General features: G+C 43.2%; 2 protein-coding genes across 2 annotated transcripts; both read left to right on the top strand.

Annotated features, from left to right (window-relative positions):
• Positions 1–1,763: 1,763 nt before the first annotated feature.
• On the top strand, positions 1,764–10,294 carry F2R (coagulation factor II thrombin receptor). Its single transcript, XM_054186698.1, has 2 exons — positions 1,764–2,068; positions 8,841–10,294. The coding sequence occupies exons 1-2, from the start codon at positions 1,981–1,983 to the stop codon at positions 10,031–10,033; spliced, it is 1,281 nt and encodes a 426-aa protein (XP_054042673.1). The 5' UTR covers positions 1,764–1,980; the 3' UTR covers positions 10,034–10,294.
• Positions 10,295–41,569: 31,275 nt separating this feature from the next.
• On the top strand, positions 41,570–49,724 carry F2RL1 (F2R like trypsin receptor 1). Its single transcript, XM_054187014.1, has 2 exons — positions 41,570–41,675; positions 45,777–49,724. The coding sequence occupies exons 1-2, from the start codon at positions 41,603–41,605 to the stop codon at positions 46,880–46,882; spliced, it is 1,179 nt and encodes a 392-aa protein (XP_054042989.1). The 5' UTR covers positions 41,570–41,602; the 3' UTR covers positions 46,883–49,724.
• The last annotated feature ends 18,553 nt before the right edge of the window (positions 49,725–68,277 follow it).

Raw genomic sequence — 68,277 nt, forward strand, 5'->3', positions numbered from 1 at the left:
AGGTGTTCCAGTCCCCTAATCATCTTGGTAGCCCTTTGCTGCACCCTTCCCAGCAGTTCCCTGCCCTTCTTGAACTGGGGAGCCCAGAACTGGACACAGTACTCCAGGTGTGGCCTCACCAAGGCAGAGTAGAGGGGGAGGATGACCTCCCTCCACCTGCTGGCCACACTCTTCTTGATGCTATTGGCCTTCTTGGCCACAAGGGCACATTGCTGGCTCATGGTCATCCTGTTGTCCACCAGGACTCCCAGGTCTCTTTCCACAGAGCCGCTCTCCAGCAGGTCAGTCCCCAACCTGTACTGGTGCATGGGGTTACTCCTCCCCAGGTGCAGCACCCTACACTTGCCCTTGTTGAATTTCATAAGGTTCCTCTCTGCCCAAATATCCAACCTGTCCAGGTCTCTCTCTGTATGGCAGCACAGCCTTCTGCTGTGTCAGCCACCCCTCCCAGCTTTGTGTCACCAGCAAACTTGCTGAGGGTGCACTCTATCCCTTCATCGAGGTAATTGATGGATATATTGAAGAGGACTGGACCCAGTACTGACGCCTGGGGAACAGTACTTGTCACTGACCTCCAACTAGACTCTGTGCCCCTAATCACGACCCTCTGAGCTCTGTCTTTCAACCAGTTTTCTGTCCACCCCACTGTCCATTCATCTAACCCACACTTCATAAGCTTCCCTATGAGGATGCTGTGGGAGACCGTGTTGAATGCCTTGCTGAAGTCAAGGTAGACATCCACCGCCCTCCCCTCATCTATCCATCCAGTCATGCCATCGTAGAAGGCTATCAGATTAGTCAGACATGATTTCCCCTTGGTGCTTCTGCAATAATAAAGGCACTTCATACATACGAAAAAATTCTAAATGGAGCTTACACACAGACACTTTTTTTGTCTGTATTACTGTAAACAGAAGGATATACAGTTGAGAATGGAACAGCATACCCTAGCAAACCAGAGTGCCTACTTGTAAAGCTTTTGACTGTGTTATAGGCCTAAGAAATACAGACCACTCAAACCACCAGTGGAGTAAGTATTTTCAAAAAAAGGAGCCTAAATAATAGCTCTGAATTTAGCAAAATATCCTCCTCTACAGATTTCACGTAGGTTTCAGTTCAACCAGGTCTTGATTCACGAGCAGCTCTGAAGCACGGAACGAGCTTTGCTCCCAGCCAAGGCACGTGCCACTGGAGCTCAGGAGTGGCACCAGTTCCTCTGGGGTCTTGCAACAACAGACACGAGGATGGCAAAGGTGGGTAATGAATCGCTTTTGGGTTGTCCTGTATTTGTAAAGCAGTCAGCCTACTGAACCCATGCAATACAAGCTTGATGCTGTCTACTTTATACAAAGGAAATCTATGAATTAAGGAGCTTTTCTGAAGGAGTGTGATCTTTCATTTATGAGTAACACAACGATTTCTACTGGCCGTGTAACTGTGCTCCCGTGGGGCACTACCAATTTGGACTGCACAAAGACAATTCGGCAAACTCCGCTCGGACTGATTCCTTGAGAAAGGCCCTTTCTTCCGCACCTCCTGCCTTCTCGCCCTGCCCGAGCCCACGACCCCATCCCCATTTCCCAGCTGGGCGCCGCCGCTTTCCGCTGCCGTTTTCGGCGGGGCGGGGGGCGCCTGCTGGCCGGGCTGCTGTGCTGCGGGGGCGGGACGCTCTGCCCTGCCCTCCGAGGCCCGGCTGTCCTCCCCGCCCCCGCGGCGGGGCAGCTCGGAGCCCCCCCTCTCCGCCGGGGCGGCGCGGCAGGAAGGCGGTCGCCCCCCCCCGTTCTCTCCCCCGCCGCCGGAGGAAGCCTCGGCGGCCCTGGAGCGGCCCTTCCTCATCCTCCCGGCGGTGGCCAGCCGCCGCGCCTCGGCTGCGCTCGCGTCCCCCTGCGCCGGACGGACGGACGGACGGACGGACGGACGGAGTAGCGGAGGGAGCTCTCCGCGCCCCCCCACCCCCTTCCCCGCCCCGGCTCGGCGGCCATGGGGCCGGGGGCGCTGGCCGCGCTGCTCTGCGCCCTGACGCTGCTGGGCTGCCCGCCGCCCGCCGCCGCCGCCACCGCCCGCCCCGGTGAGTCGCCGCCGACGGGGAGGCTGACGGGGGTCGGGAGGGGAGGGGAGGAGAGGGCGGGCTGAGCGCTCCCGTCGCGGGTGGGGTCCCCCGGGAAGCGGTGTCCGGGCGGCCCGGGGTGCGCCGAGCGAGGAGCCCGGACCCCCGGCGAGCTGCGGCACCGCCGTGCGCCTTGGCAGAGGGGAATAAATGAAGAAAACACGCGTTAGCCCACAGCGCCGTGGGGCTGCACGTAGCCAGGTCAAGAGGCTCCTGCTTTGAAGTTTTAACTGGCGCTTAGGATGGAGTTTCCGTTGGCGCTCTGTGAAACGCTGCTCCAGGCTTGTTCTCATAGCAGCGGCAAGAGAACAGGCCACAACATAAAGGTAGCCTGGGCAAGGCAAAGTCTGACAGATACTTTTTGAGAACTATTTTTTTTTTTTGATAAAGGAAATGACATAGATCTGAGAAAGACGCAATGCCACGGGTATGGTTATTGATGGTGAAGAAAGGTTTACAGTTATCCCATCTCTAAGGAGACAGCCAGGCAATCGCAAGTTACGATGGAAAGAAGTGACCAGGCTGGCGAGACATGCTGGTGGACTTCCTTAAAAAACTAGCATTGACTTTCGTTAACAACTTCAGAAGATAGAGTGCCAGCTGAATTTGTAGGTCGTGCAAAGTTTGGAAGACCTACCAACACAGAATAGTTTAGAATAGCCACCCCATGTAGATGATCTTCATGGTTATTCAATTAGAAATAGTACTAATAGCAGTGCTATAACTGGTGAGACCATGGATCCGTCTAGCTCAGAGCTTGTCAGACAATGCAGATGCTGAGAGAAGGGAGGTAAGAGAAGACATGCATGCATGTAACCTTCCAGTTTCTGGTAGGGGTACAACAGTACAAAGGGCAAGATTATGCATTTAGAGATTACAATGTTTTTTTCTGTAAAATTCAGTTTAACATTTTTTTGAATCACATAGTGATCACAGTGCTGGGGTTCAAATAACTCATCCCCATGAGATGCCTGCTGGAAAGACTCAGTTCAAGCTCTATGTACAGAAAAGGGCTGATTTGAGGAACAATTTCAGAGCATGGCATTATTTGATGGCTAAAATGAAGGCTGAAAGGGGACAGAGCTATTGTTTGTAATGATGCTGGGAGGAGACGTATCAGAAGGGGCAAATAATTTTGGCTGAACAACTTTTTGGCGCAAAGATAAGTGTCCTTGAAGAGATCACAGTCATGTCCGTATTGGAAGTCTAAGGAAAATGTCCTTATTTAAAAAAAAGCATGGGAAGTGGTGGCGGTGTAAAAGACAAACTATACAAGTTAATTCTAGAAAAAAGATTGTACTGTTGGGTGCTATTCTTCCAGTTTATGGAAACATTCAAACTTGTTTTCCTGCCTTTTGCAATTATAGTCTTCATTAAAAAGCACCCTGAATTACACTATTTATTTGCTGCTTCCTTAGGAAATAATGATTGAAATAGTTACTGTATTACATCATTGAACAAAAAATTCAAAGCAAGTTACTTCATGCGCAGTAGAACTAATAAAGCCTGGCTGTCTGAACACGTCTTCTGCTCTCCTTGTGCTGGCTCCCACTGTAATAATATAATTTCCCCCCTGTCCCAGAGTACCTTCCCTGTTTCCACCACAATTCCCATCACCCATGCACTGCTGTATCCCCAGCTCTGCTCCGCCCTTGCACCTGCGGCTTCTCCCCTGCTTTTCACTTGGTCCTTCAGCATCCGCAGTTACCATGTTACTGGCCTGTGCTGCTCCTGCGGGCAGGTGAAAAAGCAAGAGCTTGGCAGTGGGTTGTCGCTAGGTGCTGCCGAGGTGGCTGGCTGAGGTCTCAACCTGCCTGGACTTCCCTGCGTTGGGACACTGATAGCCAGATAGAGAGATGTTATCATTGCTTGAAGGCAGCACATGTGGTGAAGGAGACTGAGAAAGGCAAGCAAAAAGGAGCAGACATCTGGTTGCAAGAAAACAACACTTCAGGAAAATGCATTCAAATCACTACTACATTGCTTGTGTAATAAAATAATGAATTCTGTATAAACAGAGATGTGGGCTAAAGAAGATGTTTTAAAGACAATACGGTGTTTATTTTTACAAATGCAAATAATTGTTATCTGTCATAGAAGATTGTGTCTTACCTTGTCTGTCATGCATCTCACATTCTGCTTGTGAGTACCTTGGCCACTGTACTTATGGGCCACTGAGTAATTTAGATTCTAGATGCTTATCACTGAGGATTATACAATGAGGAGATAAGAGAAACCGACTTTTTGTTATAAGCCAGCGGTACGGGTTCAGCTATCATCAGTAATGCCCAGAAATTGGTATTGATTGTTGTCTAGCAGTAAATTGGGAACATATTTAATTGGCTTGTGTAGGAGCCTATTCTTTAGTTTTCCACCTCACAAAGATATCCCTTGGGACATGGGCATTGCCAGCTTGTAACATGCTGTCCAGATTTATGGGTCCACACAAATAGTTTGAAATTTTCTTGTGGAGCACAAGAGTGCTTTTTAAGATTGGTTGAAGCTGTTGTATTTTTTGGTCTCTACTTCTCCTTTCACAGAACAGTATGCATAGTAGCCCTTTGCATATGAAAAGAGATGTAAAAGAAAATTATAACATAGCTCTGTGTTAAAAAAAAAAAAAACACAAAAAACAAAAACCAAAACCACTGGCTTTCAGGGTAAGAAGAAAATACATATGGTGATCATGAGACCAACAATATGTAGTACTTGATGGAAAACAGCACAGTATGAATAGTTAAACATCCCAAACTTACTGAGCTTTCAACATCATTTCTCTATGTCCTTGTTGGAGAATCAGCACAAAGACCACAGGCAGTAAAAGAAAACTTCAGGCAATTTGAGTATTGCACTGATTCTACCTAATTTTTGCCTTTCGAATTCCTTATTGGAAGCAATGAAGAGACTATATGTATATTGTTCAGTGTCCTGACTGCACACCACAAGGATAAAACCTCAATGCTTTATCCTGCTCTTTCTTTGTTCTTAGTTTCTTAGTCCTGTTCTTTCATAGCTATTTAAATTTTACAAGTACTTTGATACAGCTGCTAACTCTCTTGTATCAGCAATGAGAATACTGTTAGTCATAAAAATAGCAATCCACCAGGTTTGACCTCTTCCAAAAGGATGGATGACAACCTAGCTAAAATAGGATAATAGGATGACTGAACATTTATGATCATTATACAAGCTTTACCTCTCTTTTCCTAACAGATTATTTGCATTATTAAAAATCACTTAAGCTGTAGTGAAACGTTTTAGACAAGTGATGTCTACAGCTTTAAAACAGCTGGAAAGGAACATCTGACAGATTCTGGTATAGCTGTAGCTATGTAAGAGTAGTTTTAAAATCTTTTCTGTAGAACTACTGTATTGGATGTCTTGTACTATCCCAGCTTGTAGGTAATGCCTGTTTCCCATTACCGACCCCTGTGTTTATTGTCAAGGTTCATTAAGATCTTTTCAATTAATATGACATCATTTCATCCTCTTCTGTGTATAAATCTCCTATCACTGGCATTTTCAAATAAACACTGACACAAAAGGAATCCAGAACCTCAGGGCAGTAACTATCTTCCTTTCTGTTTCAGAAAGCATGAAGTGCGCTATTGTTTGTTCTAGTAATACACAGACACTGTGTCATACAAACATACAAGCAGCTTTGCAAAGGAAATAAACTGATATGTGGCTATCAATCTTTTAAATTAAAATAAAACTGAATTTCATCCAGATAGTTTAAATACCCACTCTCTATATTATCAAGTGCAAAGAAATAGCAAGTTTGAGGTCTCATTGCATTTTTCCATAGATCTGGCTTTCAAGTAGTACCTCATGTCATCCGAGTTCAAGGTGGGGACATGGACGGAGCACAGGACACAGCATGGAGGTGTTGCTAACAGCATCAAGCTTATACAAAGAACACATAGTTTTCACTAAGTTAAAGTATTATCCCAGAGAATTTTAACTAAGCTAAAATTATTTATGGAATGTTTTTGTTATGAATTATTGTAATAGGATTCTACTTTTAGAAAAGTTTGATAATGGACTAATGCAGACTCTAATAAATCCTTTAATCTAAGCAAGCTGTAAATAAGTTAGCTCCAAGAATTCAGATATAATTAAAATTATTAGTAATGTTCAAGTAACTATAAGTAATAGCTACGACAAAGGTCGGTAGTTGATAAAAGGTAACTGTCCCAATCATCATTTTTTTCCTTTAGCATATTTTCATATCGTTGTAAGTTAGGAATCACTGACAAGAAATGGGTCAGGTTACCACCAAGGGCTTCCACATTAAGTGACTTAACCGCAATCATTAAGGGTCAGTGGGTCTGACTGGTTTGCTCGCTAGTCTGCAGAAAGTGAGGGACTGCAGCAGTGGTAGCTCAGGTGAGGCAGCGCAGGCAAAGCCCTTCAAAGTTCAGAGATACTGGGATGAGAGAGGTATTTGCTGGAAGCACCTCAGTTACCACATCGTGCAGAGGTCATCTTGGTAGTTCAGTTCCTGACTTCAGACACAGGTTTACACTCCCTCTCATCAAGTTCATTTATACCTTTGTTCCCCAAAACCAAGAAAAAATGTCGTCTCTTAATTTGGTTCTCCACACTGTTCTTCAGTGTTGGAGAAATCAAGAAGGACATGTAGACCTTCAGGGACTAGGATCATCATTGTCTTCTGTTTCAGAAATTTAATATTTTAGAAATGACAGTGGAAAAAACATATTCACTGCATTCAAAGTCTTGAAGTCATAAAACTTTTATGTATGGGAGATACCAGAGGTACTGTTCAAGATTTTTCATCACTCTTACTGATGTCAACCATGGAGACAGGCCTCTGGGCATGAGAAATTAGGGTTTTTTCATTCGAGTGAAATTGCAGTCATCCCAAAAGGAATGAATACCGATGGTGTCAGTTGTGACAGATTTCCATTGCAATGATTGTTAAGTACTGGAAATCACCTATTTGATGTCAGCCGCAGGCTGAAAAATTTAACTTGTGCTGCACCTGAACTGCTGAACTAGGGGCTGACTCCTTGAGTCATCCAACTGCTTGGACTAAACTTTTAAAGTAGGGTTAAAGATTAAGGATCTATAGTTTTGCCTTTTGTTAGTGTTTTGTTTTAGACAGCAGAATAGACCCTCATATAAATTGTTTTCATTCCCTTCTGTGCAAACACTGAATCTCACATACTTGTGTAAATTTGTGTTTCAGTAAAAGTACTAAATTGTTCTACTGCAGTCTATGCAACAAGCTCCCAGGTTGAAATTCTCATCCAGCATCGTTTTTTCTGGCCTGCAGAGGTTGCAATCTAGTCACTTTGCATACGAAAACACTTCCCCTCTTTTGTCCGCTCTGCCCCCAGAATGTTGCTGTGACACAGCATGATACATACAACGCAGCAGCTTTAAAAAAATTCCCGAAATTCCCTACCATACCATCCTCTGATCTCCCCACACATTCAAGTCTGAATTTCACCAAAATTAAAGCCAGGTGCAGTGCCCTTCTCGCACAGCCTGCGCACAAAGGGAGGTAACTGCCTGATTAAAGCTGTAGCCACTCCTCTCTGCCATCTGCCTCCTTCAGATGCTTTTGTTCTTATCTGCATAAAAAAAAATGCTTTGAATTACTGTAGAACAAATAATTGCTTCTAACGAGTAGCATCTTAGATCAGTGAATCATGCCTGTGTACTTTCAGCTCACTGATTTAAGCTAACACACCTTCAGTTTTTATTTTAGTTGTCTAGGATTCAAGCATGATTACTTAAGGAGTAGTAACTCTCTCACTTCCGCCTGCCCATAATACGTTCGAATTACCCTACACTTAAGTAGATTAAGCCGAAGCTGAAAAAGACAGTCTTCCGAAATAAGTCCCCATACAAACAACTTTTCTGAAATAATGTCTAAAATATCTTGCTACATTCAGAAAGCAGAGATACCCTGTCCTGACGCTTTTCTTCTCAGTCACAGCCACTGAAACCCACTGTAGAAGACACAGCTGCAGAGGGAACGCTAGTGGCAGGTTTCAGCAGTGCCCCAAGGGCACACTGGACACATGGTGTCCTCCATGATACGTGCTGTGGGGTAGGAGAAGTAGAACTGGGGAAGTGTTTCAGTGCAAGCTGTGGCTACCAGTCTGATACAAGCAAAAGGTTGATCCGCATCTGCCTTGAAGACCGCATGCACACTTCTGCCATCTGTCTTGACGGGGGCCATTAGGTTGACTAAGATATCTCCAACGCACACAGAAATACTCCAATAACTTGATGTTTTAATTGCACCTTCACTTTCTGGTATTTTGGTGACAAGTACTTCTAATGGGAATTTTGTGTATGAATACTAGTATTTATCCCAGCACCTCATTTCTTACAAACTCTATGAAGAGTCTGTCAAAGACAGTTCAAGAGTGGCAATTTATGGTTGTATTTGTGTTGAAGTAGCCCAGAGACCATAGATGAGATTAGGTCCTTAAGCACAAATAGACTCCCTACCATAAAAAGCTTCCATGCTAAGACATGGGAGATCAAGGAGGACATTTTACCCAAACTTGTAAAATGAACTAAAATAAAAAGGGCTGGACTAACATCCGTGGACAGTCTGCGCTTTGAATCAGGAATTAACCTTATTATTTTGTGTTGCTGATACGATCTTAGCTTTCCTTTTTGACAGATGTTTTCTCTTCCCCATAGCATGTAAATATTTGCTTATTAATCTCAATACTTTCTTATTTTTCAGCCTCCCCATATAACAGCAGCTGGCCACGCATCAGAAGTTTTGTGATGTCTTTTGTACACGAGGATGACCGTATACCTACTGAAGGTGATATTGAAGGTGACTTGGAAGTTGGATCAGGAGCCACCAATCAGACTGGATCGTTCCTACGTGAACAACGAACGGTGTCAGTGCAAACAGCAAGATACCTCACCAGTCCGTGGCTGACGCGTTTTGTTCCTTCAGTTTACACCTTAGTGCTTGTGCTGAGTCTCCCTCTGAACATTACAGCGATACTCGTGTTCCTGAAAAAAATGAAAATTGAAAAGCCAGCTGTAGTATACATGCTGAATTTGGCCCTTGCAGATGTCCTGTTTGTAAGCGTGCTTCCCTTTAAGATTGCTTATCACTTTTCTGGAAATGACTGGGTTTTTGGACCTCAAATGTGCCGTTTCGTCACTGCTGCCTTCTACTGTAACATGTACTGTTCAATAATGCTTATGACGAGCATAAGCTTCGATCGCTTCTTAGCAGTGGTGTATCCCATGCAGTCTCTTGGGTGGCGTACGTTAACGCGTGCCTCGCTGACTTGTTTCATCATATGGCTTGTAGCAGTAACTGGGGTTATACCTTTTCTCATCAGAGAGCAAACGATGGAAATACCCAAGTTAAATATAACTACTTGCCACGATGTGCTAAGAGAATCTGAACTTCACGGCTATTACCTCCACTTCTTCTCCATCTTCTCTTCTGTGTTTTTTGTAGTGCCGTTTATAATTTCTACTGTCTGTTACGTGTGTATCATTCGATGTCTTAGTTCTTCTACCCTTGTTGCAAAACAAAATAAGAAGACCCGCGCCTTGCTCTTGTGTGTGGCTGTTTTTTCTGTTTTTGTTATTTGTTTTGGACCAACAAATGTCCTTCTATTAATTCATTATATCCATTTTTCTTATGACAACAGCTTAGAGTATCTCTACTTTGCCTATCTACTCTGTGTTTGTATCAGCAGTGTGAGCTGTTGCATTGACCCCTTTATTTACTACTATGCTTCTTCTCAGTATCAGAGACAACTTTTCAGTCTCTTCAACTGTAAAAAGACTTTCGATCCTAACAGTAGTAACAGCAGTGGCCAGTCAGTGTCTACCACTAGTAGAAGGGCTACATGCTCTACTAATGTGAATAACAGTGTCTACAGGAAATTACTAGCAATGCATTGAGATAGCGTGTCTTACGTGTGCTTAATTTTTAGACAATTTCAGACAAAAAAAAGACTGTATTATATCCAAGAAATGCAAAACCTTAAGCCAAGTTGTTGTACAGTACATAGTTTTATGGATTCATTATAGTAATGCACAATTCAAATTATAACTCTGTATATGTATAAATATATATATATAGTATATGTAAATAAATTAATGTAGAGGGGAAAAGTAATTTCTCAATAATAGTTGTTGTGTGTTTTTCAAATAAACTCCTTTTTTTCAGACAAATCCTTTGCATTGTTAGTTCAGTTTATTGCAGGAGTTTTATGAAATTCCATTTTAGGATTTTGAGCTGTATCAGGTTGATTAAATTCTTACTTATGGAACCACTCCATCTATCCAGCACTTCCTGAAGAAAATGAAAATATCTTTCTAGGTGTTTTTGGTTTTTTTTCCCATTTGTCATTATTTCTGGAATTATCTGTAAACTTTGTTTTCTTAGCATTATTTTGCATCTTGGACACTACAATGGTTTATTTTACATTTTTATATATTCTACTTCAAAACAGTCTGTATGGTTTTAGGAATGTGAGCAACTGAAAATCAGGTGCTGATCAGTGGAATGTGTCAGGGGATATAATTCTCGGCAGCTAGAATTGCCTTTTATTGTTCATACTATTAGTGTATGCTAAGCATCTTGCTTAGGAATGTGGTATTTTTGACAATTTCACAAAGAAATTGTGAAATTTTATTTCATAATTAATCAATGTTGAATGGCTCTCCAGAAACTATACTGAAAAAGAAAAAATGTTCATCATCTTGCTATGTAGTTTGCAAACGTGTGCCTTTCTGCATATGATTAATCATCATGCACATGTTTAGGACTTGAAAATATTCTTTATCCCTGACAAGTCTGGATGTTTCTTATATTTTACATTGTGTCCACATCTACTAAAATTGCTGTGGTGTAGAGCCCGATAGCTGACTTCATTCTGTATAGCATTCTTTTACAAGGGATGCTAAAGCCAAATAACAGGAATTCGGTTTTAGAAACTAGCATGTAGGTAATAGAACTGTACGAAAATGGAAATCAAATTAAGTAGGAATTTGGTTAATGTAGGATTTGCCATAGGAATCTGCCAAGACGTACAGCAACTGATAAAAGCTGTCTTCAGTCCAGCAGTAGTGATAAGAAACCTAATCTTTCCACATACAGTGTGACAGTGAAAAACTTCTTTCTAACCATGATCTCTTGTTGGTTTTTTTCTGTTCCTTAGTGGACTTAAGGACAATTAAGTATTGTATTACCAGGGTCTCTCTAGATTTTTGTTCTCAAGTATTTGCCACTTTCTAAGTACACAAGCACTAAAAATATATGTATATGTAGTTTGCAAGGCTAAAACCCCACCAATGTTAATAAGACATATTGTTACATTCTCATTTTGTCTAGTACCATATTAGGGGTGCTTTTGGTTTTCAACAAAATCCAAATGCATCTTAAAATTATGATTACCTGCTTCTTGCTGGCAGAAAAAATTACCTCTGTGCTTCCTGTAGTTACAGGCTGGGAGACTGTTTTTAGATCTATTACATAGTTGAGATGTGTTTCAATGTCGTGATATTTTGTTTCCGTGATAGTGGTTTATTTTTAGGTAGCCAAAAGAGACCACTAGTCTGCTTTGCAAGGGGCAGTATTACCTGCTAGGAGGGAAGAAAATGTACGTGAGAAACAGCTTGGCAATCACAGCGATTATTTACTTCTTTTTTCTCTGTGGTTGGGTTGTTTCCCTTGTAACCTCTGTGTGCTCAAGAACATTTGCAAATGAGCAACTTCTTCCTACCTTGTAGGGTGAAAAAATGAGCGGGCTGAACACAGCTGTTTATCCTTGTGGCTAAGAACATCAACAAAGATCCTGAATAAGAATGCCTAAAAAAGACTTTATGCACGTTTGTAAACCAGTGTCACAGCTCTGCCACGCACACTGCTGAAGTTGTTTGCTGATGGTTCTGACCTGCATGCAAATGAAAAAAAAAAAAAGAAAACACAAAAAAGAAAAAAAGGAAAGTCAGTTACAACAGAACTCAAATAAAAAGGACTCACAAAGCTAATCAGACTTCTTGGTAACTAGCTGAAGTGCTGAAGCTGCATTTGGAAAGTATGTTGCCTAAGTATGTTTGAAAATGCAACGCTTGACAGGCTTGAGAAGTGGCCCTGTGTAAACCTCATGAGATTCACCAAGGCCAAGTGCAGGGTCCTGCACCTGGGTCAGGGCAACCCCCAGTATCAATACAGGCTGGGGGATGAAGGGATTGAGAGCAGCCCTGAACAGAAGGACTTAGGGGCACTGGTGGATGAAAAGCTGGATATGAGCTGACAACATGCATTCACAGCCCAGAAAGCCAACCGTATCCTGGGCTGCATCAGGAGAAGTGTTGCCAGCAGGTTGAGGGAGGTGATTCTGCCCCTCTACTCTGCTCTGGTGAGACCCCACCTGGGGTACTGCATCCAGCTTTGGGGCCCTCAGCACAGGAAAGACATGGACCTATCGCAGTGAGTCCAGAGGAGGGCCACAAAAATGATCAGAGGGCTGGAGCACCTCTCCTACGAGGACAGGCTGAGAGAGTTGGGGTTGTTCAGCCTGGAGAGGAGAAGGCTCCATGGAGACCTTATTGCAGCCTTTCAGTACTTAAAAGGGGCTTATAAGAAAGATGGGGACAAACTTTTTGCTAGGGTCTGTAGCAGTAGGACAAGTGTCAATGGCTTTAAACTGAAAGAGGGTAGATTCAGACTAGATATAAGGAAGAGATTTTTTACAATGAGGGTGACGAGACACTGGAAAGGTTGCCCAGAGAGGTGGTAGATGCCCCATCCCTGGAAACATTCAAGGTCAGGTTGGACGGGGCTCTGAGCAACCTGATCTAGTTGAAGATGTCCCTGCTCATTGCAGGAGGTTGGACTAGACAATCTTTAAAGGTCCTTCCAACCCAAACCGTTCAATGATACATGCATAGGCATCCTACTTACATTGATGCATTGCAAGTACTCTAGCAAGCTTTTTGCTAGCCTGCAAATGCATGTTTCTGCTACATATGCAGATGTGAATGACAAGTCAATTGCCACATAGCATAATAGTTGCTAAAACATACAGCAAATATCACCTTTTCATAGCAAGGGGAGCATTAACAGTTATTCCTTCTTTTAAGCTCCCACAGCTAGTGTCACACCTTTGCTTTCTGTTAGTATTTTGTTGAGGCTTCAGCCTGATCGGATTGCAAAAACACACAAACTGATATGTGACTGGGGGAGTCTCATACCAAGGCAATGGCACCTCAGGTCTTACTGAATTTGGCATATCTTTGCAACCAGTTAGTTGGAACAGGCTACAGTTCTCAGTGTCTGCTTTTGCTGCTGTATTTGATGGCAAATTTGATGCTGTATTTGATGCTCAAGCAGCAGCAGTCTACGGAGCCAATCTCAGGCACAAACAGCACTTGCAAAACAGGTTATAACTGCTGAGCATGGCCATGCAGCAAAGCACAATGTGGTAGCCTTTTTGAGGAAACTGAACAAGAAACGTACCACAATTTAGACCGACATGCTTTAGCTAACAGGAAAAGCTAACCATCTCTTCATGCTTGATGCACCCTTGCACTGCTAGATGGGTAAGAAAATGAATGGCTTGTTTCAAGGGGAAGGGCAAGGAGTCAAAATCTGACCAAAAGAAATGAAACCCATCGATGTTACATGCTGTTTCACGCATGCATTCTCCTCCACCTCATTCTTTCTTTTTTTTCGTAATGTTGGGGCTAAGCAGCATAATTTTCTGTATGAAGCAAGCTAACAAACATGTACCAAATAACATTTGGAGATGAGAAGGTGTCAGGCACTAAACATGCATTTGAAAGCTTGCTAATGTTCCAGATATGCCAGCTTCATGTTGTGGCAATATTGGCAGGGGCAAGATTTGTAATCAGTGTCATCCCTATCGGCAAAACACCTCAAATACTGCCTGTCATTAGTATAATTTATTTCACAGGGGAAGGTTTGCTTCATTTAGCATGACAAGGATTTTGCAGGGATTGGCACATTCACACTAGAGGCATTTTACCAGTTAACGCCAAGCATGCATCTGCCTTACAACCTGCTCACTGCTGCTTGACTGCAGACAAAGTATGGTCCGCTGGCTGTTAGCCCTGTTTCCCTATTTAGTTGACTCCTACCCAGAAATGTGAGCATGGCTGCAACGTGTGTTCACGATGTTTTGCATCAGGCAAACCAGATCAGGGCACTGGATCTCTGCCTACTTGAGACAGGATCCAGCAATGGAAAAAGAGTGCAAGCCAGCTAGTAGATCACCAGCTATGGCTTCACACCAGAGCTCTCCACGAGCCAGGGGAGGAAAGAGAAGGACCTGGTGTGCTGGGTGCAATATTTAAGTAAATTCCTGGGTAAGGCCTTTTTCTATTGATCATCTTGATCTTTTTTTATCTGATCACCGCTTGATCTTGCAAGATGCTGAGCAAATCAAAAAACGAACCTCTCACACATTTAAAATTAATGACCCACCTGAGTGCTTTTTCATTGCATTTGGCGTTTTGCAAGTGGTATAGAAATGGTTTAGTGATAGGTACTAGTGCTGGAGAAACTGAACAAATAACATGCTATAATCCAAGTTAACACTAGAGAGCATTAAAACAACTAGGTACGGCTGTTTTAATTTGGCTTTTGGGGGAAGAGACCATTAGGAACCAGATCTGAACATCATGCTGAACTGTGAAATACTGATTAGCCCTCTAAACAAACGTGGACTTGGAAAGGTGAAAAAGTATTGGAATTGTGTTGGAAAAGTCGGTGGGATTATTTTAAACAGAACCCGTAAAAAGGTTCAGCAAAGTTTTGGGGAATAATTTTTCTTATCTTTGTGCTACCAGCCTTATTGTAGCAGTGCCCGTAGCACCACAAACAAGCCCCTCTCCTCAAATGCAAGGTGTGACATTTAAAGCATGGCACTAAGCTCAAATGCCCTGCACACAGCTCAAGGTCAGAGCTGATAAAATCGACCTACAATGAAAATCTGGCTTGGTGTTCCTCATCAAAATCAAAATGAATGTCACTGAGTAAAATTCACCTTCATTCCATAATAGGCCTGGAAAAGTCACTGGGCTTGCCTTTGTTAGATCAGTTTGGGGGTTTGTGTTAGGAATTTGGGGTCTTCGGGGGTTTTTGTGATGCATCATTACATAATAGAGGCAGCAATCCTTGGGAAGTTCTCAGATAACGTTTTTTCATGCTTGTGGATGGAGCAGCGTGTACCCAGGCAGCAGCAGAGATGGTGCTACAGGGCCTGGGCACAGGCCTCTCCCAGCCCATCCTCCCGCAGGGCTTGCAGCCTGCTCACAACAGCTTGCCATGTTCGTCCCTTCGACTCAGCTAGAGATGGCAGGCAGGACACTGCTGCTTCCCTCAAAAGCCTGAACACAGAAAAGGAAAATAATTGAATAGACTTTTAGAGTCAGATTATCTATAAATATTTTATCACTATTGGGTCCTAATAGTGTTCTTTTTTTCACATATATATATATATAAAAAATTGAAATTTTTGGCTTATAAAGAGGAATGAGCAAGCACCATCAGCAATACAGGAAGCAGATTAAGATCCTAAAACCAAACCTTTGAAGTCTCTGTTTCAGCCAGACACAAAAGTCCATTCAGTCCGTTTATACTCCAGTGAGTGTGGACCTTCCCTTGGACCCTGTGTACCTGCTAGACGGGGATACAGTGGTACAGAAGCCAGGGGTACCACTGACAGGAAAAGATGCTGCCAACACATGCTGTGGGAGCCTGCTTTCTTTCCCACAGAACAACACTTAACTGGAAACAGGCGTCCAGCTCCAGAGGCTGCGTTTTGTCACTGACACCTCCTACTATAATGTCCTGTTTACTGAAAACTCCCTAAACACTCAGGGTTTCTTGTCCAAGACAATATCCCACACAGTCCTTCTCACCAATTACACAGCAAGCTGCCTTGGGGATCTACTTTTAAATTACACGGGTTTTACTGTCAACTACTTAGTTTTTACTCATTACAATTTAACACACTGATTTAAATGGTTCTCTTCTGATATGATTACTCCTCTGATTTTCCTCTTCTCTTTTCTTTTTTACAACAAACAATTTTTACTGCTTATTAAGATCTTTCATTGTTCATCAACATTGTTGCAGACAAACAGAAGATGATGTGGTTTTCCCTGCAGCAAACTCATGGATTTGTAAAGTGATACCACTCACATCTGACATGTTTTCCAGGAACCATAAAATGTGAGAAATTTGTTAAGTTCAAAAATCGAGTCAGCTAGCATAAACAGAATAATTGCATAGCCTGTATGCGGATAAAGCTCTACAGCTGCCTAAAGCACGTGGTACTGAGAACTCGTTCCTCGATGGGGAAGAACAGAGAGGGAGGGAGAAAGCCCGTTCAAATGCTAATAAATGTCCCTCATTCAGAATAATTCCAAGAATATTTTTCTTGCGTGCTTTTCCTATAGGTCACATAAGGAACAAACCTGTGTATCAGTGCTACTTGTAGAATTTCTTTCAATTTATTTTCACAACTTTTTGTCTCCACCTTTGCTGACTCTAAGAGGTGCAATTCTACCCAGCAAAGAATATAATACACCTAGTTAGTTGCCACAGCTTTAATGTCCAAGGAAATGAAAAATACGCTGAAGATTTCTGCTTTTTATCACTCAAACACAAGCTAGGAGTGAGCAAGAAAATAGTGCTCCTACCACTGAATATTGTATTTACAGCAGCTATGAAATTCAGCTCAGATCTCTTACGTTGCTTTAACATTGTTTTCCTATTTTTATTTGCATATTATCTTTAGTAAAAAATTTTGAAAGGAGGGAGTTATTGCACTTCACTTGCTAGATGAAACCTATTTGTAAATTTGCCGTGACCTATATGGAGATTTTTCATTAAACGGCTAAAATCTTTCTAAGACTTTTATATCTCTGCATCAGAGATACTGAGTTTTATTACTGAAAATTCATTCAAAATTACATTTAAAATATTAAGACTCTTTAAGAGACAGGCTTATCTAAAAGTATGTGATCTCTTGTTAGCCCAACTGATACACTGCAGTGGGGAAAAAAAAAAAAAAGACCATGTTTTGTGTAATTTAAACCATTCTGGATAGCTTTCCAGGTTTGTATTTTCTTATCTTAGTTTCTAAACTAAGATCAGTAGTGTAGTAGTACAACTCCTGACATGTTCTGTTAAAGCAGTAAAACTATTTCCTAACTTACAGAATTTTATGGAATTTTACAGAATTTTTTTTCAGAGTTGGAAGGGACCTCTAGAGGTCATCTAGTCCAACTCCCCTGCTGAAGCAGGATTGCCTAGAGAGCACATTACTCAGGACTGCATCCAGGCGGGTCTTGAAAGTCTCCAGAGAAGGGGACTCCACAACCTCCCTGGGCAGCCTGTTCCACTGCTCTGTCACCCTCACCGTAAAGAAGTTTTTTTCTCATATTTGATCGGAACTTCCTGTGTTCCAGCTTGTGCCCGTTACCCCTCGTCCTGTTACTGGGAATCACTGAAAAGAGTCTGGCTCCATCCTCCTTAAACCCACCCTTTAGATACTTGTAAACATTAATAAGGTCTCCCCTCAGCCTTCCCTTCTCCAGGCTGAAGAGTCCAGCTCTCTCAGCCTTTCCTCACAATTATGGAAGATGCTCCAATCCCTCAATCATCTTTGTTGCCCTACGCTGGACTCTCTCTAGTAGTTCCCTATCTCTCTTGAACTGGGGAGCCCAGAACTGGACACGGTATTTCAGTTGTGGCCTCACCAGTGCAGAGTAGAGGGGGAGAATGACCTCCCTTGACCTGATGGACACACTCTTCCCTATGCAGTCCAGAATTCCATTGGCCCTCTTGGCGACAAGGGCACATTGCTTGCTCATGGATAATTTGCTGTCTACCAAGACCCCCAGATCCTTTTCTTCAGAGCTGCTTTCCAGCAGGTCCACCCCTAACCTATACTGGTGCCTGACATTCTTCCTCCCCAGGTGCAGGACCCTACACTTGTCCTTGTTGAACCTCATTAGGTTCTTCTCTGCTCCGCTCTCCAGCCTGTCCAGGTCACGCTGGATGGCAGCACGGCCCTCTGGGGTGTCAGCCACCCCACCCAGCTTGGTATCATCAGCGAACTTGCTGAGGATACACTCTGTCCCCTTGTCTAGGTCGTTGATGAATGTTAAACAACACTGGTCCAAGTATTGACCCCTGGGGGACACCATTGGTTACAGGCCTCCAACTCGACCCTGCTCCATTAATCACAACCCTCTGAGTCCTGTCACACAGCCGGCTCTCAATCCACCTCACTGTCCCTTCGTCTAGTCCACATTTCCTCAGTTTCCTAAGGAGAATGTTATGAGAGACAGTGTCAAAAGCCTTGCTGAAGTCAAGGTAGGTGACATCTGCTGCTCTGCCCTCATCCAGCCAACCAGCTATAACATCATAGAAGGCTATGAGATTGGTCAAGCATAATTTACCCTTGGTAAATCCATGCTGAACACTTCCAATAACTTCCTGCTCTTGAACGTGCTTGGATATGACATCCAGAACGAATTGCTCCATTACCTTCCCAGGGACGGAGGTGAGACTTGAAAATCAGTCATCAAGAGCTATTGCTATTTTGAGCAAAATATTTTATCTTTGCTTGATTACACTATCTCCTGTCTGTACTCTAATGAAAAAAGATGTTGTTTTTTTTTTCTTTCCTCACCCCCTCCTTCCGGACTAGCACATAAAAACCAAACTGAGCAAAGAGCAGCATCAAGGAGAAGCCACTTCTCCAATCAGGGCTATTTTTTGACACTGTGGGTAAACTGAGGAAGGTATAGAAGTATTGCCCATAGATAAGAGTTTTAGCTCTCTTATGAATATATGGGAAACTCTACAAAGATATTAGCAGTGTCTTCTTTTAAACTTTTATGTGCTAGCCAGGTGTTTGAGGGAGAGAGGTACCTGTAGTGGCTGGATACTGGAATCGAAACAGGATTTTAAATTTTCTTTAATTGTCATGATTTTCAAAACCATTAAAGAAAGGCCAATCTCTTCTTGCAAAACTAGTGAGAGACTTCTCAGCAGCGCAGGCAGACAATTTGCAGCTGCATTGAGAGCTTCATGTACCCAGCCCAGCACTACCTCCCCAAGCTCAGTCTGGGGACAAGCAGCCCCCAGGCCCCTGGGGACTGTTGGGGTGGCAGCGTGTGCCTCTGCAGCTGTGGCTCAGCTGTCCTGATCCTCACGGCCCTTCAGTCGCCCACCTGTGCAAGACTCATGACCACAGTCACATGTCTAAACTGAGGAGGACGGGGAGGCAGGATGAAGGCAGCCTCCACCTTCCTCCATTCCCACGGCTGAAACTCTCTGCTACAGCCTGGGCTCTCGCATGCAGCAGCGTACAAGCATACACGCACAGCAGGCAAGCCTCTGCCTCACGTTTTTCTGGGGCTCAGGAGCTTGCCCAGCTTCTGGCCCCAAGCACAGAGACAGCCATGCCTGAGGGTGCTTGGGCCAGGCAGAGCCTGGGCTTTCTCTAGCAAATGCAGGGCAAGGATTTTTGCTGCCCCCATTAATAGGAAGGTGCCAGCCTCGCCTGTGCCACAAACCAGGCACAGCTCTTGAGTTTTACAAGACTTCATTAAGATTTAGCCACTCTGGTGAAAGAAAACAGGACTTAGCTTCACGAGACAGCAAATGAGCTTCTCCTGCCTAAAATCACATGGGTTTGCCCATGTGAGTGACCTTGGATAGGTGAATTTAGCACTTTCCTTTGCTGAGGAATAACCTCTCTCAGTCACGATGCCAAAGACAAAAGCCTAGCTGCCTACAGCTTTCCTTCAGCATCTCATCTTCCTCTGTGAGCAATGTACAAACAGCCAGGTTTACTCCTAACAGGAATAACCTGCATCAGACCTTACCATGGGGGAGGAGGAGGAAGGAACTACATGAGGAGAGTGGGACCACAGAGCTAGGGGTGGCATCACCCTTGGGTTAGTGAACTGGAACAGCCTCCCTGCTGGCCTGGGACCTGAGGGCACACAGGGTAACAGAGCAACCTTACCAAAGGCTGCTGATGTGCAAGAGAATATGCACATGGAGCATGTGCAAGATACACATGCATCTGGATCATATGCAAGATGGGAACCCACCCTGACAGCCCCAAGCCCAGCATGTACATTTGTATGTGTATGTGGTGTATGTATTAGTCACTTATCAGAGTTTTATTTTAATTCATTGCTGTAACTGTGACAGCAGCACTAACAAGCAGGCATTTCCTGTATTCCTTTCTTAAGTACAGAAACCAGATGTTTTACGAGCCATAACCAAATGTGATCGCTTTTCATAACGACACTGATGAAGATATACAGCCCCACAGATTAAAACCAGGGCTTCTCTAGCAAACCACGAGCTACATTCTGCAGCAATGAGACTGCACGCAACAAAAGGAAGAAGTTTTTAAGGCTGATCTTGCAATATAGTTCACTGGGAACAAATATCAAATGGAAAAACATCTGCAGCTCACTTTTATAAGCAACGTTGAAATATCATGTGTGAAGGTCCTTGCTGGTGGACCTGCTCCTTAAACCCATCAAACAAATGCTTTGTGACAAAAGTAGGGACAAACAGCATTTCTGTCCTTTGTGTAAGAGTTCGCTTAGAGAGTTTTTCACTCTTGCTTGTTGTATTGGACAAGAACCTACTGTAACTGTAACATGTTTTGACCGGAGCATAGTAAGGACAGCTTGATTTGTGCTATGACTGGGGCAAGTTGTTATCACAGCCCTAGTTTTATAAGCAACTTTCAGCATATAGCACATTCGCTGCTTATTCTAAGACCGTACTGAGTGTTGCGAGCAGTTCATCTGGAAAGGTACAAATGATGAAGCTGGATGTTTCCTGTGGCAGTCTGTTTTACTACATTAAAAATTTTAATTGCACAAAGATTGAAGCTATTAGCTAGCGAATAGCAGTGTTCTCGATCTATGCTCACAGCTCCTGCTGTTGGGTAGTCTGTGTTCAACCCAGAAAAGCTTTCTAGGCTTTGTTGCTGAGGTTTCTGTTGGAGTCACCACCAACACATTTGCACATATCTTGGTTTTGGTATCATGGGCTTGTGTGTAGGGTGTAGCAGCCAGTTCTATCAAGTATAACTGTTTCTTTAATTGAAGGCAAGTTGTCACACCCTGCAATTTTAGTGAGATTCAGCACAACACAGACCAGCATTGCCAAGTGTGTCATAAACGCTCACTCTGTAATAGCCACTGTAAAATTCACTGCCAGGTAGAAAGCATGACTTCATAACTCTCTAAACACTAAGCTGTTTTGCAGACTACTTCCTTCAATGTGTTATTCTTGCTGTACTTCTTGTCACTGTATTATGACTCCACAAATAAGCAGGCCTGGGAAAAGTTGATAGTAGAGAAACACTGTCTACCAGTTCATAAAATACATTTATCTTTTGATCTAAATAGACGATATGGTAATCATTGATGAGACTGCCATCCTTTCACTAGGTTTCACTACTGATTTCAAGGGATTTTCCCTCTTTTTTCCCAGTCTTGGGCAGGACTGCAGAGCCTTTTACCTGCTAAAGGTCTGCTCTGCTTTTAACCTCGTGCTAAAGTGCAACCCTTGCAGGTTTCTCAATTGTTACCGCAAATAGACTGTCCTCCTACTTAAACACACAGGCCCTGGGCAGCCTCTGCCAGGTCAAAGCCCACCTTAGTGCTCTGCACACATCTCAAAGTCCCTCCACAGTCCAGGTAAAAGCAAAAAAAAACAACTGTCACTCTGTTGACGGGAGAGGTTTAATTATTTAGCCCATTCCCCCTGAAGTTTCTGGAAGCAACCAAAATGCCTAAACTGAAAAGGACAACTCTTAGGGCTCCTGTCCAAAAGAGGAGCCTCTCTTCGACTGCGACCACACACTGGTTATGGGGACTCCTGTTCTCTCTCTTCTCTTTCACCATGCGCTCAGGAGGTACACAGAAGCGCAATTTCTTAAGAAGCCCTCCTGCCTTTAAATGCTGTAGGAGCAAGCCCACCTTCAGAATTCTGTCTTTATTTTATCATCTAGCCAAATACCGATGAGCTCATCTGTTCTAATGGTGTTGTTACCCAGAACACTTACAAAATAAGTGGCTTACTCAGCCTATTGTGTAACAGCAGTTGTCCTAATGAGTCAGAAAAGCTATCACTCACATGTATGGTAACACAACAAAGTTTATAGCCATGAAAACCTTTTCCTCTCATAAATGCTTAGTCATCCCAGTTTTAGTTGCGTTGATTCCTTGTTCTGGACCACAACTGTTTTATAAATGTCTAATTGCCTACAAGACAATAAATGGATCCATAGCTAGATATGTTCTTTGACCCAGGACAGGAGTTACTCAGTGCTCCTATAGCCAAGGCATAGATTCAGCTATTCCATTTCTGTAGTCTGTATGGCAACAAGAAGCACAGAGGAACAAAGTCAGAAGACAGACAGAGCTTGCAAAGACAGACAGAGCTTGCAAAGACTATCCTGGCATCTCATGGCAATACACCCATCTCTAGATGCTAGAATCACTAAAAACAGGATAGAAGGAAGTATCTTCAGGAGAGCATTTGTCTAACAGCTTGCCACAAGGCAGGATCAGCTGTCCCTACATCACTCATCATTGATGCTTGTCTAACATGTTTTCAAAAATCTTCAGGGATGGAGACTCCACAGCCTCCCTCAGGATCTGATGCTGACCTGTTTATTTCCTTTTCTTTTTTTTTTTCTTTTTCTTTTTACTTTTATCTTTTGTGTATTCAAAGATTTCCACTGGTCTTCTCATTTCTAGATTAAACAATTCCCATCCTTTCACACTGTCTTTAAGAGATTGTTCTTTAGACTTGGCATTCTCTTTCCCTGGTCTCTCTGTTCTGTAGAAACACGGTGCTGGCACCATATTCCAGCTGAGGCTTTGTTGATGCTGAATACATTGATGTGTTCATTTTCCAGTTGTGCTCTTCTTATGGTGTTTGCCTGTCTTTATTTTTTTTATTATTTTTTGCAACAGCATGACATAGCTGATGGATAATCAGCTTTTGTTCCTCTGCATTCCACTCTGGAAATGATGCTAAATGGGACTTGGAACCTCAATGGGGGAAGAACTGGTTCAACATAGAAAGACCTTTTGATAAGCATCTCTGTAGCCTAACCAAGTTTTTTACATACAAGCATCAGTGTGGGAAATCCAGCTGTAGTAGAATCCAGACCCAAATTAACCACAAATTCCATGGATTTTCTTAATTCATCTGCCTAAAAAAGAAAGCCAATAGACAGTAGTTTGTAACAGCCTTCACGGGTGTTCAGGGTCTGGATGCATAAACTGGAGCTACTGTTCATGCTTTGCTTTTTTGTTGTTCTGTATGTATCATACTCAGGCTTATGTTTCCCAGCCAAATTCAAATCTCTCCTTTTTTTAAAAAAAACCCCACCTGTTCTAGTCATAACTCGTCACTCTAGTAAAGCACCTGATGAAATGAGATCCACTTAATCCCCCAAAATATTTCATCAGAATTTTTATCCTGTTGTATATCAGAATTTAGCAATGCAAGGTTTTTTCTGAATTATCTGAAAGTTAGTATTTTTGTTTTGTGAAGCACTTTGAGATAACTGTCTTCCAATTAAGCACAATAAAATATCCTTTTCAACCCCTTTGAAAGCTACTTAATCCATAAGCCTTGGTTCCTTAGAGGCCAACCCCAATAAAGTATCAAGTGTGATATTTTCATCCCTTGAAAGTTAGAGGAAAAAGTCCCATTAGACAGGTTCTCAATCCCTCTTTAGAAAATAGTTATGATGAATTCAGAATATACGGACTACAGGAAATGCAGATGATGGAAACTATCCATTAACATATGCTGGAACCTTACATTTTTTATGACAAAACCAGTGAGATAATAAAACATTCTGAGGAATAACACTAACTACAAAAGATTGTTCTTTTAAATATAAAAATTTACAAATATAAATAAAAGAACTGCCTATCATATAATCATTTATGTTGTAAAAGACCCTTAAGAACATTGAATCCAACCGTTAACATAATACTGCTGAGTCCACCACTAATCCATGTCCCTAAGTACCATGTACACACGTCTTTTAAATTCTCCAAGGATAGCGACTCAACCGCTTCCCTGGGCAGCCTGTTCAACACTTGACAATGCTTTTGATGAAGACATTTTTCCTTATACCCAATCTAAACCTCCCCATGTGCAACTGGAGGCCATTTCTTCTCATCCTATCACTTGTTACTTGGGAGAAGAGACTGACCCCCACCTCACTACAACCTCCTTTCAGGTAGTTGTAGAGAGCAGTAAGGTCTGCCCTCAGCCTCCTTTTCTCCAGACTAAACAACCCCACTTGCCTCAGCTACTCCTCATAAGACTTGTGCTTTAGACCCTTCACCAGCTTTGTTGGTCTTCTTTGGACACGCTTCAGCACCTCAATGTCTTTCTTGTAGTGAGAGGCCCAAATTGAACACAGTAATCAAGGTGCAGCCTCACCAGTGCCAAGTAAGTGGGACAATCACTTCCCTAGTCCTGCTGGTATCACTATTTCTGATTGTATCGCTATTTCTGATACAAGCCAAGATGCTGTTGACCTTCTTGGCCACCTGGGCAACACTGCTGGCTCATATTCAGCTGGCTGTCGACCAACACCCCCAGGTCCTTTTCCACTGATCAGCTTTCCAGCCACTCTTCCCCAAGCCTGTAGCACTGCACGGGGTTGTTGTGACCCAAGTGCAGGACTCAACACTTGGCCTTGCTGAATCTCATACAATTGGCCTCAGCCCATCGATCCAGCCTGTCCAGATCCCTCTGTAGAACTTTCCTACCCTCAAACAGATCAGCACTCCCACCCAACTGGGTGCCATCTGCAAACTTACTGAGGGTGAACTCAATCATAGAATCATAGGGTTGGAAGGGACCTCTGGAGATTGTCTAGTTCAACCCCCCTGCCAGAGCAGCGTCACCTCGAGCAGGTTGCACAGGAACGCGTCCAGGCAGGTTTTGAATGTCTCTGGAGTTGGAGACTTCACCACCTCTCTGGGCAGCCTGCGCCAGTGCTCTGCCACCCTCAAAGGAAAGAAGTTCCTCCTCATGTTTAGGTGGAACTTCCTATGCTCAAGTTTGTGCCCATTACCTCTTGTCCTGTTGCTGAGCACCACTGAAAAGAGCCTGGCCCCATCCTCCTGACACCCACCCTTGAAGTATTTGTAAGTGTTGATAAGGTCCCCCTTCAGCCGTCTTTTTTCCAGACTGAAGAGACCCAAATCCCTCAGCCTTTCTTCATAAGAGAGGTGTTCCAGTCCCCTAATCATCTTGGTAGCCCTTTGCTGTACCCTCCCCAGCAGTTCCCTGTCCTTCTTGAACCAGGGAGCCCACAGCTGGACACAGCACTCCAGGTGCGGCCTCACCAAGGCAGAGTAGAGGGGGAGGATGACCTCACTCAACCTGCTGGCCACACTCTTCTTGATACACCCCAGGATGCCATTGGCCTTCTTGCCCACAAGGGCACATTGCTGGCTCAAGCAATTGATCCCCTTGGCCAGATCATCAATAAAGATATTAAACAGAACTGGCCCCAATGCTGAGCCCTGGGGAACACCACTTGTGACAAGCCACCAACTGGATTTAACTCCCATTCACCACAACTCTCTGGGCCCAGTCATCCAGCCAGTTTTTTACCCAGCGAAGTGTATGCCTATCCAAGCCACAGGCAGCTGGTTTCTCCAGGAAAATGCTGTGAGAAACGGTGTCAAAGGTTTTACTGAAGTCCAGGTAAACAACATCCACAGCCTTTCCCTCATCCACTAAGCAGGTAACCTTGTGGATCAGGAGATCAGGTTAGTCAAGCAGGACCTGCCTTTCATACACCCATGCTGACTGGGCCAAATCACCGGGTAGTCCTTTATGTGCCACGTACCGGCACTCAGTATGATCTGTTCCGTGACTTTCCCTGGCATTGAAGTCAGACTGACAGGCCTGTAGTTCCCTGGATCCTCCTTCCAGCCCTTCTTGTGGACTGGCATCACATTTGCTAACCTCCAGTCAACTGGGACTTCCCCAGTTAGACAGGACTGCTGATAAGTGACAGAAAGTGGCTTGGTGAGCATTTCCGCCAGATCCCTCAGTACCCTTAGGTGGATCCCATCCAGCCCCATAGACTTGTGTGTGTCTAATTGGTGTAGCAGGTCACTAACCATTTCCCCTTGGATTATGGGGGCTTCATTCTGCTCCTCATCTCTGTCTTCCCAGAGGCTCGAGACTTGGAGGACAAGTGGTCTTACTATTAAACACCAAGGCAAAGAAGGCCTCAGTCTTTTCCTCATCCTTCATCACTATGTGTCTTCCCGCATACAATGAAGGATGGAGACTTTCCTTAGCCCTCCTTTTGGTGTGAATGTATTTATAGAAACATTTTTTATTGTCTTCTAAGGTAGTAGACAGATTAAGTTCTAGTTGGGCTTTGGCCCTTCTGATTTTCTCCCTGCATAACCTCATGGCATCTTTGTAGGCCTCTTGAGTTGCCTGCCCCTTCTTCCAAAAGTCATAAACTCTTTTGTTTTCATGAGTTCCAGGCAAAGCTCTCTGTTCAGCCAGGCCGGTCTTCTTCCCCATCAGCTTGTCTTTTGGCATATATTTAGTCATATTTGGCTGCCGAAAATCATCAGAAAACCCATAGAGTGTACTCAGGCACAGGCTTACTAGGTGAATTGAGAGATCTCAAGTCCTTTCTTTTAACACTGACCAGTGGGGAAGGGATCCTGTTTTGTGGAAGGGAAGATATGATTTAGTATCTGACTGTATTACGGTAACAAGAATACTTACACATGGGTGGGGAATAGAAAACAGAAGAGAGAGAGATATCTGCAGCAACGTGTATCCCAGGTGCCTTCTGTGCACTTGTGACAACAGCTCAGTGTTGGCATCAGCACACATTGGCATCACTCCAGGCTACCTCATCGTTTCTTCACTTCAGGCTGGGTTTTTCCTTATAAGTGAGCTGAATGTATATTTTGATAGTACCTAGAAAACCCAAGCAAAAACAGCACACCTACTGAGTAAGCCACTATGCAATCCTTGCCCTGAAGAGCTGACAATTATCATCCAGGAGGCTTTATTATGAGGATTATGATAATTGCTGCTTTTTTCTTAAAGTTTTAATGCTGAACTTAGTTACATGAGAATCCAGCTTTAGCTTAAAATAAAAAAAGTCCTGGCTTTCGCAGAAGAAATAAAAATCCTTTGAAAATGCAACTTGTGTATCTTCTAATGGCTCAAGCTACAGACAATAAATGAAAAGCTGATGTTTATTACTTGCAAAGTAATATGAACCTGGGAGCAGACTGTCAACACCTTCTTTGCAACTCTTGACTACAGACACACCGTTACCACTGTCAAGTTTTCAACAGATGTGATTTTTTTTTCCAATTGCCTGGTATGTGGTAGTGTTTTGTGAACTAAAGAAGAGGGGCTTTAAAAAGGGAAAATATATAGTAATTAAAAAGCCATAAATTATCAAGCTCAAATGAAAGGCAAGCATTATTTTATAGCTCCACAACCAAGCACTCTAAGAAAGGCTGGTCCTGTGTGGGGATGTCATGTTTGCCATTATGTTATGAAGTCAGTGATGAAATAGGGAAATTCATTGCTCTTGGGGATGAACCTGAAAATTTTATGAAGTTTTAGTGCGTCTTAATCATTCACTTCATTGTTGTAGGCCCTGAGAACGTGGAAAACAATGCAGAAATTGTCCCTTCATGGTTTTATTTCACATTTTTTAAAATTTTGTGGTATTAGGTCACATCTTGCCAGGTCACTGTTAACAAATAGGATGTGAGATGCCAGTATGCCAAGGGGCACCAAAGTAGTTTAAGCAAAGCAGAGTAATTTCACTAGAAGCAAATGAAAGCATCCAAGCACTACAGTATCTTTTAACAGGAGGTAGGAGCTCTGTCTTAGGATAAGGAGATATGTGAGCTGAGACCCCCTTTACACATTGACCCTAGATCTTCACAATCATTAAGGTAATGGGTAAAAAAACAGCACTGCTCCTCTTCCTTCTCTTTCTCTGCAGATTTTCTTTCAGGGAGAAGAACGTTGAGAGCAAGGAAGAACTTTGTTTTGCTACATCCAGTGGCAAGCAGAAACAGGATTTTCTGGATTAGACACGTGACGGCTCTTAGGCATGGGGCAGGCTGCACCCTTCCCCTCAGCAGTTTCCACCTGGGCCCTTAGGCACTGAGGGCCCTAGCTTGGTCCCTGCAGGAATCAAACTCCCAAGCACAGGTGTTTTTCCTGCTAGTTTTTTTGGCAGTCAGGGTGTTCACTCTGGTGTCAAGCTCTTACAGAGCAAAAACAGCAGGACATGTTGTCCCCCAGCTCCACTCACATGAATCATCTTGACCTCTCTTCCTCAAGAGGATATAGATAACTCCCAATAAGGCCAAAGGAAGCTATTTTTCTCCAGCAGGGACAGCCTGCGCCTGCAGTTCACCCAGAGGTTACCAGCACTCACGTCCAAGCTCACTGGGGCTGCCTCCTGCTGCTTTGCGTAGCCTGGGAGGCTGGCAAGAGCAAGGCTGCACTCTTTGCAGGAAGCCAGATACCACGGGTTTTACCTCTTTGGAACATATCTTCATCCTGAACCACCTAATTACTTTTCATAAATCCTTCAAATCTTCATACAATACTTCATTGTAGTCTCCTATGACCTGTACGGAGTATTTAACTACATATTTTAAATGTAATTTATCTCCATAAATAGAGGTAATTTAATAATATTTCAATTATTTGGGGGGGGTATGCCATGATACACATGCTATAAAAAAAAAAAGAGAAAAGGAACAGTAATACAGTAATGACTCCATCCTAGAAAAACCAGATCAACCAGCTTTTCTGCCAAAGCATAAACAAAACTAAACACAGTGGAGAGAATAAAATCCAACATTTCCTTTGTCTCAGATCCCTGGTACTGCAGTAGAGAAAAACAGGTAGAAAAGCATCGCACTTTATTTTGTAGAAAATGCACAGCAATAAGGCAAGTGTTGAAGCTGTCATCATCAAGTGATATGTTGAATTAAACATGGGAATTAACCTTTGCAACCCGAGGAATACAGCTTTCACTGAGCAAACATTTGTGGAACATTTAGACTTTCTTAATTCTCACACCCACACTCCTAATTAATTTGCCATCAAACCCAGAGATGATAGCTAATACACTGAGTACCTGTAACAACCACGCAGAATTTCAATACAATTAAAATGCAAATACTGCTGCTCTTGCACTTCAGCCCTTTCATATTGTTTTGCAAAGAGACATTCTGTGACTGCTAAAAGACTGTACAGAGGTAAGAATACATTCCTTAATTGTAAAAATATTAACCGTAGTGCAAAAGGATTTACTTGGATTTAGCAAAGGAAGCTGGTGGGTGTGAGTTGATGACCAAACCTGTGGGAGCTTCCTCCAGGGGAATCTGGTGGGAGACCTCCTACCTCACCCTGCCAGAGCAATGCTTGGTTGGGAGGGAGGGAGGGAAAGGCGAAAACAGCTCCTCACCCAGCAAGAGCCAGAATCGTTAGCTTGGTTAGTTGCCTTAAGCGCAGCAGAAAAAGTGTCCCAGGAGCACCTGTGCCTGCAAAAGCCAAGCCAGGGCTCACAGTAGACACCGAGGCAGGACCTCATCAGGAGCAGGGACTTGAAGCTCCCGTAAAAGACCCTGGCTGCTGCCAAGTACATCATCACCAGGGAACTGGGTACTGCTGGCCAGCACAAAAAGAGGATTATCCCTCACAAGATGCAGGTGAAGGACCGACTCTTACTGAGCGTTGTTATGCTGGTGGCTTGGGATGAAGCATCGCACCACAAGGAGCAGTGACTTGGCCACTGAAGGGTTGAAAATTGCTTGGGACTGGTGCAATCCAGCATAACTGGAATAAGCACAACTGTCAGAAGAAAATATTTCAACCCTCCTGAAGGAATTAACTGCTTGTTCCTCATGTTAAGGGCGGATCAACAATCCAAATCCTGTTTACACGTTGTGCATCCCCCAAAGACACTGAAAGGTCTTAGGCAGAAGGAGGGTTTCCTGATTCTGTGCCTTGCAGCAATAGCCCCACATTTGCGGCAGGCTCCTGTACTGCCGTGTGCTCCTCAGGAGATCAGGGCAGGGCTATTGGGGTACAGTATTGTGTGAAAACACTTTCCCTTGCAACCCCCTAAGGAAGCCCAGGCAAGAGCAGGGACAATGAGGCATTCAGAAGTTGCAGTGAAATTCCTACATGGCCCTGCAGCAAGGCAAAGGGAAACACCTTTTTCTGTCCTTCCCATCCTCACAGTCTTTCACTTTCACCTCTATCATGGCGAACGTGCGCACGCAGCAAATAACTTGCAAATAACTTGCAAATCCTAACAATTCTGTTCACTTTACTTCTAAATGCACATTGACTGAGCATATTCATATTCAGCATCTAGATCATATAAGACTGTTACGTGTCTGGAGTTTAAAGGTTTGACAAATTTCAGGTAAGTAGAAGAAAAAACATTTTTCTAACTGTGAATAATAATTGTGGCTATGTTGTTCATTAAACTTAAATAGAAATTAAACAGTCTCATCACATATTAAATAATTCAATCACAAATAGTTAACTCCCTCCTCAAAAAGTAGCAATAGAATAATAAAATTATTTTTGGTCATAACGCTAGCTTTTTTTGATAATGTAGTAGTCCTTGACTTTGAGCCAAATAACAGCATTGTATCTGATAAAGTGTTTATGGTTTTCCCCTGATTGTGCAGACAGTGGGAGGTGGGCTGAGACACTGGGAGGGGACAAGACTGGATCTTGCCATACTGCATGAACACTGCAAGAACAGACAGGATGGCTATGTGAAAGGCTTGTGACTCAACACAGCTGCATGGATCTCCTCCTCACGTCCTTCCTTAGCATGAGGGGTTTCCAAATAATTTTCTGGAGTCCTGGCCAACCAGCATACTTTTTCCATTTAACTCAATTTCTTCATGGACACTGGGCTCTGCTTCTAGATAGACCACAATCCTGCTGATAAAATAATTACAGAAATGGTTCCAATCAGTGTTCTTTTTAACAAATAATCCCTAAGTAGGACAAAAGCCATACCCTTTCACCTCAATGACAATGATGGCAGGAATTCCCATGAAAGCAATTTGCAAACCACTTGAACTATGGTAAAACAGCATTTACTAGAGCTAGAAAGAGGGGTTACATTGAAACTACGAAAGACCATATATGCTCAAAGCCAGACAGACATATCCCTTCCATGCTAGAGCTGGGAGATGACCAGTTTCTAGCACAGACATCTTTTCTCCTTCAGCTTTTCCAATTCCCCTGTCCCCAAGCCACAACTAACAGTATCTGTTCTCAAACCAGTATATGACAAGGTATATCACAAGGTAGCCTGGACAGACCTGCCCTATCCTTCCTCGGATAAGTTATGATGCGGGGTGCTCTGCAAAGGCAGGTTAAGAACTGTCAGCACCTTCTTCAAATTGTGAGCTGGGTGAGCTTCAAACTGTCCATTGCTGCAGGATTCGGCTGTGCTCACCCAGCCGAGCCCACAGGTCCTGCCATCACACGACACAGCTGTTCTCCCTGAAAAGCACAGAGCTGTCCTCTCCCTCAGCAAACTGCATCTCTGCCAGGCACACAGGAGAAAACACAGGAAAGCACTGGAGGACATCAGAGTGGAACCTAAATGACATCCATAATGCCACTCAAGTTTAACCTGCATCTCAGAAGAGCCTAAGAACTAGGACAAATGACCACACTATTCAAAGGAAGGCTCACTGGCCTGGATACCAGCCACAACAGTGACCATAAGCAGATGCACAGAAATGAAAAAGAGGAGGACAAACATAAATGCTATTTCCCCAATTACTCTTACGCTACATTCTCCTCAGGGGAATTCTCAAGTCAGTTAGTAATCCTCAATGATTCTCTCTTGCAAGTGTTGCCCAGCCTTCCCAAAAATTTACGGAAACCTCTTGCATCCCCAGCATCCTTTTTTGAGGAGCTCAAAGGTCTCCTACTTGCTGGGTGTCATTTATGCAACGTTTTTTTACATTTGAACCTGGCTCCTGGTATTTGAGTGGATGGCCCCAGCCCCTGCTTTTGTAGTAGAGGATGTGAACAGACAGACTGAGTTGTTCTTTGTTGCTTAGACAGGTCTTACACATAAGTTATTCAATACTTCCTATGTACGTGATATAAATATTGTTGGACTCTATCAGAGCCAGAATTGTTAATGTGACTGGATCACCACATTGTCTATTATTTCCCTGCTGTAGAAGTTAACTTAAATGCCATTCTAAATTTTCAGAAACATTTGTGTATCTGTTGCTTAACTTTCTTCATTTTAATTTATTGGTATAAAACTGCAATAGGCAAGATATCACTCCCTGCCAAACCAGGCAAACCCTGCCAAAACAATAATTCTTTCTACTTGCCATGCTGACATTTTAAACTCTAATGCCATGTACAATTTAAATGTCATCAGCCATAACTGCTGCCACACGAACCGCCTGACCTGCTCAGAGCCCTTGGACTTTTGTGCATGTCTCAAACACTACCTTTTACATCAACACGGGCATGCCATCAACTAGACTGCAGAACTGACCCTGTTAAAATCCTGCCTCTTTTTGGATGAGTATCCAATGATCCTGGTGTGGTTGTACCAACCTATGGTCCAGCACACAGGGGTGCAGTGGGATAGTGCATGTCCATGCACATGGCAAGGGAAAAATAAAAAGCTATGGCCTTAGAAGTCTTTATCTTTCCCCCCTGTACTCCTGCCAGATGGCTCTTGCAATGTTTCACTGTCATGATGACTAGAAAAGTTATAATTTTTCATATCTCATTTAGATCACTGATAAATTAAGAACATAAGGATATTGCATGGATGAGCTCCAGAAAACATCACAGATATCAGCAGATCAGTTAAATGATCAGGTCAAATGCTTGAAATGGAATTCATGATTAGAAGTTAATAAATGTATGATTCTGTTAAAATTTCCACAATTAGTCAGGAAATGTGGTCAAAATGCCATATTTTGTACTCGCAACTTACAGAGCAATTTAGACTAGCATAAACTTCCACTGAGTGCAGAATTAAAAAGGGGTGATGGATTGATACTGCACAAATGTTAGACTAAGTTCACTTTCCATTTAGGAAAATGATACTGTGATTAAAAAAATTGTATTTTCTTATCTAATAAAACAGTTATGACTTTTATTTTTCCTTACAAGTATCAATTTTCAAGAAAGAAAAAAATTATAAATTCAATTAAGCAATCACAAAATCACCAAGACAAATACTATTTAGAGTAATAGGGTTTTCCGGTCTAGAAATTTTGTTCTCAAGTCCTACTTCACTGTACAATGCTGGAATTGTTCATACAATTTTTATATCAGTAGGCACTGTTGTGAATGAATGTCACATACCTATCTGTTCAACTGAACTAAAAGCTTGGCACAGAAACCTTCTGTGAAGCTCTCAGAATTCATTTTCAATTTGTTTTTTGCAAATACTAACTGGAATCTAAAAAGACACTCTGATTAAACAGACCCCAGCACCAGCAAGTGCTTCATGGTGCAGACAGGAACTCATTGTTGCCATTAAATAACTTCTTGGAGGCTGAATCCATTCACAACTGAGAATGGCGTTACTTCTTGAGCAAATCCTAAGTTCCTCAGAAGCCATCAACAATTCTCAGCCAAGGTTAATCCATCCCTACAGCTGTCCTAGGCATTATCTACATCAAGAAATCCCTCTGGAGAAAAACACAAGTCACACATGACTATGATCATATCTGTTTTGTACACAGGATTAACTTCTTATAAAGCTTTTTCTTGTTAGAGGACTACTGAAATGTCTGGCAGCACTACACCACCCATGGCCCCTTAGCCAGATTTTGGGTTGTATCTCCCCACTTTCCAAATCTGGCTATGATTTAGTCAGCTCCCAAGTCTCTGAGGCTGTGTCTTAATGCTGCTCTTTGAAGGTGACCAGGTGTGTTGTTAATGTCACTCTCTTCATGCTTTTTTATCTCAGATTCACAAAGTACAGTTCTCCCTGGTGTCCACCAAACTTTGTGCTTAGTGACTGACATTTTTCCACACCTCTTCTCTAGCTCTTCAAAATGGGTATAAATCCCATGGGGTTTCCCAGAGGTCTACTGACACCCTGAAACCTAGCTGGTGTTCTCCCTCAGTGGCCCACCTGAATGCTTCTCCCTCTGGGCTCTTGGTCCTTGATTTGGTCGGAAAACTGCTGTCATCTGTGTAGTGGGGAAGCAAAAATGCAGAGGGGCTTGAACAAGTTCCTCTCCTCAGAGGCAAAAACATGATGGATCTGAGCAGGAGACCTTGCTGTTGCCTGAGTCATTATTGCTCAGTAATGATGAGCATGACCTAAGGATCTAAACTCTTCCTAGCTAGAATCAGATAAGACAGGGTCTAGATAGCATTTCAGTAGCATTTGTTTTTAAACAGAGGTACATGAGTGTAAAACCACTAAGGCTGACTCGCAACATAGAACACTATGTCAAATCTTATTGTATTCAGATCCCAAATAACAGTAAGACCACTGAGGTCAGTGTAATAAAGGACTGGCTTTTTATTCTGCTACAAACATTGTTGTAGAGTCACTACTAGCTGGGCTGGAAGAGTTACTCAACGCATCACTTACTTCTGCCAGGAGATACACACCTACATCTAAACCACTTTAAAACTGCCAGTGATGGAGGTCCTACAGATTTCCTAGAAAGTGAAAGCTCAACAAAACTAGTGCCAATTGTCAGAACTTTTTCCTAATATCTAACTTTGCTAGCATTTCAGCCTACTCAATGAACGTGGAAAACATGCTGCAGCTTTGGACATCCTTTAAGTATGTCATCATGTCTCTCCACAACCTTCTTTAGACCAAACAAATTTAATTGCTCCAAACATTCTCCAGATTGTTCCAATTGATCACGTCTTCTCTGGACTTTGTCCAGTTTTCTTTACGGAAGACATGACTGAGTTAAAAACATCCTCCAACAAATAACTTACTGATGCTTTGTGAAGGAAGAACTTCTTCACATACATTACAGACAACAACCTTCTTTGATGGAAGAAAGTACTGTTGACTCCCACTGCGTTTGTGATTCACTGTAATGATTCAGATTACCTTAAAAGGAACTGTTATTTTATACACTCCACCCTATATTCCTTCCAGTGCAGATGTACAAACACTAGACAAGAATTGAAATAGATACACATGGGAATAACTTTCAACTCCATTCAAAACAGCTTTACAAACCAGTACACACAAATAGTAGCTCAACTGAAATGGAAGGAAAATAAGGAAACAGACCTCCTCAGTTTGGTCAATGTATCCCAATATTCATGTAATTAATCTCCAGAAGGAAAACTTGGTTACCTCTTCTCACTAGCTAGGATTAACATTTCACTATACTCATCAGATTTTGCAACATTTGCCTGGAGTCAGAAAGGTTTTGTTGTAAAATCTAAGTTAAATAATCCCTTGGAATTGGTGTGGTTTAATTATATATTACTAAAAGAAATACAGAGAGTAGAAATTATCTGAGAAATGTTATGGACTTTTAAGATGTTTCAGAATGCTTTCAACATTTTCAGTTTTCACTTTTAATGTTTACCTAATAAAGATCTGTTCCTAAAAGTAATTTGGCATTTGGATAGTCCCACAGTGTCAATACAAACAGAGTTATCTCCATGATAGGCCACCAATAAACTTCCTATGTGAGATGGACCAACAGGATTCTAAATGGGAAAGATGTGGAAAATGCTCATCCAGTTCATCACAACTAATACTGTGATTAATTTTCCACCACAATCTTCTCCACTGTGTTTCTACTGCAAATAGGCCGCACAGCTAAGCACACAGCTTTTTAATAATCTTGTTTCCACTGCTGTTATGCTGACCTTATTTTAAACTTCATGTGTTGATGCAAGCTCCCATTTATCATTGTCTGCTTGCAGGCGGTTTGCTCTGGAGACTAGTTGGCTATTGCAAAGGACACAGCAACACCCTCTCTAACAAACATGCCAACACATAACAATGTTTCATTTTGTTGAGCTATTAAATGTTTTTAGACTAGCTTAATAATGATCCATTGTTTCGTTTCCTCAGCACAGGTAACAGAATACCGCTACATACATCAGACAGATAGAAACTCAGGCAAAACTAGTGGTTGCACTGATGAGTCACAAGCAATCTGCACATCCCTTTCTCTGCATTCCTATCTATGCAGAAAGAGCACTTTCTCAGTTTACAACAGTAGCAGGATAAGAAGTCAGTACGAGCTAAATGGTTGTATCTTCGATGTATCTATACATGTAAGCAGAGGTGTGAGTACAAGATCATCTGTTTATTCGTGAGCACACTCAATGCACTGCACCATGGAAAGATTGGATATGACATCATAATTAAGTCCCTTTCAAAATGTGTATGCACAAGCATGCTGAATTAAGATTGCACAAGAAGCCCAAATTACACTATTTCCTAATTTTCAATAGGTTTATTTTGGCACCTTAACATGTTTTGGGGTTTTTTTTGTTTGGTTTTTTGTTTTGTTTTTTAATGTAGCTATAGGCACACTTGAAGACAGACATAACCACAGGTTAAGCAACTGTCAACACAAGTGCAGAAGTACCGCTTTATATTCTGCTTAGACCAAGACATTTTGTTAAATTTGCATGTCCTCTATTACTGCAAGGTCACAGTGAACTGCAGTCACAGCTGTACTTCCATGTCAGTGTGAAATCAGGTTTGAGCCATCTATGTTTCTACCCCCCAGGCACTGGGCATACCTAACATTTTGTTCTAGACCTTTTGCCGCTTCTCTTTGTCGTGCCTCCAGCCCAAGCCCTGGATCTCCTTGCTTTTGAGAAAAGTGAAAATACAGGAAGAGTCAAAGGCCAAACATCAGGAACAAACACAGGACACCGCTAACCGAAGGTCAGAAAAATCAGAATGACACCCTATAACCATTAAGGGACTACCTTCCCTCAACACAGTGACCTCAAAATGCCACAAATTAATATGCTACCCACACTGACACCCCAAGTAGTAACAACACAATAGCACATCCGCATGACATGCTCATAAAGTACATATTTGCCATCGCCAGAATTTCCAAAACCTGCAAGAATCTTGTGGTAGATGGTGTAAGAGAGGGAATGGACATGACTTTCTAAATACAGAGTGAAATAAAATGGATATCTGCTACCAGAGAAACAGAACAATATACAGCTGCTGCCCATAACACCTCTTGTATCCTAGGATCCTTGCTGGACACACACAGAGCATCAAGGACATTTATGACAACCACTATATAGTACCTAACAAGTCTGCCAGCAAGGCCAATGAGAACTGAGCAGGAAATACAGATAAGTGTTCAAAGGATCAGGAAAACAAGCGAGAGAGATTGCTTAAGATTGCACAGGGGCTTTTGTGAATGAGAAACACAAGGAGGAAGGATAAAGGGCTTCAATGTGTTGAAATGAGTTATAAAAAAAACTTGAGACCTGGTCCTGCACTGTGAAAGCAGAGCCTCGTAGTAACTTAGTACCAAGGTACTCTCCTGTTTTCTAAGATGCCAGGTGGCTACCCTGAGGACAGGCTAAAGCACCAAGAAATGATGCATCAGCTTCTTCTGAATCAAAAACTAAATTAGTTTTTAGAATGAAATTATTCACATTGTTTCATTTGAACGAAACTTCACCCTCCTCCTTGAACCCTTGCAATAACTGCATTGTTTGAAGGATATTTTAAGTGCTTGTGCCATCCCTACAAGACATGGTGATTTTTAAGTTAGGAGATTTTTATCTCCTCTCCCTTCCCAAACCAAGTTCTTGTTGCACCTTAAAAAACCAATAAAAAACCCCATATATTGGTGTAAGACATGTGGCACAAATAGCCATCCCTTACATTCTCCCCAAACAGACATGTGGTATGATTACAGTAAGCCACACACTGAAAACACATTTGCCATCTGAATTCAGAAATTCACAGGGAGACATAAAGCACACAAAATACACTTTCTATATAGAAAATGCTCCCACCCATTTATTCTAGCAAAAACTGCACAAGTACTGACAAATGCCTTGCAATGAAAACACATCTATTTCTCATTTAATGAAGGGGCACCAACTATCGTTGACAGTCACACATCTTCATGTTACACCACATTATTATGCTGTTAAAAAATGAATTAAGACCTAAGGGGTATACCCAGGAAGGTGCCCTTTGGAGCCCCTGCGCTAAACTGTGTTAATACCGCCACACCCACCAGCAACTCAAAGTGCAAGGGAGAGCACGTTCCAATGATGCCCTTTGCCCAAAGGTGCACAAGACTTTCCTGATAACGTGCCCCAGACAAACATTCCTAGGGCAGGGAATTATGAGCTGATGCTCATTTATCTTTTTCCCAGTTTTGGCTATGCCTTGTTAATCAATAACCAATGATGTGCAAGTTCAAAGCTCCCTTCAAGCCCCTATATAAAGGTGCAAATGATTCTTTCCAACTCATTATAGTATAATACAGCAATATATATATACACACACACATATATATGTATTTGTAGCAGAAAAAAACCGTATAGCAGAAAACCCAAGAAACTACCAATTTGTACTGGGGTATTGAGGATAATAAGCAACTATAGTCACGTATTTATTCTTCCTGTGGCAGCTGTATTTATTGCAATTATTTTCCAAACACAAACAAGTGTGAACAAGAACCTAATTGTTTTGTGTATATCTACAAACCGTCAAAATTTCTTTCCAAATTGTTTGATAAATGGCACACTAGAACTGTAAATTTCTTGTAAATTCTGTAAATTGTAAAGGTTTGACATATTAGTTGTCTTCAGTAAAGGCAAGCAAAGATCATGAAGCTTGACCTCTGTGCAGAGGTCCCTGAACAGGGGCAAGACCATTTCTATTTTCTATTAGATACTTTTTAAGTCATGAGGCAGAACTCATATGTAGACTATAAACAGGGAATCTTCCTAACAAATATTAGCCCTGATGAAGATCTTATTTAGGAGCACCAACTTCTCGATAAAAGTAAATAGAACAAAACCACAACAAAAGCCTTGTTAGCTAGGCACAGCCGGAGCACCAGGAACTACTGCTTACAAGTGTCAAAAGACGATTAGTTTGTTATAGAATCATAGAGTGGTTTGTGTCAGAAGGGATCTTTAAAGATCACCTAGTTCAACCCCACTCCATGGGCAGGGGCACCTTTCACTAGGTCAGGTTGCTCAAAGTCCCATCCAACCTGACCTTGAACACTTCCGGGTATGGGGCATCCACAACTTCTCAGCAGCCTGTTCCAGTGTCTCACTGCCCTCACAGTAAAGAATTTCTTCCTTATATCTTATCTAAACATACACTATTTTAATTTTAAAATGTTACCCCTTGTCCTGTTACTACAGGCCCTTGTAAACTCTCTCCCCATCTTTCTCATAAGCCCCATTTAAGTACTGAAAGGCAGCAGTAAAGTCTCTAAGGCAGGTTGATATAGAGTTCTCTGGTATTAAAGTTGCCTGACACTTCCTCTTCTAACCTCCATTTTGATTGCTTGCGAATGTAATCAATTGTTTATAAGATTTTGAAGGGAGATGATCTTCACATCAACTACATGTTTCTCACATCCCTGTGAAAACCTAGTCAAATTATAAGCCTTTGTTAACATGGTTTCTTTATGCCCAACAGAGGCTAAGTCCAGAGCTGCACCTCCAGAAGATGCACCTGCAGTGACACTTGCTTCTACACACAGACACAGAATTTCTCCAGTTGCAGCTCTGACCAGTCATGGGTCAGCTAGAACAGATTTTGTTTAGTGACAGCAATGAATCCTTTTTCCTTGCATTCTTAATCTCTTCTACTGCTGCTGGGTCCAAGCAAAAGAGGAAAGGAGCTGTCTGCTCTGAAAGGGGACAAAAGGACAGACTGGATGGAATGAATCCAGAGAAAACAAACTGAAAACTGGGACTAGGTGCTGCCAGTAGAACCAGATGAGAGAAGGGCTGACCACTCCTTAGTACTAGAGATCTGAGAGGGAAAACACTGTACAGACTGGTAGCCGGCACCTATGTACATGCCTGTTTGAAAGGGAGATTAGATAAAAAGCCAGATGAGAAGACTACAACTCACTGGACAAGGAGATTAGGAGCAGGAGATTCAAGTGCCCACGAAGCGGTTTGTAATGGTAAAGTAAACAAAACAGCGCTGCAAGTGAGACCGAAAGAGGCAGGGAGGGAGTCTGGAGGCATGGGCTATGACTTTCCCGGTGCTTAGCAAGGAGGCTGAGACTAAGATGAGAAATCTGTAAACAGTCTTAGCTGGGTGGATGACGAACAGGAACCACCTGGTTTTGAATTTTGGAATGTTCCTGGCTTTGAATATGGAATAATCTATAACAAAGACTCAAAAAGAGAGGCCCTTGATGTCAACTCGGACACCCAAAACTTCCAAGCGCATTTGCTTTCATCCCTGCACTCCATGTTTGGTCTGTAAAATGGGAACAATGCAGACCTCCTCAACTCATACAAAGGGAAAACACTATTGGCACTGCATTGTGCTTAATTTTGTTCTTGAAATTCCTATTTCAAAAAAAAGCAAAAGGAAGTTGGTGTACTCTGAGTTTAAGCGAGGCTGACAAGTGAAAACACCCCTTTCTTATCCTGGGTCATGCCAGCACAGCACCACAAATGCATTTGGGTTAAGCAGCCATTACACATTTTGCTGCCTCCCTGTCATACGACCACACAACGAAGAAAAGCAAGACACCTGGCACACGCAAAGCAACACGTTATGACTCAGGAGTAAGGCTGTCCCACAAAATGCCCCTCCAGCCTGCTTCCTTGCCAGCTTGCCTCCAGCCCCAGCACTGTCCTGCTGTGCTCCAGCAGCAGCTCGGTGTGGAGGGCAGCCCCCTCCTAATACGCAGCTGGGCCTTACCCAGCTCCGGCCTGGCAACAGGGCACCTGTCGCAGGCAAAAGCTGCCCCCGCCCTGCGGCCGGGCTCCCACCGATGGGCTTAGAGCCAGGAGACCGCCGGAGGGCCGGCCTGAGGGGGAGTGAGGAGAGCCGGGGCCCGCCGCACCTGCTCGGCCCCAGCAGAGGCCGAGACGGGACCTGAGCTGAGACGCGAGACCAACTACCCCCTCGAGGGGCGAGGGAGCGCCCCCGCCATCTTGAGGCAGGCACAGCGGACCCGCCGGCGAGGCCATTTCACGGGCTGCCCCACAGCGCGGCGGCGGTGGAGGGGGGGATGTGGCCTGGCTCAGCTCCGCCCGCCGCCGGGCTGGTACTGGGCCGACCGCACCCTCCACCCCCTCCTAGCTCAGGTATCAGGTGAAACTGGTCGGGCGTGCGGGACAGGCGGTGGTGTCCGGAGCGCGGCGGGACGATGGCTGGGCGCCGCGGGCTGTGCCTCCTGCTGCTGCTGCTCTGTGCGCTGCTGAGAGCCGCCGCTCCCGCAGGTGAGAGGAGAAGTGCCAGCTGCCGCCGACGGCTGCTAGAGCCGACGGCTTGGCCGGGGCCAGCCGCGGCCTCCCAGGGCTCTGCGCTGGGTTGCTCGGTGCCCCCGGGCTGCGGCGCTTCAGGCGGGGAGCGGTGCGGGGGGCACGGGCGGGCTCTCGGCGGGGCTGAACCGCGCCGAAGAGCAGGTTTCTGGGGTGGGGGAGCCCGGAGCGGACTGGGGGAGGTCGCCGCGGTGCTGAACGGGTTCGGAAAAGTCGGGCCCGCGGCTGCGGAGCTGCAGGGACCCGCGGGGGAGGGCGCTGCCCGCCGGCCTCCCCGCCAGGTGGTGGGGGGGGGAGAAAGCAGCTCGACGGGCAAGCCGCCGGGCTGGGCTTCCAGCCCGCTTTGGGCTGGCGGCGCGCGGGTTGGGCGGCGGGGGCTGCCCGGCACGTCTGGGCCGGCCTCACCCGCCTCCCTGCGGCACCGGGTGGGTTCTCGGGCAGCACCTGCCGAAAAGCTGTTTGCAAACTTAAAAAAATAAAGCACTTTAGGACCGTGTTCTTGCTTTTTTCCCCAACTCTGAAAAGTTAGGATTTATTTTTTTTCTATCCGAATTCTTATCTTTGTTAGTTTATATTATTGCTTATTGAATGTAAATGCTTTTTGAGGAAAAGAAAACCCACTTATTCATATTAATATTTCACTAGCCTAAGGTTCATGTTTCACTACCTTTTATAGTCACGTCTATGCATGCCTTTGCACTGTGTCCTTCAATGTTTGTTCATACTGGACTTAAATAATAAAACTATATGCGTAAAGATTGTGTAAATATTGAAGCCAAGCATATGGTAGGTCCTATTTTCTCAACAAATAGATACAAGATGGGTGCAAAGTTTGTTGTTCAGAGTTTCTGATGTTAGACTGCCTCTTCATATCCTAGTTATCTGACCTGGGAGAGGGCAAGGGGGGATTTGGAATCAGTTTGGGGGCGGGGGAAGTAGTCTGATTAGAAGTTCTAGCTGGGTGCTCGATCTTCTGGAATAGGCAGGTGAAATGAGCTGGAAGTGTGACCCTCTCCCAACCCACTATAAGCCAGGGACCGTGATTGTAGCTGGTTTCAACCAGGCTAATGCCATTATGAGGTTGTGGTGAATCTGAGGTGCAGATCCAAAAACCAGGGTAATCTTAGCCTTAGTCCTGTGTGGGTATTACTATCATGACCTAAACTAGTTAATTTGGATACTCTGTGCTGCTCTCAGTTTTGTGTCTGCAGGGTAGGCATAAGCATCTTTTAGTATGCTGTGGGTTATATCTTCTGGATAAATGGTAAAGGTGTTGAAACAGTCTTTTGTTGTGGAACGAGAGTACGTTTTCCCTATGATGCCAAGGAAGCTTTTCCCGTGGGCAGATTAGCAAATCAACTGCATTCTCAGTATGTGAGTCAGGCTGGGTGAAACTCGGCTTGGAAAAGAACTCAATTGTTATGGAAAACTGCAAGCACAGAAAGAGTAAGAAAAGGGTGTAGAAAATGCACATACCTAACAAAGGATTGGTTTCTTGGTGAGGGAGTGTTAACTGCAAAAAGAAACAGACACTGAACTGTCTCCCTATATGGGTGCCAGTTGGGCTAACAAAAGCTGCCCAGTATCTGCAGTTCGAACTTTTGAGGCTGAAACTACTTAAAGTCATCATAAAAGCAAGACTTGGTCTCTGAGATCGCCCATTTAGCTTGAGTATGTCTTCAAAAATAGAACAAACCAAACCTTTAGTCACTCTTGTAATACTAAGTCCTGTCTGTGGGTCACGTGCCAGTTGATCCACTTTGTTATAGCTCTTACTGTCTTATGTCGCACTAACACTTTAGGGGTTTTGGGTGAGCATTTTTTGTTTGGTTTTGGTTTTTTTTTTTATTTCAACCCAACCTATGAACACCAGTTGCAAAGCATTGCTTTCTATCTGATCACAAAACAATCATAAGAACTAAGTGGTAGTTGCTCTACCACTTTTCTACAGTAATTTAAGTCTTTGCAATGGAATACAAATAGCACGACTGCAATTTGATAATAACAACTACTTAATGGACAGCTGCTTAACATAGCACTGTACATTATGCTTTATTACAGTATTCTGAGAACTGCTGTCAGTTTACAATTAGGGGTCTGCTTCCAAGCATCTCCGGGACCTCTCTCAGCTAAGCTATAAGCGTGCTTAGCTAATTATCATTTACATTGTCTGGTGTCTATATAAGCTATGTTCTTCCAACTGGTTTTATGGCTTCTAATATTCACAGCTTGGGTTAGGGACCTGGGATTTCTGTATTATACAAGTAAACTTTGCAAACTTTAACAGTATTGCTGACATAATCATGTGGCAAGCCATGATGGAGCGGCTCCAAGATCTGGAGCAGAATTTGTATAAATCTACCCTGTTGTAATTATACCACATGTAGGCCAAAATGACTGTTTCACATTTGAATTAATTGTCTTTAGGACTGGTGTTTTGTTGGTATCATTAGACGTCAGTCTTCTTGCAGTCTACAGCAAAGATTTGTCCATGTCATTGTACTGGCAAAAAGTTTTCTTATACCTCAGTTTTCCAGGGAAGCATGCCTGTGCCTGGAGCTTGTCAAATCCTCGTTAAGTGGTGGTAGGGTAGCTTAATTCAGAACTCTAAAGAACACCAATATATGCTATATTTCTGTACACTTCTTTAGGAGGTCACATAGTCTAGTCAGGATGCAAATGCTGTACATATGACTCTTGCAGTAATAACTTGAAAGGAACAGCTGTCTAATGTTCTACTTTTGAGAATCCTATACTGGAAAGCATGCATACTTTTGTATTTACATATTTTTTGTGAGAATTCTTTTCTTATGCTTTAAAATGTAAGGTGTAAGCATTTTTCATTCTGGAACTGTATCAAAACTATTATTTATAGATAACAAAGGGCCCATCCTTCAACACTGTTCAGGGCTTACACAGACCTGCGTGCTCAAGAAGACTGCCATTTATACTCCAGTTGGGATTTTCTGTGGCTAAAATAATACATAAATATTTATAGAAATTGAGATAAGGTTAAAAATGCTAGTCCCACAGACAGTCACATTCCATGTCTGTACAGTTTAGCCTGGTAGATGTCAGACTTTTTGGAACAGGGGGAGTTCATGGACAGTATCTGCTTGTGCAGTTTAACTTGTTAAAGCGAGAGGACTGTCTTGGGTTTGGAGGGAGTCTTGGGGGTTCTGGACTGAGCCATCTGAAGGCCGTCATACAAGACAGCAGTCAGGAATGGCTGGCTTGTTGATACGGCTTGGCATTCGAAGAGGCAGAGCAAAACGTGAAGTGATAGCCATCTGGTGTACAAAGCGACCATAGCTGCCAGCTTTAGCTAGGCAAAGACCTAACACTTTGAGTAGAAACTGCAGAGATTGTCTGACCATCTTGGCCATGAATTGGAAGATTCCAGATGACTAGCGCTGTTGCATCTTCATGCACAAAGTTATTCTGGTCAAGTTTCAATTCAGATACAGCGTAACACGTCTGTCTTTCCCCAGAGATCAGTTGTGCATAGCTTTTGGTATTACTTTCTGACAGTTTCAGTTCTAGCTCATCTGAGGACAGCACGCTCTTTTACTGAATACCTTGTTTTCAGGCCACCTAAAACTTAGTAAACTTCTACTGCAGCTATGTTAGCCAGCTGCAAAGTTTTATGAGTCTTCCCAGCACTTGGGTAGTCTGGCACTGCCATGTGAAAGGATAATGGTGCCCTGGGAAACTTGAAGCAGTTTCTATTATAACTGTTGAGATGGTAGAAGCACATGACAGCCATTTTAACAAGACATTTTTAATATCACTGGTGATGTGGAAAAGCATTTTACTTGCTGATACAATCCTTGAATAGGGATATAAGTTGCCTTGAATAATAAAACAAAGGGAAGAAAAATTGTCATGTTTGAAAACCAGTCTTAAATTTTCTGTTGATGAGGCCCTATTTAATTCTTCAGATTATGTGAATTATGATGTGTAGTTTATTATTAAAAAGAACAAGAAGTCAGTGCTTCAGTAACAGCAATGTGTTTTTTTGTGGGTTTTTTGTTTGTTTGTTTGTTTGTTTGTTTTTAGAGAGTAGTGGAAGCAGCAGTTCAAAAGGAAGAAGTTTTGCTGGCCAGAAAGTTCCAAATACAAATAATGCCACTGAAGAATTATACGAAGTGGATGAATTTGCGGCAAAAGCCCTCACAGGAAAGCTGACTACAGTTTTTCTTCCCATTGTCTATACCATTGTCTTTATCATTGGTTTGCCAAGCAATGCCTTGGCCCTCTGGGTCTTTTTTTTCCGAACAAAGAAGAAACATCCAGCTGTGATTTATATGGTTAACTTGGCATTGGCAGACCTTCTTTTTGTTGTCTGGTTCCCACTGAAGATTGCTTACCATGTAAATGGCAATAATTGGCTATTCGGTGAAGGTCTCTGCAAAGTACTTGTTGGATTTTTCTATGGAAATATGTACTGTTCCATTCTCTTTATGACATGTCTCAGTGTGCAACGATATTGGGTTGTAGTGAACCCCATAGTGAATTCAAGAAAGAAATCTGAAATTGCCTTGGGCATCTCCCTTGCTATCTGGATACTGATTGTGTTGGGCACCATTCCATTGTATCTTGTTAATCAGACAACATACATCTCAAATCTTAACATTACTACCTGCTATGATGTATTGCCTGAAAATGTTTTGGCTCGTGACATGTTCAATTATTTCCTCTCACTTGCAATTGGACTCTTCTTAATTCCAGCTCTCCTCACTGCTGTTGCTTACATACTAATGATTAAGACTCTGAATGCTTCCATCTCAGATGTAAGCACTGGGAAGAAACGAAAAAGAGCAATCAAACTCATTATCGTTGTCCTGTCTATGTATCTCATCTGTTTTACACCTAGCAACGTGCTGCTTGTTGTGCATTATTTGCTCCTCAAAACCTACAGCCAGAGCTATCTGTATGTGTCGTACATAGTTGCACTGTGTCTTTCTACTTTGAACAGTTGTATCGATCCATTCATCTATTACTATATTTCAAAAGACTTCAGAGACAACCTTAAAAATGCTCTTCTTTGCCGAAGTGTGCGAACTACACGGAGGATGCAAGTGTCTCTCTCATCGGGCAGGTATCCCAAGAAATCAAATTCATATTCTTCAAACTCAAATGGGACCACTAAATCAACCTACTGAGTTGAATCCTAGAAAAGTGAACTTTTATAACTACTGCTGAAGGGGATATAAGTTAGTTACTTTATACAAGGGAGTCGGAAGAAACAGCTATGCTTTTAAATTACATTGAAGCCTGGATTTCAGAACTGGCAGCTGCTTACCCTGTGTAGAAATTGTAAGCAGATAAATCTTCCCACTAGACTGGAAAAAAATTATGACATTTCTGATGCTCTGCAAAAATGCTGCTGACTTGGAAGTGAGTCATGGTTGAAGACATTTTTGTTCAATATTGAAGTTGTTAAAAAGCAAACTGTCACTGTAATGTTATGTAGTATTGCTAGTATATTTAATTAACAGAGAAATCAGTTTTGTTTGGCTTTAACTGTAATGTATTAAAGAGTTGAACAGATTGTGTATGTAGGACCTTGCTCTGTGTACCTGCTTACGCTGAACATTATTTGAAACCATAGAGAGAAGGAAAGGAGAATCCATTTCACCATCTTGGTGTGGGTCCAGCAATGTGACTGCTTATTATCTTTAGTATAATGTAGTTTTATATTGTTTTCCAAGTTTTCATGTTGTAAATGCTCACATGGCAGAAGCCTGTAAGGTTATCCTATTGAGTTGACAAGCTGAACTTGTTATCAGCCAGCACTGAGATAAAATGTTAGTTAACATTATACATTGTTACTTAATGCTTGCGTGTACATGATTTTAAATGGGGCTATTTAACAAAGTTTTAATGAATAGCTATTTGATTTTTATGTAATATGCCTTGTATTTTTTAAGATACCTAAATAAGATTTTTTTTTAATAACAAATTTGAGTTGGTGCTTTCTTTTATGCTTTTAAATGGTCTTCAAAATGCTGAGTATTTCAACTTACCTGGTTTCAGGTAACAAAGATATTATTCCTAATAGTGAATTAGAAGTCTGACAACTGTAGCTGTAATGTCTATATGGGTTAAGTAAAATTTACCTAATGATGCGTTTCCTTATAGCAAAACTGTTCCCTTATCTTATTAGCAGACAAATAAAACCAGACAGTTTAGAACTGCGTGGGGAATACTGAAATATAAACAAACACATTAACAAGATAGCAAACTTCAGCCCCAGTGGATTTCTAAAATATCTTAAATCCTTTTCCCTCATACAGAATGTTTGTGACAACTCAGGAGCATGGAATCACATGTACTTTTTGTCTGAAAAGCTGATGGGTATATATGTTTGGTCAAATGCATTTTTTCAAATCTTGCAGTCCTGGTAAGTTTGACCAAGTGGTACATTGAACTCGCATCCAAGTGATCTGTCTGAGACTTAGGCATAGCCAGGTCCCAGCAAACATAAGCAAATTGAAAAGCCCTCAGTGCAAAAAGTACTCTGAGACAGCTGGTGTTTATAAAGGAAATATTTCCCGTTTCAAATGTGGAGAGTAAGGAAGGGGGTAGACTGAACTGTAGCAAGAATTTGAGCATCTTGTACAGCTTAAAGGCCATAAGTATTTATATAATAAATTACTTTTTCTGTGAGCTAGTCTGTTCCTTCCCTTGTCTCGTTCTTTGGTTTCTACGTATTCCCCCTACTTTAGTAACAAGGTTTTTTTCCCCATTTGTAATAAAGACTAAGAGGTTTGTTCTAACGTGTTTGATCTGTCATCTCATGGATTAATTAAGCTCTAGCTTTCCTTTTATCTACTGCAGTCTTGTCTACTAACTCTTAGCAGGTGCTTAACACAGAAGTAGGATGTTTTGGGGTGGTATCTCAGAGATCCAAGCTAAAATAACAACTTTATTAACAAATATCTCATTGAGGAGCAGAGAGTTTACAGCTCTCTGTTTACAGCCACAACAGATGATGTGGAACACAAATGCTTCTCGGGCATAAGCAGTTTGCTCTTCCTGTTTCCTGACAAAAATGTGGGTAAATAATTGCTTATTTATTACTGAACTGAAGATGTAATGCAGCATCCTTACTGGAAAATAACTACGTATGTGGCCAGAAAGAAAGAATTTGGGAAGAAGAGGCTTGCACCATCTTCACAAAACTGCCATCTGAACTCTTCCCTTAGCCTGTGTGTGACAAACAGAATATGAGAATGTCCTTTATCTTGCTGAACAATCTGGTGTGCATCCTGCTCTGAATAACATGAAGGAAGGGCATCCAGTTCATGTGATTACAGCACTGCCTGTGTTCTGCCAGAAGTCCAAGGGTTGTATGCTGTAAAGACGATGAATTGTTTGTGTCTCTATGATACCACAAAGGTACCACTCGTGATTCATGGATCACTGTTAAATTGCTGAAAAAGAATATGCTTAATATAGCCAGTCTTTTGGGGGATGAGATTTATTTCTTGTTGTTGTTTAATCAGAAGTACAACAAATAATGCCTGCATCCATACTCTTGCTCTTTGCTCTTCCTTTCCCGTCATTGATGGGGTCACGGTTGGGTACTATGAAACAATCAATCAGACCACTCTACCGCAGCTCAAGCGAAGGGGAGTGCTGATCCCCTTGACCACTTCTCTCTTCTAGCCGCCTTCATCTGGATTGACAAAGCAGGCTGCAAGGAAGAATCATCTCTTGCCTGCAGCAGCAGTCTGCTGATGATACATGTAAGAGTTAGGTATTACTGGGGTGTTGTAAGCTTTTTGAGAAAAAGTTTTAATTAATAGAATGATTTATTTTAAAAGGAGGTTGTACTATGTGTGACAAACTTTGGAGAATACTTTTCAAGGAGCCCACAGTCGTCTACATGAAGCTTATTTCATCAAACTATGCTCACGGGGAGCTGAAAAGATCTTTTAAGTCCAGTTTCTTTTTATAATAGCGACTACTAATGTCCTTTTTGCTTTTCCTTTGCTGTTTTAGTGACACCATCTGGGTTTGTGTCTTTAGCAGGGGGTAAGGAGGGTCATCTTCCTCTGCATCTAACTGTTGAGTGATTAGGAGGGGAAGAAGAGAACTGGTGCTGAGAATTTAATCAAGCATCCACTTGCTTTTGTGATCCGTATCTTAATGCTGCAAGTGTGTCTTTGCTGCAGCCCAAGTGCAATGAAGACTAAACTACTGTGCAGGTAAAGAGGAGGAACCTTTATAAGAATTGTTTTGCTTTGTTTTTTTATTTGTCCTTGAAACAAGGACAAATTGTAGGAAATTTTTCCCATCTGTAGCCACATTGCAAACCCTCATCCTGAATTTAGTATGAATTATTTTCCTCCAATTAATAGAGCAGGTAGACCAGGCTGGTTTTTCAATAGATGTGAGTCAATTCCTTGAACTGGCAATTGTGTGCCTGTGCAGCCAGGTAGGGATGAGGCAAGAACATGTAGCCCAGGAGTAATTTATGTGCACAGTGTCATGGTTTCACAAACAGCTCAAGCATGTGCTGCAGCCAAGAGAGGTAGACTAGTCTTTCCCCTAACCTGACTGCTCGATCACACTGTTCGCCTGTATTGTCACAAGCATGTGTGACCTTGGGGTGGATTGGATCAGGCCTGAGTTAAAGTTAAACCAGGGGGAGGGGGGAAAGTTCACTTTTGACTTGGAACAGCATTTTGCTGGTTTGCTGGATGAGCTCATGGCTCAGCACAAGGGAGAGGGTCAGACAGTCTTTCACCACAACACCAGCTTGCACTGTGCAACTACAAGGCAAGTTGAAGCACAGGAGCTGTGAATCCTCTGCCTAACCTCCTAAGCAGCAGTGAGCAAGCTTCCACCTGTGACCATAGGAATGGCACTGCTGGCTCAGATCAAGGGTCCATCCAGTTTAGCTAGGGTCTTCTGCTCACCCATGCCTTTGGAGGTCAACGAGACAGCAAAGTGTTAAGGGATGTGTCAAAAAAGAGTAGGACTGCAGCACAAGGTACCTGGCCATCATGCCAGATGCACATAATTGTGGCCAGGGAAGTTTGTTGCTTTGCACCTTGTGAATGTGGCGCTGTGGGACCGTTGAAATGTGCTTTGAAGTTCAGAAAAAGAGAAAAATGAAGGCTGGGGGAGCTAAGTTTATGGGCATCTGTGAGGAAAGGTGCTGCTGAGAAGGATTAATCTGTAACTCAATGAGCATGCGTAACAGCAACAAAAAGAAGTTACAGGCAGGTAACCAGGGAGAGGTAAAAACAGTGCAGGCACATATTGTATCCCTCACAGTACTCTCCCAATATCCAGCTATTTTCAGCATGAGAGTTTCCTTAAGTCTGATTTGTCTAGTCTAATTCGTAATGCCTGTTGGGTGTCTTGTTGTAAAAATCAGCCTCGTTTTATTTGCTTCGAACCAGGATCCACTATCCTCATTTGGTGGCCCTTGGTCACTATCTGTTTTTTTCAGCCATTTACAATATTATAGGCAAGTATCATATTCCCTCTCTCTCAGCTACTTTCCAGGTTGGAGTCCTAGCCAATTTAGACCTTCCAGTACAGCCACTATTCAATGTGGGATAATCCTGTTTCCGTTCTGTTGAGACCTTCCCATTCCTGTACACGGTCACCAAGCTACACGCAGTATTCAAGCCATGCATGGTACGGTGATGACTTCTGTTTGCTCCCTGTTATTTTCCCAATAGCCCCTAACTTTTAATTTATTTTTTTTCCTGCTCCTGAGCATTGAGTTGATGTTTTCATGCAGCTGCTTGTGACTACATCTGTCTCCAGAGTGGTTACAGTCATTTTGCAAGCCATAGCTGTGCATGTCAAGCTAGGATGTTTTTCTCACATTCACCTTACTTTGCAGTTATTTATACTCAATTCATCCACCAATTCATTACTCACTCAATCTTACAAGGTTCTTCTGCAGTGCTTTGAATCTTGTCTAAGTCCTTGCTGTCTTGACCAACTTTATGTTATCAGCAAACTTCAGTTCCTCACTGCTCAGCCCTCTTCAGACCTTTTATGAGTACGCAGAACAGTACAGGTCTGGCACCACACTGGTGAGTAACTGGCATTGTGAAAACTGACATTCTTTCTGCTACCCTGTATTTCTTTCCTTGTAGTCAGTTATTTTTCCATGAGAAAATACCTCTTATTCCCTCTTATTCCATGGCTGCCTAGTTTTTTTTAAAAGCCTTTGACAGGGAATTTTGCCAAAAGCCTTTTGGAAATCCAGGTAGACTGGGTCAGCTGGTCACGCTTATCTCCACATGCATCTGGCCTCTTCCAAGAACCCCACAAGGTTGTTAAGCCCAGACTACTCTTTATAAAGTTGTGGTGGCTTTTCCCAGAAAGGTCCAAAAGTTCCTTAGCGTTATCCCTTCTAATTGCTTGGTACAGATATTGGCCTTGCAGGGCCATTATTTCCCTGGACATCTGAGAACGTTCTTTTAATGACTGATTGCAGCATTGGCTCCCAGTATTCAAGTATAATTTTGTCAAGAGGTAACACACTTCTGTTACTAATTCAGCTATTTTGTCCCTGGGTTTTCTCAGAACTCTTCAATGAATACCATCTGGGCCCACCAAGTTTAGCATTCGTTTTGTCTAACTAACTGTGGTGTGACAACTGAAGACATGTAGCTCATGTCTAGATATGTAGCTGTCCTGGGAATCGAGCAGCACACTGCCTACCTACCATAACAGCCCTGTGGGAACGAAGTTTCATTATGGATGTGTTTGATCTGTCATGGGCACTTTGGAAATGGTTAATATACAGTGTCAGTGTTAAATTCAGCATGAACACAGTGCTCAAAGCCAGCCAGGACAGTATGTGTTACCTACATTTTTTCTCAGGAGTGATAACCTTATGTAGACTTGCAGATAGACATTCTCCAGGCACTGTTCGCTGGCAGGACCAGTACAACAGGATGACTACATAGTCAGCCCTCTGTCATTTAGGCCAAAGGAGGTGGAGATGCTTCAGATAATGGAAAAAAGACTAGTGATTGTGAAGGATACATTAAGTGCTATGCACAGACACTTTGACAACTCCCTTTGATCCATCAGGACACACTGATTCAGTGCTAGCTTGCGTGACTTGGTCTTCACAGTCATTGAAGTGTGTCTCCAACCAGCTTCCCTAGTGGTCTGGATACCTCTTTGGTGGCCAGGAAAAGGGGTAAAGGTATATCTGTCTCTGTGTGCGTGGAGGCAGGTAGGTTCATAGCTGCACTGGAGTTCGTAACCCACCTGGGATTACTCATGTCGTGCAAACACCAGAACAGAGCCAGCTCAGGGGTACCAAGGTCTACCTGGGATTCCGTCTGATGAAATTCTATCAGAGCCAAGCTCCAGTGTCTACACTTCAATGTAGAGGCTGCATTCCCAAATACAAAGGTAATTAAAATGTGTCCACTCGCTTCTCTCTGGGTACCCTGCTTCCCTGTCACATAGGCTGCCAGCGGTTGAATGCTGTGTGCTACCTGTGCCGCCTTAAAGCTCACCTGGGTATTGCATTTTGCCATGGTGTAGAGTACCCACAGGAGAAAACTGGTGCAATCTCTGATCGCCAGAGCCATGTCAGCAAGAGCACTAATGTAGCTGTAACCCAGAGACTGCACCTTTGCTGGTAAAACTTGCTCCATCTGGTCTCCATGGGATTATTATACCGGTTGTAAAGCGCACTCTTGCTGTTAAAGTTATGTCTGCATTTGGAATGCTTTACCAATGCAGTCTGCTGGTAGCACACTCATCACATGGACTCAGCCTTATTCCTTTGTGTGTTTTGAAGGTGTTAATAATATGCAGTAATGAGCATTAATGATAAGTTATGTAATGAAGTAAGACAACAAAGTGCGGGAGGAGAATAAAAGCCTACGTTTGACCAATCTACATTTGGGAGTTAAGAGAAATGCCCCAATAACAACTCTCAGCTCTATCAGTTGGTCACCTCCAGGTACTGCAGCCCCTGTGAAGTTGTCAGTTAACGCAGACAGCTCCGTGGAAACAGTGGACAACAGGCATCTTGTCTGTATTTTATGACAGTTCAAAAAATTGACATATAGTAATTCTTAAGGTTGACAGGATTTTAATTGCCAAACCTTGCATGCATCAAGTGACAAGTGCTCTGGCTGAGAACGGGCATGAGCTGGCACATGAGTGTATGTCTGTTGCAGTTAGCAGCTACTTTTAGTTCAGCAACTGCACTTTGGCTTTGTCCCTCCCCTTTAAGAAGCAAACTGCTGGGCATTCAGTGTTCAGCATGTTTGAGATTAAACCTTTAGTGCAGTTTATTGGATTTCCACCACCGCCACCTTTATAGCACTTGACAGCTCTCAGATGCTGGAAGGAAGTGATGCATGGACGTGACGTGGTGGGGAATGCCATCAGCATTCATGCTTGTTCCGCATTGAGTCTGGATGGTACGTACTCCTGGTGCTGTCATTTATCATCTTCCCCGGGATGAATGTCTGCAATGGGGACTGCACTGTCATATAATCCTGTGGACCGTGGGATACAGGAAGGTAGAGCCCATTTGCATGGGGCCTCTGTCTGTATTTGTGAGCACTTGGTAAAACTGAGTAAATTAACATGGGAAAACAAAGGACACACAGCTTCTTTGGAGCGGCTGACATACTGGATAAGAGGAAATGGAGGAAATAATTAACTTGTAGAACATAAATTAAAAAAATAAGATGCAATGGGTAGAGGAAGTTTCCTGAAAGTCCTCAGGAGTCTCCTGTGTCATGCATTTACAAAAGCCGGGAGTATATGAACAAAACACTAGAAGCAATCGATGAGTCAAAACAGCAGTGTCGGCTGGGGAGAGAACAGCATGCTCTGCTGCTTGCTGGATTTAGTGGGCAGTGACTCAGGACTAGTGCATACTTCCGGTTTGACACATCGTGACCCCTTGACATTTCACCTTCAAATCCCAGTCAGGCAAACCCATATGGCTTTCTGTGAGTGGGTGAACTGAGCGATGTCGTTCATAGTGTAAAAATACCAAGGACGAGCCCTTAGCACTAAGCCAGGATGTGTTGGAGGCAAGTGGTGCTGTATCAGGTTCAAATGAAGTTGCCAGCTTTTGGTCGAAATCACTAATGTCTTTCCATTAACTTCAGGACTACAATTGGAAGTGCTGGAGGTGGCTGTGTTGTGGTGTTGCTATTTGTGAGTTGGGGTGGAGGGTGCTGTTGCTGTGAAGAGTGATTTGATGGTAAAATGCAATGCTAAAAGGAAATTACAGAACTGCTGTCATAATTTATGAAGAGTGTGTTATGTGTGTTAGGCTGCTTGCCTGGAAGCTCCCTGTGTCACTACATGTGGTTAAATTGGTAGAGGCATGAATACTACAATAGCAGCCACTAAGACAATCCTCAGTAAATGTCTGAGTTGCTGCCAGACCCTGGGCAGGTAGCCGAGACTGAGAAGCCTCGCTCAACTCCCAGCATCCACTGGCATGAGCTTTTGATTAGCAGAGCCAGTGATGGAGAGGACAAAGGAGCTCTCTAAAGGTGATGGCTGGTAAAGTGTTTGTCAGGGGGTTCTTTGGTCTGATGGCCCCAAAGAGTGCAGATGGCTCTGAGTTTGCTACTGAAGGATGTAGAGCTGGCTCCAACATCGACAAAACTCAGCCCAGTGTGAGCTCTGCAGAATTAAATTCTGCAGCAGGAGACGAGAAGGGGCTGGAGAGAGGGAGAGAGAGAGTCCTCCCACAGCTGCCTTCACATTGATAACTGTGTTATGGCAGGGCATAGGCAAGCAGGTAGGGAAGGTCCTGGCTCTAGGACATGGGACAGCACGGAGTAGAGATACCTCTGGGGAAATGGCAATGCCTGATTCCACTGCTAAGGTCACAGCTTCCACTGCCTACGCCTCAAATCAAGATAGGGCTTTAGATAAGAGAGATGTCAGCAGCCCTGTTGTTTAAAGATCATTTTGTCTTCCGTCTGTGGTTTAAGTTTAAACCAATGTTTGGTACGAATACCAACCTTAGAGTCACTGCTTGTCATAGGTACCCAAAGACACTGAACGAGACCTGTCAGATGTGATCAGGAAGAACAAGACCTCCACAGGGCACTGTGGACCAGGGACCATTCAGGGCAGTCACTGTAGTGTGCACGTGGCACGTATCCTATGCCAGCTAATGCGCAGTGGTGCTCATGGTGCCTTTGTGCTGAGTAGTTCATTCCCTTTTCAAAGGACAGACAGCTCCTCACAGTTAGTTCGCACTTGGGAGCGGAGTCAAGACACACATCTCTGCTTTGGCATCTAAGCATCTTATATGGATAGACAGACATCTGCGGAGGGTAGTTCAGCATATGTAACCTAGCAGCCTCCTTCCTCCCAGAGCATCCACTTCTCTACCACTTTCATGAGGAGCCAAAGCTGTTGCATTATAGTCAGGGATGCAAGCGTCTCCTTGGTTCTTGGTGTTTCCGTGGAGTAGGGCATTCACCTTGAATGCGCAATCCTCACTTTTTGCATATTAACTGTCTAGCTTTAGGAGACTTGCAGTACGGGGAAATGGTACCATGTCAGCAGGCAAAGGTCACAGAGCGTGACACGGGAGCGTGGCTTCTCAGCGAAGGGGCAGAGGTACCTGTCACATACCAACCATGCTGTCTGCCCAAACTCAGGGAGATCAGTGGTATTCAGGAGCTGGCTGAGAACTCTATTCATCAGCTGGGGAAAGAATTCTACGCATAGAATCATATTTTGTTTCAATTTCTGCAAAAAAAGAGCTGATACTGTGATTAAAGGCTCCCTCTTCTGTCTATAGCCGCTATTGCACATTTTCTTTAACGCACAAATGTGAAAGACTTAATCCCTGTGCTGTGTAGTTTTGTAATTCCCCATTTCAAAACAAATGTATATATCTGATGTTAGAGAAGGAGAAGGACTTAACAGATGATATTAAATATCCTCGCTAAGCTTAGGATCAGGGAAGCAGATTGCTAAAGAGAGATAACAGGGCTCCTGGAGAGTATCTTTTGAAACAGGATATTCTCCCAATTTCTTCCAGCCTTCCTCATTTTTCTAGGATCTAAACCACTGTTAAAACAAAGTCTTCCAAGCATAATCTTATCTGAACAAGAAGAGGTGTTGTCATTAATCTCCTGTAATCCCCAGGTTTCTGAAATAGCATGACATGCAGAAGTTTATTGTCAGCCATAGATGATTTCTTTCATTATTTTCACAGCCCATGTGAAGTTTGCCATCATGGAAATGGTGCTTCACCTGCAAAAGTCTGGCTGCGACTTAATGTAAGTTTACTATGGCCATTGTAGCTACAAATAACTTTGTGCTGGTGAGGGTGGTGACTCAGGCCGCTTCACAAGAGTGGACTCAAGTAAGAAATAAATTTATTTCTTAAGTAAGGAACGAATCTTCTGCACCCTTTGAACAAAGGCAGAGTCCCACTTATCCTGATTTTCACCAGCCTTTCATCTTCCTCAGTGAAGAATTGTAATACTCTTGCAAGACGCTGCAAGTGCACTTCTGTTTGGTATCAAAGGCAGGACTGAGGCTGGGATGCAGCTCTTGAGCTGCAACCCGTCATGCCAGGTGAGTCAGGAAAGCTGAGAGGGCAGGACCTGTCCCATCAGTAGGCATGCCTTGTTAGAGGAGATGGTGAGAGCATTTGCCTTTCATTTTACCACAAACTTCTCTTGACAATGAACTGAAGAATGGGGAACACCCAGACTCAGTCCCCTGACAAAAAAAATCTAGATACTTTGTCGTATCATCACTTAGGAGCTTTCCATGGGTCAGCCACACCTGTAATTTTGGTTCTTGCAAAGTAATTGTTTGTTTGCTCTGAGTGGCATAATTTTACTTAGGTAACCCTTGGAATAAAAGACATCAATGCCTGTTATACATGTTTCAATGACCACTAGAAGACACAACATGTGCATGCAATTAACAAAGGTACCGTAATTAGAGGGCTGTACAGCTAAGGCAGCAATCACTACTGATGTGATATTGGTTTCTGTGACTCTTCTGCCACAGTATGACTCCAGGAAGTCTTAACAGCCTCAGGTGTTTGAGATTTCTTCTTTCTATCTGAAAACAAGGATACTTAACACTTTTGTACCGAAATGAACATGCTCAAATACCCAGCTCAGCACAATGGAAATGAGTTGGTAGCATGGTCTTGCTCCTGAGAACCTGACAGCCTTTTGTATCTGCCAGTTACACCAAGAAACAGAAATTCTCTAGAAAAAGAGAGCAGGGAAAGATGGTGATATCATCGTGTTTGGGTGGCAGTGCTTTGTATTATCAAAAGTACATCTGAAATCACATGTAATACCAGTCTCAGCATTTATGTCAGTGCATTGTCCTGCTTTCTCTGGAAATACCAAAGGGACAATGAGCTTTTAAACAACCTTTAAACAATGGCAGAAGAGTTAGTTTGGAAAAGAGTTTCTGTAAAGGTAAAATCTGATTTCACTCTAAAATCACTGCAAAAAAGGGAGAAAAATACTTGCAGAGGAAATATAAGCTTAAATTAAAAAAAATTGCACATTGTATCAGTCACTGGCATTCTCCTTTTCATAACTCAGGGTCTTTGGTCAAGTATCTGAAAAACAACAGAAATTCACATAGTTCTGATTATGAAGGAATTTCTTTTCACACAGATATGTGCCTCTTAGAAGGTACAATATAAATGTTGTTAAACTCTTAGGGATAACAAATATAGAAAGCTCACTGAAATCAGAGAGTTTGGATGCAACCTGTGCAATGTTCTGTGGCTATGAAAGGGTTTAAACACTGTTATGTGGCTCTTTGAAGTAAAGAGAAGATGCGCTGATCAAAGATGGAATACTGTTCGGCATGGCAGGGAGGAGATGAGAAGGCAGCTCTGTGAATGTAACACCAGCTCTTTCAAGGCTTTGTTATAGGGGTACTTGGAAAACGGGGTAAGAGCAATAAAACATTACTCATCCTTTTAGAAGGCAACAGAGCAGTAAATTTCTAAGGGGAATTGTGCATGATCGCTCTGTTTTCCACAGCAGACATGATGACTATTTTTAGTGGCACATAGACAAAGCAGATAATTGCTTTGTGGGCTTCCTATCTGTCAAAACTTTTACTCACCCATTTTAACTCACTTTGGTGATTTTATTCCAGTTTATTTCCAAGTTTTGATGACATAGTTTAACGGTGATGTGCATTGGTTGAGTAATAGTTCTACAGTCACTTGTGTCTACTTCTCTTCCAACATCTATCTAATGTCTTTGTTTTTACGCATTAGAGGTGTTTGCTGAAACCAGTTCCATTCAGAATATTTCTGTGCATCTAACATAGCGGACTTGAAAGTGAGCTAACTGATCAGCCACAAAAAACAGGCTTCCTATAGAGTGACCGTGGGAAATGATGCACAACTTTGTAAAAGAACCTCATGCTGCAGAGTGACACCTGCTGGAGCTGAGGGAGTCCCTTCCTGCAAATGCTGGGACTGAAGGGCTGCACAAGTGTTATGCTTGGGAGGTGCGGAAATAAGGATAAAAGCAGCAAGGAGAAGTGAACCGGAGGAATCAGAACAACACTCCACGGCAAGCACTGGCAAAGGCTGGAGAATGGGTATTGCCGTTGTTGCGGGACACACAAGTGCAAGTATATTCTCTGACACCATGCTATGCTTACATCTACCCTCTCAGCATCTGACATGCCAGGTGACATAGGAGTGTGGTATAAGACAGGAGAGTGTGTGACTGGGGTGTGAGCCATGTGACCAACATGAAGCCCATGGAGCCATCATGTTTGACACAAAGGAACACCACCACTGGCCAGCGGCTTGGACAAGGAACCTGACAGGGATGGTGAAGACAGGAGTTCCTGCTACTGCCCTGCTAAGGTAGCACAGGATGGAGGCGCCACAGCAGGGTGCTGTGTCTTGCTGATACACTTGAGTGTATCTGCATAGTGCAGTGTATTCTCAGTTTCTCCTCCAAACATGCAGCCCCAAATTCTAACTAAACTGTAAGTTGGAAAGAGGAAATTATGCCAGTTGACCTTCTCTGTTCTTCCCCCCATCTCAGATGTTCTTGGCTTGCACATAATTTTCTTGTCTTTTAAAGACAATTAAACCAATTGCACCTTAACAACGTCTGCCTCTAGCTCTTAATTTTCATCAGCTTTTAACACTCAGGCTGGCTCCTGCTAAGCCACACTGTGCCCCTATAGTGTTGGTCCAACTCTATTTCTAATACCATCAAAAATTCACTGTTCTAGAGCAGATCCCTCAGAGCAACTGCAGCTGTAATAGCTGTGAGAACATCCAGACAGTATTGCAAGCACTTTCTGCTTTCACAGTTTTTCTCTCCTATAACCTTGTCCTGGAAATTACTGTTTTATTTGCCTTGGACTTTTTAATGAATTTTCTCCCTATTCCAATTTTACTTGGACAGCCATTTAAACCACACAGTCTTCTAGGAAAGCAGAGACTGTTTGTCAGAACTAGTGCTAGTCCCACATTATTGTTGGGAGGTTTTTTTTCAGATAACATAAGAACACAACTGGCTTTTCATGTCAGGCAAAAGGTAGTTCTTACCTAATAACCTACTAGGAACAGTGGCTGATGCAGGTATGTAGGAAAGAGAACTAGAGTAGGGCAAGGCTGGTATTTACCCATAATACTAACCCAGTCTTCCATGATTTGTGTTTTGGAGATATCCTGATGACACAAGATTTTGTATTCAGTAGCTCTCCGTAAGTATCTCCCAGGAATTTGTCATAGCAAGCAGTTTATCAGCTTAAAAATGTTCTTCTGCTTGTTTTGAACTAGGTTTTGGTGTTGGGGGCTGGGGGTGGGTGGAGGGGTGGTGGTCCTTATTTTTATATTGAAAAAGACCATGAACAATTATTTCTTACTCATCTTCTTCATGCCACTCTCAAGCATATGGACTTCTTTCATATCCCCAGTTATGCTCTTCTGCAGACTGAGATGCCTTGCTATTTAGCTGTTTCTAACACATGAACTGTTTCTTTGCTGCTCTTCTTATCTCTTCTAATCCTGCCATACTGTTTGTAAGATGAAGGCAGGAGGACCACCATGATACTGAAGAAGTGGGCTTCACTTGGACTTATTTAGTAGCATAAAAACACTTCTGTTCTCTGTTTCTTTCCTAATTCTGTTTGTTTTCAGATTCTTGTTGGACCAACATTTTTGCATGCAGTAACTCCAAGATCTCATTCATGAATCTTAAAGTCAACTCAAAGCTCAGAGCTGTGCACAAAAAACTGATTTTCCCCACATGACTTTGTGTTTATCTATGCTGAATTTATCTGACATTACATCACTCAGTTCCATGAGGTCCTTCTGCATTCTTCACAGCTGGTCTTTAACTTCCTCTCTCTGTATAGCTTTATATCAACAAATCATCTTTATCCCTTCATTATTCGTTCTCTTTCCCAGATCACCGGTGAATATGTTGAATAGCACTGTCCCCAGGACAGATTCTTGTGGGACCCAATTGATGGTGTCAGTTCACTCATAAAACCCAATAATTTATTTTTTATTTCCTATCTTTCAGTTAGCCATTTACAGTGTGAGTCTTTTCCTTATATCCCATGGCAACCTAGTTTCTTTAAGAGTGAGGAATGCTTTCTGGGAATGAGGTGGATATTAATCAGCGAGGTCAACCATCGTGGAGTCCTTCAGTGAACGCCAGTAGATTTGTTTTATGACTCCTCTTTACTTTTCCCCAGTGTACTGTGTTCAGTCATGTTCCCACCCTTCTGTTTTTCAGGCTGGTCTCTACAACTTCAGCCAACATGGACAGCAGACTTAATGTTCAGCAGCTCTCTGGATACTGCCTGGCACCTCTCCAACATGGCATTGTACCTGCCAGGTTTCTGTGCTGTAGTCCTGATGCAGATTTCAGCCGGTGGCTCCCATTGTTCATCCACCTCAAGTTCCTCTAGAGCTCTGGGCTGGATACCATCCAGTCTTGGCTTGTTGCAGCTTGTTTTGAGGCTCTGCCCGATAACATCTTCTACCTACAGTTCAGTCTGAGACAAATCCTTCAGCATGACCCTTTCTCTGTCTTGTGGGAACCTCTCCAAGCTCCACCATAGTGAAAACACATGCAAAATATTGATTTATGTTTTCTGTTACAGCCCTATCTTCTTTAAGCACGCCTGTACCCCGACCATCTACTGGCTCTTAGTGCCCTCTTCAGGCTTCTTGATCCCATTGCATTTGGACAAGAATTTGTGGCTATTTGCAGATTGCTCCTGTAACAGCTTTGGATGAGGTTGCATTACTCTGGTCTTTTCTTCCGTTTAGCCCCCAAGCAGTGGCATTGGCTTTAAGTGCTTCTGAACTTGCTTTTTACTACAGCAGTTGGTAAGTTTGGGGTGCATTATTAAGGACAATTAGTGCAATATATGGACTGAATTCAGCAAAGTGTGTACGTAAATCTCATTGTTCTAACACTAACCTGTGCTAAACACTTAAATTCTCTGCAGAGTTTATAGCTGTAGCTAACAAGCTGGGGGCAACAGGTATTTCTTCTTTCTGTAATTTTTAATTATATTACTTCTCATTTGGCTTGTTGCTGCTAATGCAGACCTTTATGTGGAGCTTGCTGTAAGTAATCCAGTGGTGAAACATCTACAGGTGTCCTGGAGCAGTCAGGTGGGAGTCTGTCTTCCTTGGGCCCTGCAGCTTTGGTAGTCATCACTAGCATGAGCTCTGGAAGCAGCAATTCTTCAGCAGGACACTAAGGGGCAGCCCCAGACCAAAATAAGCTTTCCTCATTTTTTTATATACATACAAACTAAGAGAAAACTTTATTTGCCTCATTTTTTCTATATTGATTTAACATCATCAGTGCCCAGGAATATTGAATCAAGTCGGTCTGGAGTGGGTTTTTGTCATTGCATCTTTTGGTAGTTATTTATTTCAGCACTGGTGATAAGGAAGGTGAGTTTATTTGCCGGTTATCTCAAGATGGGCCCACTTGAGCACATGGCTCACAGACAGAGCAGACAGGGTGGAAAAGACGCAGTGAGCTCTGCATTTGCGGCCTTGGTGGCCACCTGCACATCATGGCATGGCCAAGCATATGTACAAGCATATAGTTGTACGAGCCAGGGGCCTTTGCTGCTTGGAGACGCTACTTACCATCAGAGAGCTAGTCACACCAGTCCTAGGAAACCCATTCCCAAAGTAATAGCTGCTGTGTGGATAGTCACAGACCACGAAGGAGGATCTGAGGCAGGAGTCACTCAACAGCTCATCCAGGACCAGGCAAAAGACACGGACAGTTTTCCTAACACTACAACCTGTTAGGTGACATGGCCACCAACCTGTGATGCAGAATCACTCCCTGCAAGGAGGGGTTTCAATAGTTATGAAGCATAACCTGAACCTAGCTGCAAAAACCTCATGGAAGGAACTGGAAGTTGAAGTGAATTAGAAAAAAAGGCTGCTGCATGTTGATAAGAGTTCAAATCAGGAAGAAACGTGAGTCAGTCAGAACCAGCGTGTCTCAAAAGGGTGGATTTACCTTATCGATTGGTGGATTTAACACAAAGAGAATTACTGTCTTGGCTTTGTTCAGAAAGTGATGTATTGCCAAATACTAGCTGTAACATGAGCTACCAAAGACAGCTGGCGCTGGGTGCTTGTTCTCTGGTTACTGCTGGGGGTGGGGTGGGGGTTGGGGGGGAGCTCCTCTGTAACGGGACCCCCTGCCCCTACCTGAGGCAGAGCTGGCTCCAACTCTCTGTCTACACCAGCGTATTTTACACTGTTTTGGTACCTTTCCTTGGTTTGGATAGACTGCATTATAGTAATAAATGGCTTGGATGATACACGGCTGGATGGATACATCTGCTTCAGAGGCTTATGAGGAAGATAGGATTGTATAGCTAGAATATCACTTGAAAACTCTGGATTAGGTTTAATGACAGCTTTTTAGGCTATTTTCCAGATAATAATACATTCCTATACAACCTGAAGTTGCTTTCACAGGCTAGTAATGGGTGGTTGCTCACAGGGAGAGGAAATGGTGGCTGATCTTCTGGGAGAAGGAGAAGGGAGCAGTAGATGGTAACCCAAATCAGTGCCTCAAGTACAGACAATGCTCGGATTTCTGTCCTAAACAAGTATCACAAGAGAAATGACCACTATGGAAACAAGCAGAGTTCAACGATCTGGACATTTCAATTAGAAGTCATTTACATATTTGGAAAAGAAGTGTACAATCTTGTCCCAAACAGGATTCATCAGAGAATGAGATCAGGATACACTTCATTTGGGCAGCCCTTGAAGTGTAACCCATCAAAAAAGATACCAACAGAGTAAACTACGAAATTTAGGTGGTAAAAGCTATTAGCAAGAGCTTTAATAGCTCTTTGCTATTCTGCTGCCTGTGGGATCACAGCAGTTAAAACAGTCTTGAAGATGTGAACCAGAACCTGCGGGGAAGGGAAACATACCTGATGTAAAGGGATAAATCAATCAACTGCCAAGATATGGAAATAAAACACAAAAGAAAAGGCTAACAATCCTAACAATGTAAAAGTGTTCATTATAACTTAACAAGAAATACTGTTTCAAATGTAACTCTCTTATAAACTTTTTAGTCTATATTAATAAACTCTTTAGTCTAATCTAGGCTCTAACCTATTGTAAGCTTTTTAGTGCATTGTATATCTGAAACACGTGCATCCCAAGAACAGTGTGAGTTTGGGAAAAATAAATAATGACAGGATGTGGGTGGGAGGCTGACTTGCCTTTCCCAGCGCAATAATTATTTGTGAGAAAATATTCCCCACGTGCATTCTGGCAAATGTTGAAAACCAGATGCCCTAAGTATGAGATCCTCCCACTTAAGCTGAGCAGTATTTTACTGTGGCTTAGACTGTCACTTTATAGGCTGCTCTGGCTTAAAGGCATCCTGCGTTATGTTGTCTGAAGAAGAGACCAAGGAAAAATCTTGGTGAAGAAGCCAAAGATTCTCCTTCCCAGCTGTGGAGGAAGGAGGTTGCTGACCTATGTCAAGGGCTGACTGCTTTCACACAGGGCAGAACTCTACTGAGTTTTTTGAGGAGCAGAGACCAGCAATAAAATTTTCTTCCAGTGGTCTGACTGCCCCATCTCCTTGTAGGAGGGGAGGTGCAGTCCCATAGAACCTCCCAGCTGGGAGTACCTCTACATTACCCCAAGTAAAATTGAAGGAATCGGTCATAGCTGGTTGGATCCTTTCTCAGGTTTGCAGGGGAACTGTGTCCAGTTCTGGGCTCCCCAGTTCGAGAAGGACAGGGAACTGCTGGAGAGGGTGCAGCAAAGGGTTACCAAGATGATCAGGGGACTAGAACACCTCTCTTATGAAGAAAGGCTGAAGTATTTGGGTCTCTTCAGTCTGGAAAAAAGTTGGCTGAGGGGGCACCTTATCAACAATTATAAATACTTCAAGGGTGGGTGTCAGGAGGAAGGGGCCAGGCTCTTTTCAGTGGTGCCCAGCAATAGGACAAGGGATAACGGGCACAAACTTGAGCATAGGACGTTCCACCTAAACATGAGGAGGAACTTCTTTCCTTTGAGGGTGGCAGAGCACTGGAACAGGCTGCCCAGAGAGGTGGTGGAGTCTCCGTCTCTGGAGACATTCAGAACCCACCTGGATGCGTTCCTGTGCAACCTGCTCTAGGTGACCCTGCTCTGGCAGGGGGGTTGGACTAGATGATCTCCAGAGGTCCCTTCCAACCCTATGATTCTATGATTCTATGAACCGCTGCCTCTCTCAGCAGCCTGTGGTGAAATCAGATGGGTGACTCATTCTGTAAGCCTAGCATCTATTACCACTTCAGCAAAGATAGCAGAATTCAGCCCTATGGAGTATTTGTGCCATGCCAGGTGAAAAATCTGCCCTTCTGCTTCTGACATCCATTGATTTTGCAATGCACACCTTAATATTGAAATACTCATTAGGAGAAGGGCACAGCTGGAGCAGTCTGCAAGGGGCAATCATGTAACCTGAAGAGGACACTAAAATATGGAACTAGATTGTGCAAGTCAGGGGACAGCCTGCTTTCAAGTGTATTTTTGAGTTTGAGTGAGGACCCAAGACTATTTGAAGGGAATTTATAAAGTCAACAAAGTCAAACTCCTTGTGATAGTGCTAGGTGGTACAAAAAGGGCTAATGGCCACAAAGGCAGCTTGGGATGCTCAGACTGGATATGAGGGTACACATCTTCCCTAGGGAGGTAGTGCAGCAGCACTACAGCAGATTACCCAAGAACTTGTGAAATCTCCATCCTTGGAGGTTTTTAAGGTTTAACTAGAAAAAGCTATGGCTGACCTGGTCTGGCACTGGCGATCATCTCACTTTGAGGAAGAGGTGCCTTCCCACCAACACTGCCATGATTTGGCAGGTTGTGACAGATAAGTTTGGTCATGAATGAGGAAGGCACCGGTCTTCACCGTGTCTACAGTCATGCTGCAGTCCTGTTCCTGCTGTCAAACACATGTCTGGTGCTGTTCCTGTGTTTAGCCTGGTGGAAACCAGCGTGCAGGGGAGGATTGACAGGGGAATGGTGGCTGTTGACATGGAGTTGAGTCTTGCCTGATACAAAAATGCTCACAGCCTGTGTTGACTTTAGTTGTCTTCAATGCCTATTAGATAACATGTAAAACCAGATGGTGCTGGAGTCTTGCATGAAGGATTAAAAACAGTTGATTGATAATCATGAATTTTGAGTAGCCTCTGGGACCTCCCCTCACAGGAGTTAGATCTCTGCTGCCACTGGAGCCACTGGCAGGACCTCACTAGCCAGGCAGGAAAGGGATGGACACAGCAAATTGAATGGACCTCTTAACAAAAAAGCTCAGTGCAACCGTTCCCTGTGTACATGTAATACACTCACATGGAATAGTTTCTTACACAATTATCTGGAGTGAAAACAGCTATTGAAAGAGACTGCACAGATTATATCACTGTATAAATTATTGAGCTGATGTCCTGGAGATGACAGAGGAAACCCTTCTTTCTTCTGTCCTGAGGATGGCAGCTCTGAGAGTTTATACCTGCTTCCTGGAAGTTGTACCTCCTGTTACCTTAGATAATGAATTTGCAATATTCATCAGCCAGAAGATCAGTGTAATATATAGACAACAGAAGGATTTTATACTTATGCATTGACTCAGACGTGCTTTTTTTTTGTTGTGGGTGAAATTGTTGTTGAATAAATGTCAAAAAAAACTCAAAACAGCCAGTGTTTTGGTGTTTGTCTGGTTGATATTTCTAAACAATAGTTACAAGCACCACAGGCAAGGCATAGCCCTGCATGGCTGTAGCTACGTAAGAGACCACATGCTTTTTCTTAGAATCAGAAAAGACACAGAGAATGGCCAGGATGTGATTGGGAGAAATCTGCTGTGCCTGATATCACCCATGTTTTTCTCTCACGTCCTGCATACGGTCCAGCTAGATCCCTGTGCTTGCTGGGGCACAGGGACTCCCTTTGTACAAAACCGGGCACCCATTAGCTGTGCCCAAATACAGAAGAGGTATGGAAAGCAGCTCTCCTCCCCAACTATCCTCTGACTCCAGGAGGAATTAGGTTCCTCTTGTTGCATATCAACATTTCCAGGCTGGTTTCCACCTGGGCCTTTTCTAAAATATACCCGAGCACTCATGATTGCAGTGGTGGAAGGTGAGGGCATACACCCTACATGCAGTATTGTGCGTGTCCACAGGGACCGCTAACCAGAAGACCCTGCCTACTGTTTCGGAAACCGCGCTTTACACACAGTCACCTCCCATACTGCTGGGATCCAGCATTTTTATGTGCACCCCACTTCCCTCCCCCTTCTCCCAGAGGCACAGCCACGACCCCTCAGGTTGTGAAGCCTCGTGACAACGTCACAGATGGAAGAAGCATCATGTCTGGAGGCAAAGGAGGCCGGTAGAGGTGTGGGCTGAGATCTACTGTGGCACTCAAAATTACAAGTGCCTGGAGACTTTCAGAGCTAAAAACAATGCCCATCTCATTCTCTTTCCCCCTGGCTGGAATAAACAAGAGAAAGAGCTGCAGCTGTGTGCCCTCTTGCTGTTTATCTGCCCAGTTGCACTCGCTGGACTTGCGTGTGCAGCAGGTAGAAGGCTTTATTGATAGAAAGCAAGCCCAAAGCAAGCAGTTTTCCATTCCATGTGGCTGTCATGAAAACTGTGGTTATTTGCTAGTTTGGGTGGTAAGTAGGCCCTACCATGGTGAAGCTGCTGTTTCTTGCGTCCCCCAGCCATTGCCCCTGGGGGTGGCAAGTGCCTGGGATTGGGGCAGGGGAAGCTCTCCAGGGGGAAGATCACCTATTAAAAGAGAGATGCTGAACTGCATCAATCTTGTACAGGACTGATAAAAATGAAGCCAAACCTGTTGATCAGTGTACACTGTAATTTCAGGCACACCTTCCCTGAAACTGGTTTCCTTGTTTGCTCCTGAAGACCCACAGACTACAGCAAGAATTTCATTCAGCAAGAGCAGACGTTTCAGGCTTACGGAGACATCTGGCAATAAAAGTAGGTATCTCAAGGG

This window comes from Rissa tridactyla, chromosome Z (assembly GCF_028500815.1).
Source record: "Rissa tridactyla isolate bRisTri1 chromosome Z, bRisTri1.patW.cur.20221130, whole genome shotgun sequence".
Classification (NCBI taxonomy): domain Eukaryota; kingdom Metazoa; phylum Chordata; class Aves; order Charadriiformes; family Laridae; genus Rissa; species Rissa tridactyla.

What these genes read in the sequence shown, in the direction of transcription:
- F2RL1 (XM_054187014.1), top strand. Translation starts at nt 41,603, where the DNA reads ATGGCTGGGCGCCGCGGGCTGTGCCTCCTGCTGCTGCTGCTCTGTGCG. An exon ending in GAGAGCCGCCGCTCCCGCAG is followed by an intron (nt 41,676 to 45,776) that starts GTGAGAGGAGAA and finishes GTTTGTTTTTAG; the next exon opens with AGAGTAGTGGAAGCAGCAGT.
- F2R (XM_054186698.1), top strand. Translation starts at nt 1,981, where the DNA reads ATGGGGCCGGGGGCGCTGGCCGCGCTGCTCTGCGCCCTGACGCTGCTG. An exon ending in CGCCGCCACCGCCCGCCCCG is followed by an intron (nt 2,069 to 8,840) that starts GTGAGTCGCCGC and finishes CTTATTTTTCAG; the next exon opens with CCTCCCCATATAACAGCAGC.